At 36.8% G+C, this 72,089-nt stretch overlaps 1 protein-coding gene across 2 annotated transcripts; it reads right to left on the bottom strand.

Moving 5' to 3' along the window:
* Positions 1-62,621: 62,621 nt before the first annotated feature.
* On the bottom strand, positions 62,622-69,370 carry LOC145102823 (agglutinin-like protein). Of its 2 annotated transcripts, XM_079040305.1 has the most exons (9): positions 68,967-69,370; positions 68,439-68,589; positions 67,679-67,763; positions 67,437-67,557; positions 67,222-67,311; positions 65,759-66,172; positions 64,451-64,590; positions 63,561-63,674; positions 62,622-62,900 (listed from the first exon to the last, which is right to left on the bottom strand). In XM_079040305.1, exons 1-9 carry the CDS (start codon positions 68,988-68,990, stop codon positions 62,897-62,899), a joined length of 1,143 nt encoding a protein of 380 aa, XP_078896431.1. In that variant the 5' UTR covers positions 68,991-69,370; the 3' UTR covers positions 62,622-62,896. The 2 variants fall into 2 exon arrangements, with proteins under 2 accessions (XP_078896431.1, XP_078896439.1); XM_079040313.1 differs by lacking the exon at positions 67,222-67,311.
* Between the last annotated feature and the right edge of the window lie 2,719 nt (positions 69,371-72,089).

Genomic DNA, 72,089 nt, shown 5'->3' with positions numbered 1-72,089 from the left:
TCGTTGGTTTTCTTCTACATGTTCTCCTGTCCCTGAAGGGCTTGTTCAGCGCTCTCCGCCCGGATCCTTAGATCAACAGAAAAATGATTAGAGACATGTGATGAAAATATGGTAAGTCAGCGAAAAACAAGATGAAAAATGGAGCGAAAATGAAATCAACACTTACAGCCTGAGAGAAAGAGAACTGCTTTTGGAGCGCTTCCTCAGCTCCAAGGCTCTCTAGAGATAAACCTGTGGATTCAACAATTTTCCTCTTCCAGGATCCTGGAGTTTTCACTGTCAAATCCATGGTTGACCTCTTAGGAAGAAGAGAGGACGAACTCTTCTCCTTCTTCACTGCCAATTGATCTCCTGACATAGACGTAACAAGATCAACAAGAGTAAAGCAAGCACTGGAGCGAGTGATCTTGGATCCTGTATCCAGCAAAGGATTATTAAAGATCCTCATTACAAACAATAAAAAATTAAGGATCCTTACCCATCGACATGAGGTCTGTAGCCGATGAGCTTTCCTATGGGACGCCTTGATTGAATCGGAAGGATCTCTCGACTTTAGATAAGGCCAAGAACTTCTCAATCTTCTCTTCTGAATCCTCAGCAACGGGAACAAGTTCCTCGAACTTGAAGGCTGCAAAGAAACAAACAAAACAAGAATAAGATTTCAGTATCACAAGACAAAGCAATGAAATCCTACCCTTCTTAACCCAATCTGTAGGCAAGAGATCCCCATTGGTAACGGAGTCGCGCCTAACAAATAGGTATCTCGCTTTCCAAGCACCATCATTGTGCTTGGTTTTCAAGATTAGAGAAGATATGAGGGTTTGACCATAAGAAGGAAATGTGAATTCCCAAAGGTGGTGAGATCGTATATACAGTCCAACTCAGAAAGGCCTATGTCAAGACCCTTTGATTAATTTATCTGGTCGACCCAATATAGGATCCTCCAGACAATTGGCATGGCCTGGATATGCGAAATCCCATTCACCCTAAAAAATTCGGAGACGATCCTGGGGAAAGGATATCTCAAGACCAAGGAGAAAGGATACTCAGGAAAGCACACCCAAGTGGGAGAGATGAAATCAGGCTGAATCAGTAGATCAAAGGTCCTGAAAATAACACTGGGAGGAAAAGCCCCATTGAGTTTTAGAGAATCAAATTCGTCATCGTTGAAAGAGCAAGTCTCCTCATAAGAGAGGATCCCCGGGTCAATAAAATCATCATTGGGAAGGGCCAAAATACTCTTACAAGAGACATCAATTTTTTGACCCATGGTAGAGAGATTAAAGGCCTGGAAGAAAAATTACCTTCTAAATCACAATATGGCACATGAAAAGCAAAGAGGAATGCATAGGAGAATATGAAACCGATCCCTCATATTTATACAGGGCTGGTGAATATGTTTTGACTATCTGTTGGAATTTAAATCACCTAGCTGTTATGGGTTAAAATTGAAAATTACTATTCACCATTCTCTTATCTACTTACTTTAAGTTATTCCTTTAATATTTATGGAATTAACCCATATATTTCCGGGAACAACTTGGGGGCATTTTTTGGGACCATGATCCTTACTATATCCAAGATCCTCAAATATCCAGGAGCCTCAGTAATATCAAGATCCCGGTTAATTAATGTTATTATTTTTGTCAATATTTATAATGGTCAAATTTTGTCTATAACTAACACGTGTGCAGAAGTAGTCAAGGGAAGACCAATTCTCAACGAAGAATCATCTCAACTACGATAAAAACCCAGAATACTTGGTCAAATAACATTTGTGAAGCTGGTCATAGAGGATCCCGGGAATATCAGACATCTTGTTGGCTAAATTAGACTAAAAGTTGACACTTGTAATCTGCACACAACACACTATTCTTTAGCTTAAGCTTACTCTACAAAATTCTCTACTTATTCTTACCAAGAACTCATTGTAATCTTTATTTTTATATCAATAAAATCATCAAGGCAGGTGATCATTATCACCTCCCAAGGTTTTATGCTGGAGATCCTAGTAAGGGTCAAGGGCTTTCCTTGTAAACAATTGTGTCACTTTCTTTTACCACTTGCTTTTACACAATCTGAACATCACAACCTCTCATTCAATTTGGTTGATTAGTACTTGTGTAATTTTTTACCAAAACAACAACCAGAACTGAATGACACTCAGTCAGAGGAAGGGAATTACTGTCACACTGTCAGTCAAGTTGAACCCCCAGTGGCAGAAAAGAATGATCTGGAGAGGGGAAGTGACAAATATGGACGTATGTATAAGAATTTATTGGGTGCCAAACCACCAAGCCTTTCCGGAAGACAAAGCCAGTAGAGATTATGGACTAGATCTCCAAAATGGAGATGGTATTTGAAAGCTGCAACTGTAGCGACAAGCAGAAAACCTTCTTTGCAGTCAGACAACTGAAGACCAGAGTTTTAATTTGGTGGAAGTTATTAGTAGATACGATGCCACGAGGAGAAGCTTCAAATATGTCTTGGGAAATGTTCATGGAGCAGTTGAAATTGCAATACTGCTCTGAAATAGATTTGATAGATCTAAACAGTGAGTTCCAGAACTTGAAGAAGGGGAGGATGAGCATTGATGACTATGCTACTGTGTTCACCAAGAAGATGAAGTTATTTCCATAGTTGGTGCCGACTGAACTCGCCAAGATACGGAAATTTGCTAACGGACTACCAACTGACTTTGGCCCAACGGTCAAGATGGCAACTACTCTAAAGACAGCTGTTCGAGCAGCTAAAAATATGGAGACCCAGTTAAAGGAAAGGGGTCTGGAGAGAACTGAGGTTGGTGAGAAAAGGAAATTCAATGGATCTTCGAGATCCAACAAGAAAAGTAAATCCTGAAAGTCTGGTTCGAGAGGAGGAGGAGGCGAAGAGAAATGGTATGAAAAGTGAAAAAAGAAGCACCATGGGAAATGTGATGGAGAGGTCACTTGTTTTAAGTGTTGAAAGCCTGGGCACTATGCCAATGAGTGCTCCTTCAACAAGAAAGTATGTTATAGGTGTAATGAGGAAGGGCACATCTCGAGGGACTGCCCGAAGAAGAAAGAGGTAGCAAGGCCCAATTTCCTACCGAAGCCAAAAGCCAGAGCTTTCCAGATGACCTTGGAAGATGCAAAGGATGCAGCGAACGTTGCTTTAGGTACCTTTATTGTAAATGGATTGCCTGCCAATATATTGTTTGATTACGAGCAAATTACTCCTTTATATCACATAAATTTGGTGGAAGACTAGCATTGACTATAGAAAAACTTGATAATGCCCTAGTTGTAGAAGTTGCCAGTGGCAAATTCATACCTGTTAGCGATTGCATTAATAATATCGTCATCAACTTGAACGGAAACGAATTCCACGAGGAGTTGTTACCCATTGAGTTGAATGGTTTCGACATCGTACTGGGAATGGATTGGCTTAGTGCCAAAGATGCCAAGATATTATGCAAGAAGAAGATAGTGAGAGTAAACCCACATGGAAAAGAGTCATTTATGGCGTACAGGGACAAACACAGAGTTAATTCTAGAATCATTTCCCTGATGAAGGCCAGAAAATGTTTGTCTACAGGATGCACATCATACTTGGTGTATGAATATCTGGAGAAGAAGGAAATGCAAATTATACCAGTGGTGTATGAATATCTGGAAGTCTTTCCCGAAGATCTTCCTGGATTGCCCCCTGATAGACAAGTAGAATTTCGACTAGACCTGTTGCCAGGATCGACACCAATAGCAAAACACCATACCGATTAGCACCGACGGAGATGAAGGAGCTTATGATGCAACTTCAGGAGTTGTTGGACAACAGTTTCATTAGACCAAGTTCATCACACTGGGGAGCTTCGATGTTATTTGTAAAAAAGAAAGATGGAAGCATGAGGATGTACATAGACTACAGAGAGCTGAATAAGGCAACGGTAAAGAACAAGTATACATTGCCAAGGATTGATGACCTATTCGATCAGCTGCAAGGTTCGAGCTATTTTTCAAAGATCAATCTTAGGTCAAGATATCATCAATTGAAGGTGAGAGAGCAGGATATTGAGAAAATCGGATTCAGAACAAGATACGGACACCATGAGTTCTTGGTTATGTCATTTGGACTAACCAATGCTCCAGTAGCATTCATGAATTCGATGAATAGGGTTTGTAAACCATTCCTCGATAAATCTGTGATAGTGTTCATAGACAACATTGTGGTTTAATTAAAGATCCAACAGTAGCATGGCATGCATCTACGAGAGTTGTTAGAAGTATTGAAGAAGGAGAAGTTGAATGCAAAGTTCTCCGAATGTGATTTTCGGATTTGAGAAGTCCAATTCTTGGGTCATGTGGTTAACCAAGAAGGGATCATGGTTGACCCAATAAAGATTGAAGTTGTGATGAAGTGGGAACGACCGAAGAGTCCCATGGAGATTCAAAGCTTTCTGGGATTAGCTGGGTATTAACAAAGGTTTATCCAAGGCTTTTCTTTGATAGCTGCTCCATTGACAACTTTGACCCATAAAGGAGCTACTTATACTTGGAGTGAGAAGCAAAAGGAGGCATTCGAGAAGCTAAAGAAGACATTGTGTGAAGCACCTATTCTTTCTCTACCCGACGGAGTTGAAGACTTCGCAGTTTATAGCGATGCATCTAGAGTTGGGTTAGGTTGTGTTCTAACCAAAAAAAGGAAAGGTGATAACATATGCATCCCGATAATTGAAGGAGCAAGAAAAGAACTACCCCACTCATGATTTGGAGTTGGCAACGGTAGTATTTTCCCTAAAGATATGGAGGAATTATCTCTATGGCACGAAGTGCAAACTCTTCATTGATCATAAAAGTCTCCAGTATCTCTTTGATAGAAAAGAATTGAATATGAGACAACGACGTTGGCTAGAGTTACTCAAAGATTACGAATGTGAGATACTTTACCACCCTGGTAAAGCAAATGCTGTAGCTGATGCTCTAAGCCAAAAAGTGAGCCTTGAAAAGAGAAGGCCAAGAGCATTAAGAGTTGAAGTCGTCTCAACGATTGTGGAAAGAATCAAGAAAGCTCAGGAAGAAGCTTCAGAGAAAAATGACCAAAAGGAAACTGTTTGGGCAAAACATTGGTGTTCGGTACAAACAATCAAGGATTGAAGGTATTCCAAGATAGGATTTGGGTACCTAAGGTGGGAGGAGTAAGAGATCTTCTGATGGAAGAACAAAGAACGGGTAAACGGGAAGGCATCACCATTGATTTTGTCACTAAACTGCCCAGAACAAAGAATGGTCACAACATGATTTTGATGGGTTTTGATATCATACTAACACTCCTATGGTGTACATGCAACCCTATAAACCTTGTATCTATGTTTTCTCTAATATGCATGCAAATTTATTTTCCAAGGTTTTCATCCTAACTAGCATGGCATGGGGTACTTGTAATATAAAAAACTAGTATAATGACATACCTTTCTTGTAGCTTGGATTTCTTAAGACCTTGCGAGCCTAGCACCCCAAATGTGATGCCTCAAATGTTTCACACAACACCATGTGACATCTCCATATTCACGACCAGAAAAGACCAATTTTGTTTATGCTTTATAAAAATCAGAGTACCTCTTTTAATCAAAATGTTGTGGAATTTGTTCCCAGTAAAACATGATAAGTACGTTATCAAAGCATTCCCGAAGAAAAGTATTTTTATTCATTTTAAAACATTTGGTATGTCATTGTCAATACAGAAACATAAGCATAAACAGAACTTACATTCATTATCATTAGTGATTTATATCTCCTTAATCTCTCAGTGTAATGTAACTTCATATCAACACCTGTGATATAAATAAACTGAGTGGGTCAGGTTGGGAAACTTGGTGATTACATAGGGTTTTCAACCCACAATAAATAAGTTTATTAACTTTATCAAACCAAACAAACCCGATTACCCGTTCCCGTTATCCTCGCTTTACGTCCCTAAAACATCTAACACAAGGGACCTAGTCTAAGGGACTTTCATCGGGGTAACAACACATGCTTCGGGGGTTCCTCAACAATTCATGTCAAATAAGGCAACCATGTGGGGGATGGAGTACTGCTGGTGAGAACACAATTCAAATAAACACCTACAGGTTGCGAGCCTGCTAGCGTTCCACTGGACTGTCTAAAATAGTCCGTGGTTGTCGTCTATACTCCGCTAGATGACCGGATCATCAATAACATCTATGTCGAGGCCTCTCATTATTTTATTTGGTCACACAAAATCTATTACATCTACCCATGTTTTACCCAACACGTTTTGTAGATATAAAATACATATACAATTTAAATCATTTAAAACGTGTATAAAAATATTTAACCCAGCATAGACAACAAGTATTCAGAAAATATGCACACATAGCACGTAATTTATATTAAGTACTTCATATCTATGTGCAAGATGAAAGGGACCATGCACACACTTGAAAAGGTGGTGATTCCGAACTCAGACAGCGCTTCGCTTCTTAAAAATAATTTCCTTCGACGAAACCTAGTATTATTACCACTAGAGTTTAGTCTATTATTCGCCGAGACTAATTAATAGTCTAGTTCTTATTACTATTATATAAGCATTAAACAATACTTATATAACCCGTAATAATAGCCCAAGTACTTATTATAAGTTCCTAATAATGTTACTATAATTAAATAAAAGCTATATTAAAAATAGCGTAGGTGTAGCACACTTACAGCGGGTTTTATAGAAAACGGGCTTTGCTTGGAGCAGCGTTCCCGAGCCGAAAATATCTTTTTCTTGGAGCTGTCGAGCACTCTGAGGCTTCCGCCTTGTACTAGGGAGGTTCCCTAGGCTTTTCAGGGGGTTTCGGGGCTAGAGAGAGGTTCTAGAGAGAGAGAGTAAAGAGAAGAAAGAATGGGAAAGGTGTGAAGAAAAGGAGGGTGGGAGAGGTTCTATTTATAGGATGAAAATGGCTGAAATTGGTGCCATATGTCACCATGTAGTGGCAAGACTTAGGGAGAAAACAATGGTCAAGATTGTGCCACATCACCCATTTTCATACAGCACACTTCCGACTTCTAAAATCCGTAACTTTCACATACGACCTCCGTTTTTGACCTTCTTTATATCCACGCATAAATAAAAATAAGATCTACAACTTTCATTTTGACTCCATCGGCTAATTCTCGACCGATCTTAAATTTAACAATACGAGGAGATTATACTGTTAAATGGCCGTGTAAAATTCATAACTTCTACATACGGAATCTGTTTTCATCTGTCTTTTTACTGTTGAGTTCCTATTAATGAGATCTTCAATTCTCATTTAGGTCGTGTAGGCCAAAAACCGCTCGATCTAAAATTCGAGTTTTGGGATGTGCACTACTAAGCCAAATCTTAGAAAATTCATAACTTCCTCATACGAAGTCAGATTTGGGCGTTCTTTTTTTGTATGTTCTCAGTTTAACGTATACTACAACTTTTGTTTAGATTTCTAAGGCTAAAAAGTCCTCCATCGTAAATTCACTATATACGTCTCCCAGTGTCGTGCAGGTTTTGCTGTAAAACTTCGACGAGCCATAACTTCTTCGTTATTACTCGGATGTCGGCGTTCTTTATATATACGAAACCCTTGAGACGTATTCTATAATTTGGTTAAGATTATTTATTCTAAATAACCTTTCATAAAAGAACTCGTTTTTGACGCTCATTGACTCTAAATTGACTAGCCGGATCTGCGGGCGTTACACACCACAACTCTTGGATTAACTTGAGAGAAGAACACTTGATCACAAAATCAGCTAGCCCTCACCCTTTTAGTCACATATAGGGTTACACCATGTAAACCCTAATGTGCATGAATTTTTATTTCCTCCATGATCCATGGGTGTTAACCTCCATGGAGCATCCATGGAGCATCCATGGAGCACCCAATGGGTCCTAGCCCAATCTAGTGAATCATGAACCATAATCCCACTACATAAGAATGAATGATTTACAAATCAATCCCCATATATTTAATTAGTCTCTTTTTATCACAAAATTAATTCCAAATTAATTCTTGATCAATACTAATTAAATAATATGATTTCATATTAATATATTATAACTTATAATATATTAACAAATCATAAGTGTCCTTTTTCTCATTTTGTCTATCCAATTGTTAAGATGCCATGCATCCCAAATGGAACATGCCAAACCGGGTCAACTACATACTAAATATAGTTATGGACTTAGACACCTTATCCAACAGTCTCCCACTTAGATAAGTCTAATAACTATAGTTACAGGTATGACTTCAGGAACCGACCAACAATCGTAGCTCTTTCAAAGTCTCGTGGAACTAAGATAATGATGCGCTATTTAAGATAAGTGATCATATAATCCTCTGTTCTAGGTATCAGCTGGACAAACACATGGAACAGTGTCATAATTATTGTCCAACAGTTTGTTTCCCGATTTCCGATTTGTTTAACATAGAACTAAACTGAACACATTAATTTGGATGTGACCGGGCCCGGTACATAGGTCAAAACACAATCATCGAGGGGCCCAGATATCGCTTCTAATCCTCCAAGGACCAGAAGGAACAGATAAACTTCGACTCATATGCTTGTAATAACTATTTGTTGAATCATACACAAAAGCACATTTTATAACATTAAGTTACCCATGCATTTTCGTACAATCAATGCACAACCAACTCATAATCAACAACTCATATCTCTAGGTTTGAAGACTTATATGATATTACCATCTCACGATCACTCGAGATAAATTCCATGAAGTGATACAAGTGAACGTGGGTTGAGTCCAATACTCAGAATTTATGAGCACTAATTAATGTTGTAGCAACTTTTGCTATGTCTAACACCTTAGACATCTACAAGCCCAATTCATGACAGCCTTGATTCATGTCTACTTCCAATATAAGAATAACTGTGGAGAGTTTGAATAAAGTAATTATTCTGGAAGTCAAAACATGCAAAATTGAAACAATATTAAATAATTGACACAAGATAGCAACACCTTACTTATAAATAAACAAAAACTTTTATTTAATCATCAAATGTCAATTTAAATTTTACAAGTTTCAGAAATAACTATCTAATCTGTAAAACTAATATCATCCTTCAGCCCGATGCGCTTCGCATGCTGCAAATGCTTCACCCTACATAGTCCCTTCGTGAGGGCATCTGCTAGATCTGCCATGATCTCTTGGTTCCTTAGCTAAGGCAATTGCACCCTCATTGTCATAGAAAATCTCCATAGGTTCCTTAATAGCTGGTACAACTCCAAGGTCTCCAATGAAGTTCTTTAGCCATATAGCCTCCTTTACCACCTCGTTTGTTGTTATGTACTCTGATTCGCAAGTTGAATCAGCTACTATTTCTTGCTTGGAACTCTTCCAAGTAATTGCTCCTCCATTTATGGTAAAGACCCAGCCTGACTGAGAGCGGAAGCTATCCTTATCAATCTGGAAACCAACATCACTATACCCCACAACTCTCAAGTTATCACTCCCACCAAGGGTAAGGACCCAGTCCTTAGTCCTCCACAGGTACTTGAGAATATTCTTTACCGCAGTCCAGTGAGCCTTGCCCAGATTCCCTTGATATCTGCTGACCATGCTGAAAGAAAAGGCCACATCAAGGCGAGTACAAGTCATAGCATACATGATCGAGCCTACAGCGGAAGCATATGGTACTCGACTCATCTCAGCTATCTCAGCCTCTATACTCGGGCTCTGAGTCTTACTCAGTTTGACGTTACACTGGATTGGTAAGTCACCTTTGTTGGAATCCTGCATGCTGAACCCCTTCAGCACCTTATCCAAGTAGGTACTTTGACTAAGTCCAATTAGTCTATTACTCCTTTCTATCAAAATCCTTATCCCTAAGATATAGGCAGCTTCTCTAAGGTCCTTCGTAGTGAAATACTTCCCAAGCAAGGATTTAACCTCCTGCAAGGTTGGGATGTCATTTCCTATAAGTAGTATGTCATCCACATACAATACCAAAAAGCTAACTATACTCCCACTAGCCTTAGCATATACACAAGAATCATCTTCGCTCCTCGAAAAACCAAACTCTTTGACTTTCTCATCGAAACAAAGATTCCATCTGCGAGATGCTTGTATCAATCCATAGATGGATTTCTCAAGCTTACACACTCTATTAGGGTGCTTTGCATCGATAAAACCCTCTGCCTGACTCATGTAAACATCCTTATCCAACTTTCCATTAAGGAAAGCGGATTTGACATCCATTTGCCATATTTCATAATCATGAAATACAACTATGGCTAGCAAAACCCTAATAGACTTAATCTTTGCTACTGGTGAGAAGGTCTCATCATAGTCAACTCCCGGAGTTTGAGTAAAGCCCTTCACAACCAGTCGTACTTTATAAGTGTGTACATTCCCATCCATGTTGGTCTCCTTCTTGAAGATCCATTTGCACCCAACCGTCTTACGACCCAGTACATTGTCAACCAAGTTCTAAACTTGATTGTTATACATGGACTGAATCTCGCTGTCCATGGCCTCTTTCCATTTGGCAGACTCAGGGCCTGCCATGGCTTCCTGTAAAAGTCACATAGAAGCAGTTAGTATTAGGGATGGCAAAAAGCCCCATACCCAATGAGGAACCTGAAACCCACACCCGTTTTGACTGGGGAATCCCTAGGTTGACCGGAGATGGGGAATACCCGAATAAAAAAAGTGGGGATGGGGATGGGGAAGGGGATACCCTTAATCCCTGACCCTGGACCCGCCCCCGACATATATTAATATATAAAAATAATTCATAACATATATTTATAGTATAGTTTATAATACATAAAATTTGATCTAAGTAACCTAAATCATTAGTAATTACTTGGTTGAAATTATACTTTTTGCTTTTTCTTTTATCTAATTTAAAGTCGTGTATATCTATTTTTTTCTCTTTGGTTGATCTATTTTACCTTGAATATCAATCTGATAATTTTTTTTTTCTACTTGATTTTTCAAGTATGTATTTAAATTTGCTAGAAAATTTATTTATATTTTTTCTGCAATTTATGGGTACTTATATATGTTATAAGTGTTGGATTAATGTCTAAGTCCATAACTATAATTGGTAAGACTTGACCCGACCCGGCATGGTCCATTTGGGTTGCATACCATCATGCACTTGGATGAGAGAAATAAGACACTTATGGTTATTAATATATTATAAGTTCTAGTATATTAATAATAAGAATAATAAGATTATTTAATTAGTATTGATCAAGAATTAATCTAGGATTAATTAAGTGATCAAAAGAAGACTAATTAAATATATGGGTTGATTGTGTAAATCATCCATACTTGTATAGTGGGCTAATGCTCCATGGATAATCAAGTTGGGCTAAAACCCATAGGATGGTCCATGGATGCTCCATGGTGTATTTGTACCCATGGATCCAAGGAAATGGAAAGTCATGACAATTAGGGTTTACCCTAATTGTAACACTATATAAAGATCTTATTCTTGACAAAATTGGCAACTAGTATTATTCTAGAGAGGGCTAGCCGATTTCAAGAAGTGTAGAATTCTCTCAAGTCATTCCAAGTGTTTTGATGATTGTGATTCCATTTGAGGTGTCACACTTGGGGCACTAGGCACTCAAGCTTCATGAAGACTTTCTACATCAAAGAGGTATGTATTCTATCTTGCTATAGTTATTGTTTTGTATGCTAGATTAGGATAATACCTTGGAAGTTCTTATTTGCATGTATAATAGAGAAAACATAGATCCAAGGTATTTAGGGTTGCATGTACACTTAGGAGTGTTAGAATGCTCAAAACCCAACAGTGGTATCAGAGCCAGGTTTGCTTTCTCTTATACTTGATGCAAATTGCTGAAAAAAGCTGAAAAACTCGATTTTCTGGCTTTCTGGGCACTGTACTCGCCGAGTCCACTGATGAACTCGCCGAGTACATGAGTAAAATCATCCTACTCGCCGAGTAGGTTGATGCCACTCGCCGAGTAGGAGCCCCAGACAGCATATATTCGAGGTTTTTGGCTAGAAATGGACTAGGAACATTACCCTAAGTTGTTTTTGAACTTATAAACTTGTTTTTGATGTGGTAATGTTCATGCTAATCCATTTTCAAAGATAATTGTCAATAGATTCATGTTTTGTATTAGTTTAAGGTTTAGACTAATTACATGAAAAAGTTTGATTTGAATTATCTTGTTCTTATGAGTTGCTTAGATTAATAGAAATGTTGAGTGAAATAGTTGTTTTCAATCCATTTTAATCTAAAAGTTGAGTATAAAATGTGTTTGTGTAACTTGTCCTCAAGTTACATGAAGAGTCACATTAAAGACTCATAAAATTCATAAGAGTTGGCAATGGTTACAAAATGAAGAGTCTTGTGTCATTGAATAACTTTTTATGACTCCATAACTTGTCCTCAAGTTATGGAAGTTCAAGAGTCACTTCATTAAAGGAAAAAAAATATGTAACCATAATTAAATCCATAAGTTATAAAATAAAGAAAAAGTTAGTTCTTTTATTAGTTTAAAGTCTTCCATAACTTGTCCTCAAGTTATGGAACTTGAAGAGTTTTTGGAATAAAACTACTTTAAACACATAAGTTATGGAATTAATTAGTTTTGAATAGTTTCAAAACTTGCCCTCAAGTTTTGGAATTTGAAAAGTTTTCAAGTATGAATACTTTAATTCCAAGTTAGCCCTTAGAATTTTAAAAGTTAAAATTCAACCCTTATACTTTATAATATTATAAGTTATAATATATATATGTATAAGAGTAAAGTCAGTCTTACCGCTAGTACGCCTCATTCACGAAGCCGGTCTATAAGGTGGGTATAAGGTTGTTGCCTATAAAATGGCAACTTAATGGGTGTCCACTCTCACCCACCGCTTGCTTGACTGGTGGAGGGTCGTTAGCCGAACGGGTTTGACAGGACTAGAATTCTCCCTTCATTAAAAGTATTAATGAGAAATACTAAGTAACTAAACTCTTAATAATACCCAATCTTAGTTACTTAGGAAAAATGTGAATAAGGTGCTAATCCATGAAATTACACTTTGCACTATGTTTAAGTCGTTAGTGGAGCGTGTGTGGTTAACCGGCACACTAACTTGGACTTAACAAGGTAGGTAAAGGGTGACTTAATATTTATCATAGCATTGATGGAGCGTGTGTGGTTAACCGGCACATCGATTGAGGGGTAATTTATTAAGGGTACCTAGTGATTTGCATGGTTACTTCACACCTTGTTTTGTGATCCTCGGCATCCCAGTCACAAAACCTGAAGGGCACACTCGAGATTGAAACATGCCATTGAACAGTTCAATGAATCTCAAAGATCTAGGAGTTTCAAAACCAATTAAAACCTAATAATACATTTCGTTTATCTTGGTGGAAATTGGTGAATCGTCATTCACCTACCTTCAAATATTTTATACCTTGGATTACGGCATACCTCTTCTAAGTTATAAAATAGTTTGTTGGGTCCTAGCCTTAATATTTCAGATTGGGTGTCATATTAAGGACTTTAAGATCAACTATCTTAAATATCTCCCAAAAGATGTCTGGTTTAGACATTTATGATCTTCCCAAATCTCTTGAAACAAGCTTTCCTAATGAAGATGATGTCCCATGGATATCATACTTCTTCACCTCCTCCAATTATTCTCCCTAACCCACAAGTTCTTGAAAAGTTTAAGGTCACTCAAGCCCTATTGGCAAGGCAAGGTCTAGGTGTGATCACATCTTGGAGATGTAGTCACATATTGACAAGCCGGGAGAGTTGGGTGTCAAAGTCTTGAGAAAGTTGGTGGTTCAATCACTTTCTAAGTCACATAGTGAGTTCCTTTGGGACACCTATGAAACAGCCTATGACAAGACCCTTAACGATCTTATCTATTTGCTAAGATCAACTTCCTAAAACTTTATGGACATTGACAATGATGACATTGGATATCCAGTAAAGCATTCTCTTCCCAATGGAAAGGGATCGGCCATAGTCAACTCGGTTGACCAAATGGTAAAGAGAAAAACTAAGTCTGTGATAGTCCTGTGTACCATTGTCAAAGGGTCCATATGTTTATATTGCCAAAGGAAGGGGCATTGGTTGCGAAGCTGCCAGATTTACCTAAGGATGTTAAAGTCAATAAGTTTGACTCTACTTCAGGTAAATTCCACTATCTAACTCTGCTAAGTTTCTATTCTGAGATTCTTGATACATGATGTGACTGGGTCACATGGTGATGTTTTAAGAATCAAAGAAAAGTGAAGAAACTTAAAGAAAGAATATGCTGAATCTGATGGCATAGATGGATTTCTATCGCATAGTTTGAAGATCGGATTCTTGAGCTACTTCTTAGGAGTTATGATATATTGCTTAGGAATAGATAACAACAAGTTTTCATGTGCTTATGGATTGTAAGGATAAGTTTTTTCCGCAAAGTTTTAAAATAAAAGAAAAATTTTTGATTTTATTTATTTTAAAAAATATCCTTACAATGGCATTTGAGAAAAAATTGTTGCTTATGTGATTCCATTAAGAGCAAAAGTGGAAATATGAAATTGATTCTTTCATTTGTGGTAATGTCTAGGTTACCAAATAAGGAAAGATTCTCATCACCCAAGTTTCAATTGGACCGAAACTTGGAATCATGCAAGTTATATAGCATGATGAATGAGAACTTTCAAGTTTTGGAGAAATTAAGACTAATTACTCGTTCACATGGATGTGTGAGTCAAGTAAAGGACTAAGGGATCGAGTACACATTCTTGTGTGCTGGTCAAGTCCACCACAAAAAGATTGATTAAACTATTCGTCATAGTTTACTAAAGCTGAGTAAATATGATTATACTTACAAGCTTAAGTGTAACTCTGAGACATTGGAAATGGTTCCAATGTAAGGCAGAGCGAATAAGAAGAATCAAATTAGGCAGAAGGATAAAAGTTTCTCAAATCTGAAAAGATGGGAGAGTACTTTAGTATCATCTTTTGTGATCATCTTAATGATTAAGAAACCATATCAAAATTAGTTCTCTAAGGAAAAATCTTAGTGCATTCTTATGACTAAGAAGAGGAACTTGAATTGTTGAAATGGTTAAATCAAGAAGATGAGTCATACTTCGTTCCAATACAAGTCTTAGAGTCATACTCCAAGATTGTAACTTGAGTGACATGTCTTAAAGAAGGTTAAAAACACTTGTCAAATGTAAGAGTAAAAGTTTTCTACTCTTGTACATTTGAAATTGGTAAGTTGTGATGTTTTGGATAAAACAAAGACCAACTTAGGCCAATTGTGTGAAGTGTTTGTCTTGATTAGAATCCGCACTATCTCTTGGATGTTTGACAAGGGAGTCTTATAGGTCAAGAGGACAGTGGGAGTCTTAAAAGTCTTGAAAGTCTCAAGAACTAATCAAGAATAAAACCTAAAGTTCTTCTCTAGCACACAATTTGAGGTTTATAATCTATTGTGTTGACATATACTGTGCCCATTCCAGTTGAAGTTGGCTTTGCATATGAGTTCTTAGAGTTCTCAATGTGTTGCATAACAACTTGGAAGCAATGGCAGGCCCTTGAGCTGCCAAGTGGCAAGAAGTTAAGATTGAGTTCAATCCATATGGTTTTGGAGTTGTCATTATCTTTGTCTTATGATTATGGTTTTGACAAATTCATATGGGTAGGAACTCATACACCATTAAATCTAAGTGTCATAAGGTTTCTCTCCGATTCATGAAAATGATGGTGAGGAAACACTTTCACTAAGTAGATTTTAGCTAGATAGCAATTGTGATATTTGCATTCTCAAAGTCGTTAGTGGAGCGCGTGTGGTTAACCGGCACACTAACATGGACTTCTGAGAAGTGGCAAAAAGGTCTAAACATTATGATTACGGCATCCCTCTTCATAATTGTTTAGATACACAAGTGTGCTATCTAAGGGAAGGTGTATGATTTTGATAAAGTTTTATCAAAACAATCTAGCATCAGAAATCTGAACTTTGGTAAGAAAGTCAATAAAGTATTGATTTCTAGAAGTCGAGCTTTCTGAGAACATGTCAAAGCTAGTGGGAGCATAAGTGTTATGCTAATGATCATCATGTTAGTGGGAGCATGATAATTATGAAAAGTATTGCAAGTTAGCAATGTTAATTATAGAAAACAAAAGGTTTCAATTGGGAAAAGTTGTTTTGCTATAATTAAGGGAGAGGAAATTATACTTCATCTCAAATCTATAAGCTTAGATCGTGAGGTTTTAATCATTTAGTCAAGGATATATATATATATGAATTTCATGTTGGAATGGCTCAACATAAGGAAATTCTGTATATGGGTCCATTATTTGCGTTCTAAAATTCGATTATGATTACGGCATCCCTTTTCATAATCTGAATTATGAGAACTTGGCAAATTGAAATGGACATATTATAGCAAAAGACTGGTTTAGTCTTTATGTAAGACATCATGAATCGTGTCTCATATGCTTCGGATATAGGATCGATTACATGTGCTATAATCATCCGTTCTAAAATTTTCCAAATGCCTAGGGCATTAAGAAGGGAAAAGGTTTAGAACTGGATATGACTAAAAGGATTAAACAATTGTCGAGGACAATCTAAGGTTTACCAAAGATTGGTCACTCAAGGACAATTGGAAGTATAGTGATAATTCTGGAAGGACCATATTGACATAGTCTGTAAGGAGGCAACTCTTGTTCAGAAGTGATGGTCAAAATGGAATCTGGAAATGTTTCAAAGTTAGAATTTTCAATCTGTGTAAGATTAAGGAAACTTAACGCAAGAAGGATGTTTCCAAGGAGCTGATCTCCTTTGGAATACTCTGTAATGGTTGTTGTCAAGTCTTTATGACTTTGTGCATAATCATTACAAGAGGATCAATGCATATAAGTTTAGAATCTAACAGATTTCAGTAAATGGCATGAATTTGGAATTCTTGCATTTGCGGTAAGGATTTGGGAGTGTGAAAAGAGAATCATTGAAGTTATGTTCAATTGATCTAGTTCACAAAGTAAAGATCATAGACAAACATAGTATGCATACTTGGTGTGTGGCATGACTAGTGTTTAGAAAACATAGTGTACATGCTTGGAGCATGGGACAACTATTGTTTTAAATTCAAGAATAAAGTTGATAGCTGAAACAGTATACAATGAATAATGTGTAATCATATGGTGATAAATAAAAGGTGTTTTATTTATATTCATAAGTTCTGAGACCATATTGGATTCAATTATTATTGTGTTTCACTTTGCATGTTTTGACTTCCCGAATAAACTGGGTTATTCTTCCGGAATGACTAAGTTATTCAAACCATCCACAGTCGGTCATATGTTGGAAGTAGATATGAATTAAGACTGTCATGATGGGTTGTAGAGGTCTAAGGTGTTGGACAAGGCTACAACAATCATGAGTGCTCATAAGTTCTGAGTATTGGATTCAACCCGCGCTCATTGGAATCACTTCATGGATTTTATCACGAGTGGTCATGAGACGATAATATCTTATATTCTTCAAACCTAGATATATGAGTTGTTACTATGAGTTGATAGTACATTGATTGCGCGAAACCGCATTTGGTAACTCGGTGCTATAAAATGTGCTTTTGTGTATGATTCAACAAGTAGTAGAACAAGCCATATGAGTCGAAGTTTATCCATTCCTTTCACCTTCGGGATAAAGGCGATATCTGTGGGCCCCTCGATGATTTGATGATGACAAATGGAAGTGCTCGGCCGGGCCAGGACTGATTTGATTTGTTCAATTAGTCAGTCGTCATAAATCGGAAATCGGGAAACAACAAATGGACAGAGAGAATGATTATAATCCATGTCTCAGTCCATATGATATCTAGAATGGAGGAATATATGATCCCTTATCTAATGGACAAGTCATTGACAAGGTCAGAGTTCATCTACAAGGTCAGAGTTTGACAGAAGCTTTGAGAGCTACGATTGCCAGTTGGTTCCTGAAGTCATACGCAATAATAGTTTTAGACTTATCCAAGTGGGAGCAGCGTTCCCGAGCCGAAAATATCTTTTTCTTGGAGCTGTCGAGCACTCTGAGGCTTCCGCCTTGTACTAGGGAGGTTCCCTAGGCTTTTCAGGGGGTTTCGGGGCTAGAGAGAGGTTCTAGAGAGAGAGAGTAAAGAGAAGAAAGAATGGGAAAGGTGTGAAGAAAAGGAGGGTGGGAGAGGTTCTATTTATAGGATGAAAATGGCTGAAATTGGTGCCATATGTCACCATGTAGTGGCAAGACTTAGGGAGAAAACAATGGTCAAGATTGTGCCACATCACCCATTTTCATACAGCACACTTCCGACTTCTAAAATCCGTAACTTTCACATACGACCTCCGTTTTTGACCTTCTTTATATCCACGCATAAATAAAAATAAGATCTACAACTTTCATTTTGACTCCATCGGCTAATTCTCGACCGATCTTAAATTTAACAATACGAGGAGATTATACTGTTAAATGGCCGTGTAAAATTCATAACTTCTACATACGGAATCTGTTTTCATCTGTCTTTTTACTGTTGAGTTCCTATTAATGAGATCTTCAATTCTCATTTAGGTCGTGTAGGCCAAAAACCGCTCGATCTAAAATTCGAGTTTTGGGATGTGCACTACTAAGCCAAATCTTAGAAAATTCATAACTTCCTCATACGAAGTCAGATTTGGGCGTTCTTTTTTTGTATGTTCTCAGTTTAACGTATACTACAACTTTTGTTTAGATTTCTAAGGCTAAAAAGTCCTCCATCGTAAATTCACTATATACGTCTCCCAGTGTCGTGCAGGTTTTGCTGTAAAACTTCGACGAGCCATAACTTCTTCGTTATTACTCGGATGTCGGCGTTCTTTATATATACGAAACCCTTGAGACGTATTCTATAATTTGGTTAAGATTATTTATTCTAAATAACCTTTCATAAAAGAACTCGTTTTTGACGCTCATTGACTCTAAATTGACTAGCCGGATCTGCGGGCGTTACACACCACAACTCTTGGATTAACTTGAGAGAAGAACACTTGATCACAAAATCAGCTAGCCCTCACCCTTTTAGTCACATATAGGGTTACACCATGTAAACCCTAATGTGCATGAATTTTTATTTCCTCCATGATCCATGGGTGTTAACCTCCATGGAGCATCCATGGAGCATCCATGGAGCACCCAATGGGTCCTAGCCCAATCTAGTGAATCATGAACCATAATCCCACTACATAAGAATGAATGATTTACAAATCAATCCCCATATATTTAATTAGTCTCTTTTTATCACAAAATTAATTCCAAATTAATTCTTGATCAATACTAATTAAATAATATGATTTCATATTAATATATTATAACTTATAATATATTAACAAATCATAAGTGTCCTTTTTCTCATTTTGTCTATCCAATTGTTAAGATGCCATGCATCCCAAATGGAACATGCCAAACCGGGTCAACTACATACTAAATATAGTTATGGACTTAGACACCTTATCCAACAGTCTCCCACTTAGATAAGTCTAATAACTATAGTTACAGGTATGACTTCAGGAACCGACCAACAATCGTAGCTCTTTCAAAGTCTCGTGGAACTAAGATAATGATGCGCTATTTAAGATAAGTGATCATATAATCCTCTGTTCTAGGTATCAGCTGGACAAACACATGGAACAGTGTCATAATTATTGTCCAACAGTTTGTTTCCCGATTTCCGATTTGTTTAACATAGAACTAAACTGAACACATTAATTTGGATGTGACCGGGCCCGGTACATAGGTCAAAACACAATCATCGAGGGGCCCATATATCGCTTCTAATCCTCCAAGGACCAGAAGGAACAGATAAACTTCGACTCATATGCTTGTAATAACTATTTGTTGAATCATACACAAAAGCACATTTTATAACATTAAGTTACCCATGCATTTTCATACAATCAATGCACAACCAACTCATAATCAACAACTCATATCTCTAGGTTTGAAGACTTATATGATATTACCATCTCACGATCACTCGAGATAAATTCCATGAAGTGATACAAGTGAACGTGGGTTGAGTCCAATACTCAGAATTTATGAGCACTAATTAATGTTGTAGCAACTTTTGCTATGTCTAACACCTTAGACATCTACAAGCCCAATTCATGACAGCCTTGATTCATGTCTACTTCCAATATAAGAATAACTGTGGAGAGTTTGAATAAAGTAATTATTCTGGAAGTCAAAACATGCAAAATTGAAACAATATTAAATAATTGACACAAGATAGCAACACCTTACTTATAAATAAACAAAAACTTTTATTTAATCATCAAATGTCAATTTAAATTTTACAAGTTTCAGAAATAACTATCTAATCTGTAAAACTAATATCATCCTTCAGCCCGATGCGCTTCGCATGCTGCAAATGCTTCACCCTACATAGTCCCTTCGTGAGGGCATCTGCTAGATCTGCCATGATCTCTTGGTTCCTTAGCTAAGGCAATTGCACCCTCATTGTCATAGAAAATCTCCATAGGTTCCTTAATAGCTGGTACAACTCCAAGGTCTCCAATGAAGTTCTTTAGCCATATAGCCTCCTTTACCACCTCGTTTGTTGTTATGTACTCTGATTCGCAAGTTGAATCAGCTACTATTTCTTGCTTGGAACTCTTCCAAGTAATTGCTCCTCCATTTATGGTAAAGACCCAGCCTGACTGAGAGCGGAAGCTATCCTTATCAATCTGGAAACCAACATCACTATACCCCACAACTCTCAAGTTATCACTCCCACCAAGGGTAAGGACCCAGTCCTTAGTCCTCCACAGGTACTTGAGAATATTCTTTACCGCAGTCCAGTGAGCCTTGCCCAGATTCCCTTGATATCTGCTGACCATGCTGAAAGAAAAGGCCACATCAAGGCGAGTACAAGTCATAGCATACATGATCGAGCCTACAGCGGAAGCATATGGTACTCGACTCATCTCAGCTATCTCAGCCTCTATACTCGGGCTCTGAGTCTTACTCAGTTTGACGTTACACTGGATTGGTAAGTCACCTTTGTTGGAATCCTGCATGCTGAACCCCTTCAGCACCTTATCCAAGTAGGTACTTTGACTAAGTCCAATTAGTCTATTACTCCTTTCTATCAAAATCCTTATCCCTAAGATATAGGCAGCTTCTCTAAGGTCCTTCGTAGTGAAATACTTCCCAAGCAAGGATTTAACCTCCTGCAAGGTTGGGATGTCATTTCCTATAAGTAGTATGTCATCCACATACAATACCAAAAAGCTAACTATACTCCCACTAGCCTTAGCATATACACAAGAATCATCTTCGCTCCTCGAAAAACCAAACTCTTTGACTTTCTCATCGAAACAAAGATTCCATCTGCGAGATGCTTGTATCAATCCATAGATGGATTTCTCAAGCTTACACACTCTATTAGGGTGCTTTGCATCGATAAAACCCTCTGCCTGACTCATGTAAACATCCTTATCCAACTTTCCATTAAGGAAAGCGGATTTGACATCCATTTGCCATATTTCATAATCATGAAATACAACTATGGCTAGCAAAACCCTAATAGACTTAATCTTTGCTACTGGTGAGAAGGTCTCATCATAGTCAACTCCCGGAGTTTGAGTAAAGCCCTTCACAACCAGTCGTACTTTATAAGTGTGTACATTCCCATCCATGTTGGTCTCCTTCTTGAAGATCCATTTGCACCCAACCGTCTTACGACCCAGTACATTGTCAACCAAGTTCTAAACTTGATTGTTATACATGGACTGAATCTCGCTGTCCATGGCCTCTTTCCATTTGGCAGACTCAGGGCCTGCCATGGCTTCCTGTAAAAGTCACATAGAAGCAGTTAGTATTAGGGATGGCAAAAAGCCCCATACCCAATGAGGAACCTGAAACCCACACCCGTTTTGACTGGGGAATCCCTAGGTTGACCGGAGATGGGGAATACCCGAATAAAAAAAGTGGGGATGGGGATGGGGAAGGGGATACCCTTAATCCCTGACCCTGGACCCGCCCCCGACATATATTAATATATAAAAATAATTCATAACATATATTTATAGTATAGTTTATAATACATAAAATTTGATCTAAGTAACCTAAATCATTAGTAATTACTTGGTTGAAATTATACTTTTTGCTTTTTCTTTTATCTAATTTAAAGTCGTGTATATCTATTTTTTTCTCTTTGGTTGATCTATTTTACCTTGAATATCAATCTGATAATTTTTTTTTTCTACTTGATTTTTCAAGTATGTATTTAAATTTGCTAGAAAATTTATTTATATTTTTTCTGCAATTTATGGGTACTTATATATGTTATAAGTGTTGGATTAATGTCTAAGTCCATAACTATAATTGGTAAGACTTGACCCGACCCGGCATGGTCCATTTGGGTTGCATACCATCATGCACTTGGATGAGAGAAATAAGACACTTATGGTTATTAATATATTATAAGTTCTAGTATATTAATAATAAGAATAATAAGATTATTTAATTAGTATTGATCAAGAATTAATCTAGGATTAATTAAGTGATCAAAAGAAGACTAATTAAATATATGGGTTGATTGTGTAAATCATCCATACTTGTATAGTGGGCTAATGCTCCATGGATAATCAAGTTGGGCTAAAACCCATAGGATGGTCCATGGATGCTCCATGGTGTATTTGTACCCATGGATCCAAGGAAATGGAAAGTCATGACAATTAGGGTTTACCCTAATTGTAACACTATATAAAGATCTTATTCTTGACAAAATTGGCAACTAGTATTATTCTAGAGAGGGCTAGCCGATTTCAAGAAGTGTAGAATTCTCTCAAGTCATTCCAAGTGTTTTGATGATTGTGATTCCATTTGAGGTGTCACACTTGGGGCACTAGGCACTCAAGCTTCATGAAGACTTTCTACATCAAAGAGGTATGTATTCTATCTTGCTATAGTTATTGTTTTGTATGCTAGATTAGGATAATACCTTGGAAGTTCTTATTTGCATGTATAATAGAGAAAACATAGATCCAAGGTATTTAGGGTTGCATGTACACTTAGGAGTGTTAGAATGCTCAAAACCCAACAATAAGATCTTTAAACTTATGCTGGTAAAATTGAAATATAGAGTTTTTTCTTACGTAAAAGTTTGCATGTTAAAAGAGAAAAAGAAATCCCCGTTTCCCCATTGGGGATCCCCAGTCCCCGTTGGGGGTGGGGATGGGGGTTTATTTATATTCCCCGATGGGGATGGGGATTGGAATGAGGATGGGGATTAGGGTCCCCTGTGTTCCCCGCCCCCGTTGCCATCTCTAGTTAGTATCCCTTGAGGCGGTTTTGAAGGGTCCACACACATCTATGTGTAGAAGGTCCAACAAACCTTCACCCCTAGCACAAGTACCAGCGAAGGGTGACTTTTTCATTTTTCCAAGCAAACAAGACTCGCAACTATCATCTGACCTTAAGTCAAATGACTCCAAGACTCCAGCCTTCTGGAGTTGGCCTATGCGCTTTTTGTTAACATGTCCAAGACGACAATGCCACAAGGATGCTTTATCCAAACTAGTGAAAGAATCGATATGTAATACATTATTTCCTAAGTTGTCTACAACCGCCACAGTTTCATATACACCATCACAAGGTAACGCTTTAAAATAAAGAACATTATTATAAAAAGCATTAATACCACCAACTTCATTATCAAATGAAAAAGTAAATCCTTGTTTGTACAAACCATGAAAGGAAATAATATTTCTTGCCATTTCAGACGAGTAACAACACTTATTCAACTCTAACACTAACCCACTACTTAGCAACAAAGAATAAACTCCAATCTTGGTGACAGGTGAAGCTTTCCTATTCCTCATGATAAAGTTTATCTTTCCATGCTCCACATCCTCACTTCTTCTTAGGCCATGCAAATCAGAACATATATGAATACCGCAACTTGTATCAAGAACCCAAGAAGTAGAATGTAATGAGTTATTAGACAATATAGTGTAAATACCTACATGGGTAGGTTTGACCTTCCCATCCTTAACATCTTGCAAGTACTTGGGGCAATTTTATTTCCAGTGCCCCTTTTCCTGACAATAGAAGCATTGAGCTTCCTTTGGGTTGGAAGAAGGAGTGACAAAACCACCTTTGGTTCCACTTGAAGAGGATCCATCAAGAGACTTTCCATTGGTACCCTTCGAAGGGGTCTTCCTCTTCTTCCTTTTACTTTGCCCGATTGCCAAAACAGGGGCGGTGTTAGGAGTAGGAGTAGTAACAACTGATCTACTCTTGATACCGGTTTCGGCGGTCTTCAAAAGTCCTTGAAGTTTGTTGAGTGTAACCCCCTCCTTGTTCATGTGATAGGTCATTTGGAACTGATCATAACAAGTAGGTAAGGAGTGTAGTATGATATCAATAGCCAACTCCTTAAGGAAGTTCACATTCAACTTCAGCAGATGGTCCAAAAACCTTTGCATTTTCTAGCATGTGGCCCGTGATGGATTCACCATCCATCATTCGGGTTGTTATCATGGAAAAAATGATTTCATACCTCTATTGACGAGCACTCTAATGGTTGCGGTCCATCAAGTCCATGTGTATCTCAAAAGGGTAAAAGTCCTCATAGGACTTCTGGAGTTCAGCTGTCATTGTGGCCAACATGATACATGCCACTTTGGTAGCATCTCTCTTATGTGCCCTAAAGTCAGCGATCTCCTTTGGAGTAGCAGTTGACTCATCAATTTCTTTCAGCACCTTTTCAAGGACATATTCCTTGTCCTCGTAATGCGTGACCATCCCGATGTTCCAGATCCAATCATTAAAGTTTGAACCCAGAAAGATGACTCTCCCACAAAGGTTCATGAGAGAGAAGGAGTCGATAGGGTTTGAGCCAGAAGCAGCATTGTTGGAAGACATCTGAAAAGAAGAAAGACAAGTTTAGATTAGATATAGGATCCTTAATAAGACACCCAAATGTAATATTAAGGCTAGGACCCAACAAAATACTATATAACTTGGAAGAGAGATGCCGTAATCCAAGCTATAAAATATTTGAAGGTAGGCGAATGAAGATTCACCAATTTCCACCATGAAAAACGAAATAAATTATTAGGTTTTAATTGGATTGAAACTCCTAGATTCTTTTGAGATTCATTGAACTTTTCAATGGCATGTTTAAATCTCGATTGTGCCCTCTCAAGTTTGTGACTGGGATGCCGAGGATCACAAACAAGGTGTGAATAACCATGCAAATTAACTTGGTGCCCTTAATCTTTATCACCCAATCAATGTGTCGGTTACCCACACGCGCTCCACCAATATATGATAAAGATTAAGTCACCCTTTGCCACTCTTACTAGTCCATGTTAGTGTATCAGTTACCCACACACGCTCCACTCACGACTTGGTAAGGTACAAAGTGTAATTTCATGGGATAGCACCAATTTCACATTTTCCTAAAGTAACTAAGATTGAGAATTTATAAAAGGTTTAGTTACTTTATATTTTTCATTATACTTTTAATGAGAATTATAGTCCTTGTCCTACCCGTTCGGCTAACAACCCTCCACCAGTCAAGGAAGCGGTGGGTGAGAGTGGACACCCATTAAGCTGCCATTTTATAGGCAACAACCTTATACCCCCTTATAGACAGGCTTCGTGAATGAGGCCTACTAACAGTAAACTGACTTGCTCTTATATATATATATATATATATATATATATATATATATATATATATATATATATATATATATATAAACTTATAATATTATAAAGTATAAGGGTTAAATTTTAACTTTTAAAACTCTAGGGTATGGAATTAAAGTTTTCCAAAGTGACTTTACAAATTCCAAAACTTGAGGGCAAGTTTTGAAACTATTCAAAACCTTTCATATTCATAACTTATGAGCTTAATGGTTTATTAAAACGAAGACTCTTCATTTTATGTAACCTATGGTTCTTTAATGATCTTTTAAAGAAAAGACTTTTGGTAATCCATAACTTGAGGACAAATTATAGACCCCATAAATTACACTTAGATCAAGAATTACATCATTAAACAATTTGCAAATAATTCCTATGATCTTACTAAAACTCATAAGCATGAATATTCATATAAACAATTTCGAGAATCATATAAACACATATAAAACTTGAAATTTTGATAATAGTCATTGAAAATGGATTAGCATAATCATTACACCATCAAAAACAGGTTTTATAAGTCCAAAATAGTTTAGGGTAATGATTCTAGTCCATTTCCAGCAGCAAAACTCGAAAATCTGCACACAGGAGCTCCTACTCGCCAAGTGCAAGAACCTACTCGACGAGTAGGATGCACTTTCGCTTGGACTCATCGAGTCCCCCCATGGACTCTACGAGTCCACTCAATAGTGGGCAAGAAATTCGATTTTATCAAGCATTTTGCATTAAATATCAAGAAAGCAAGTCTAGGCTCTGATACCACTGATGGGTTTTGAGCATTCTACTAACACTCCTATGGTGTACATGCAACCCTAGAAACCTTGGATCTATGTTTTCTCTAATATTCATGCAAATTTGTTTTCCAAGGTTTTCATCCTAACTAGCATGGCATGGGGTACTTGTAATATAAAAAACTAGTAGAATGACATACCTTTCTTATAGCTTGGATTCCTTAAGACCTTGTCAGCCTAGCACCCCAAATGTGATGCCTCAAATGTTTCACACACAAACACAACTCTTGGAATAAATTGAGAGAAGAGCACTTGATCACAAAATCGGCTAGCCCTCACCCTTTTAGTCTTAGTGTCGACTTTGCTTGCCATGGGGCTCTTTATATAGTGTGTCACATGTAGGGTTACACCATGTCAACCCTAATGTGCATGAATTTTCATTTCCTCCATGATCCATGGATTTTAACCTCCATGGAGCACCCAATGGGTCCTAGCCCAATCTAGTGAATCATGAACCATAAGCCCACTACATAAGTATGAATGATTTACAAATCAATACCCATATATTTAATTAGTCTCTTTTTGATCGAAAAATTAATTCCAAATTAATTCTTGGTCAAAACTAATTAAATAATATGATTTCATATTAATATATTATAACTTATAATATATTAACAAATTGTTAGTGTCCTTTTTCTCATTTTTTCTATCCAATTGTTGAGATCCCATGCAACCCAAATGGACCATGCCAAACCGGGTCAAGTACATACTAAATATAGTTATGGACTTAGACACCTTATCCAACAGATTTGGGTGGTCGGTGACCGGTTCACTAAGAGTGCACACTTCATAGCAGCCAATGAGAGATGGTCTATAGATAAGCTTGCAAATGCTTACGTGAAGGAGGTAGTAGGACTTCACGGTGTTCCTTTAACGATTGTATCAGATCGTGATAGTCATTTCATGTCAAGGTTTTGGAGGAGTCTACAAAAGGAATTGGGTATGAAATTGTGTCTACGTACATCTTACCATCCACAGACCAATGGTCAGAGAAAAAGAACGATTCAAACACTTGAATATATGCTAAGAGCATGTACCCTAGAGTTCCAAGGTAACTGGGATGAACACTTACCTCTGGTAGAGTTTTCCTACAACAATAGTTTCCACTCGAGCATCAAGATGGCACCTTATCGAGCTTTGTACGGATAGAAGTTTCGTACATCGTCTTGTTGGCTTGAGGATGGAGAAGAGCAGTTTATAGGCCCCGATATAGTCCATCAGACTGCTGAAAACTTGAAGGTGATTAGAGAAAGGATGTTAGCAGCTCAAGATCGTCAAAAGAGCTATGCTGACAAGAAAAGACGACTGATGACATTCGAATTTGGAGATTTTTTTTTTCATAAAGTCTCACCTTGGAAGGGACTTATAAGATTTGGGAAAAGAAGAAAGTTGAGTACAAGATTCATTGGACCGTTCAAAGTTCTTTAGAGGATTGGAACCAAGCTTAAAAGCTAGAACTACTAGAAGAACTAGATGGTATTCATAACAGTTTCGATGTGTGTTATTTGAGGAAGTTCATGGGGGAAGTTCCCGACATAATTCGAATTTCAGAGTTAAGGATGGATGAAAATAAGAGGAAAATTGAAGAGTCGGAGGTGATTGTTGACCGTAAGACTAAGAAGTTGCGACGAAAGATGGTCGACTTAGTGCTTGTGCGATGGAAACATACGAATGGGCAAAATCTCACCTGGGAAATGGAGAGTGAAATGATGAGTCGCTATCCGCATTTGCTTGCTGATGCATGATTCTGGGACAAAATCATCCTAAAGGGGAGAGAATTGTAACGCCCGTGTTTCTAGGCTAAGCATTAGTATGATGATGTAATATTTAGGGTCAACAGATGTAACTTATTTTGAAGTAATAAAAAAGAATTATTTGAGTATTATGTGAATTTATGTGCTTTATACTTGTTTATAATGATATAATAAATTAAGAATGAATATAAGCGTCAAAAATAAAATGTTAGATAAACTCGACATCTATGAAGAAAATTGTAGTGGTCATGACAAGGATTCCGGAGATATAAAGAACGCCGAAATCTAAGTTAAAACGAAGAAATTATGACCTGTCGATATTTTACGACTAAACCGGCATGACACCGTGTAACGTAAAAAGTGAATTTTTGACAAATTACTTTTTATCCTTAGAGATCTAAAAGAAAGTCGTAGTATATGTCAAACCGAGAGCCTGCATAAAAAGAACGTCGAAATCTGACTTTGTATGAGGAAGTTATGAATTTTCTAAGATTTAGCATAGCAGTGCACAGCCCGGAATTCGAATTTTAGATCGATCGATTTTTAGCCGACACAACGTACATGAGAATTGAAGATCTCATTAACAGAAACTCAACGATAAAAAGACAGTCGAAAACAGAGTATGTATGTAGAAGATTTTAATTTTACATGGTCGTTAAACAGTGTAATCTTATACTATTAAATTTAAAATCAATCAAAATTAGCTAATGGAGTCAAAAGGAAAGTCGTGGATCTTGTCAATACCTATGCGTGGATATAAAGAACGTCAAAAACGGAGCTCGTATGCGAAAATTATGATTTTTTTTAAATTTGTTGTTTTATCTGCGTCCAGCGCCACGTGTCAGATCTAAACTTTTTCTTTTCAGATCTAAACTTTTCTCTTAAGATCTTAAACTATATATATATATATATATATATATATATATATATATATATATATATATATATATATATATATATATAATACTTTGAGATCTATGTTGGGTGAAAGATTCAAACTTCATTTTTTTTTTTCAAATCTAAACTGTATATGTATTTTATATCTACAAATATGTTGGGTAAAACATGGATAGATGAAAATAGTTGGTGTGTGATAAAATGATGAGAGGCCTCAGTGTTGACGATGATCCAGTCATCCAGCGGAGTATGGATGACGACCACGAACTTTTCTAGGAAGTCCAGTGGAACGCTAACAGGCTCGCAACCTGTAGGTGTTTATGAACGATGTGTTCACTGGTGTACTCCATACCCCCGTGGTTGCCTTACAGACATTTAACGTTGAGGAACCCCCTTAGCAGTAGTGTCCATCCCGATGAAATTCCTTAGGATAGGTCCCTTATAATAGATGCTTTAGGGACGTAAAGTGAGGATAACGGGAACGGGTAATCGGGTTGAATGATTTGATGATAATAATAAAATTGTTTATGATGGGTTGAAAACCGTATGTGCTCACCATGCTCCTAAGCCTGACCCACTCAGTTTCTTTGTTTCACAGGTAGTGGCACAAGAGCATAGTTGGATGATTTGATGAGAGATTGTGGATTATAGGCCAATAGATATAAATAAATGTTGTAAAGCCTATGTTTTACTATTTATGCTTTTTATCTGTGTTAACAATGACATCCTGAGGTTTTAATATAATGAAATACATTTCTTTGGAAATGCTTCGATAAATCTTTATCATATTTTCTTTTGGGAACAAATTCCGCAACATTTTTCTTTAAAAGTATACTCTGATTTTTAAATAAATCATAAACAAATCGGTCTTTTTTGGCCGTGAAAAATGGGATGTCACATCGAAAACCATGAGTCTCGGATTTTGAACCCTATTTAAAGGCACTAACTTGTAGGGTTTTCTCTCTTATCATCTTTCATCATCCTCCAAAAACTCTAGAAGCTTGAAACCCTATACTCCTTTCATTTTTCATGTGTTTTTAGTGCCTTTGGTATGAAGCTTGAATAAGAATCAAGTAGTTTTGGTGTAAAGGAAGCTAGATCCAAAGAGTATCAACCTTCTTGTCATCTCATATTATATGACATCTGTTTTCCATAATGGATCACGTGAACACTTAATAGGGTCAAAGATACGGTTTTTGAGGATAATCATATGCCACGACGTGGTAAATGGATGACAACGACGTGGCATTGCATGTTTGGGGCGCATGTCTAGATGGACACCACAACGTGGTTGCTATTGCAACCTAAGCCCATGAATTTTAGGGTTTCTCCCATATTTAAAAACCTTAATTTTTGGATTAGGTCATCTCCATCAGCCTCCATCTCTTAATTTCGAAACCCTAGCTTCCCTTCGATGATTATGAGCTTGGTGTCTTGATCTTGAATTTGTTTCTTAATTTGGTGAAGCTTGTCAAGAAAGGAACCTCTTCTAGGTGCAAGGAAACAAAGAGCAACTGTGGATCCATTATCATCTTTAACTTTTTGGACCTTTGGAGGTATAAATTTGGCACCTTGACCTTGTTCTTTTGAGATTATTGTTTTTGGTTGTTGTGACATCTCGCCAGGTGTTCGGGTCTTGGAGTCTTGGATCTGGATCGAAGATTCGGAAGTGATGTCGTCTACATATTCCTTACTTGATGTCTAGTCAGAACCACAACAGATCGTTAGATTTACCCCAGGGCTTGAGCCCCGAGAGCAAGCTTCAACGATCAAGTCAGATCGGTGTTAAGGATGAATGGATTTATCCTATCCTGAGAGACCCACTTTCGTGTCTGGGTTGTGTGTTTGGCCATGGAGGCTCTAGGGTTTAGATCTATGGAAAAAGTCCCTCTCATGGAGGAGATAACGTTCTATTTATAGGGGACAATTAGATCTAGGGAGAGTTAGTCAGGCCTTAGGCCGGTCCAACTCAGGCCCAGCTAGCGAGCGCTAGACAAGGCTGGCAGGCAAGCACCAGGAAAGCCTGGCATACCAAGTCTTGACATCTGGACCATGCTAATGGGCCATAGGTTAACAAGTCCCCCCAGTCTGATATGATTGGTGAGCTGCCAATGACATTGCTCTGGATATAGTAGAAGCAATTATGCATTAAAGATATAAAAGGAACGATCGAGCATTGACCACAAGAGTTGTGGTGTTGTGCAATGGGCTTATGCAGTATTAGCTGGCTTGATACTCATTTCTCCTCAAGAGTATGATCTGATCGATACGATGCAACGTAGTTGTTACTGATAATGTGATGTATGGTAGGGTTGTTAATGAAGTTATGCAGAGCAAGTCTATTACTAATGTTATGCGGAGCAAGGCTGCTAAGTGACAATGGTGTCAATAAGATGTTGGGACAAGGTAGAAAGGAAGCGCAACCTCTTCATACGGTTTCTAAGATTGTTATTTGGCGCAACTATTATACCAAGTTTAGAAGTTCGTAAAGCAACTGCGGCATACACGATCCATGATTCCTGCCTCTTAGTCACGCCCAAAAGTTATCCATAGAAACACCGTTGAGGAAAACGCACATGCTCCGGCGAGGGGGGATGAGATATGCAACCATCGCTAGAAGGCAGGTTATATTCTATGCGCAAGGGGAAACTTTTGGTGACTAGTCAACAATGCAAATTTCGTGAGTCCCATGTAAATGTTTTGCAGACCGAGCTCTGCTCTACTAGCCTACTGTCGACACGCTCTGAGTGTCGCGACATTTGGAGTGGATAGCTGAAAAGAAAACATAATCAAATCATAAGTCGATTCGAATTTCCTCTTGTGATTGTTTTGAGAAGCTTTGCAGAGTAGCAGTAGTAGCATACTGCTCTTCTCCCCCCCCCCCCCCATTTTCCTTCAAAAACCAAGTGAACCGAGTTGCAACCCTTATTCTGAAAGCGTATCTTGTTTAGCAGGGTCATAGCGCGTGAATGCTTGAGCAAGGTTGATTCTTGTTTTGCAGAGTTGGTGGGATATTAGTTGTCATAAGCTTGTTTGATTTGGTCTTGGATGGTTCGTGTTGGCCATTGGTTTGGTTTCTTCTCCAAGGATAATGTTGATCCATGAGATTTATCTATTCATGTTTTTCCCATTAGAGGGATTTTTTTCCAAAGGTTTTTATTGGCCTTAGGAATTGACTGAGAGTGACTCTTACTTGCTATGTAGGGCGTTAAGACTTAGAGGATGCGTCCCTTTGATAGGAGAAAGTTGTTTGGTTCACCGACTTAGGATTCATAGTTAAGGAAAGTTTTCTGGTTTTGGCCTGGGAGTTCGTGCTCGCAAGCTTGAGATTCGTCCTTTCTTCAAGTCGTTAGTTTGTATTCGTAGGTTAAGGCCTTAGCTAGCCTTTTTTTATGGACTATGGTTGGTTCACTTTTGTTAGGGTATTTTCCTTTAGGTGTAGTTTTCTAATTACCCTTTAAGACTTTGCTCTAAGTGTTGGGTCGAGTAGTGTTGCACTCCGGGACTAATCATCTAAGTCAAGTCGAGATCGTCACCTAGAGGTGTTCAGGACTTAGGTATATTTATCTCAAGGGAAAGGTTGTGATCCTTTAACGCCTTTGTTCATGTCGTGGGCAAAGGTAGTGGACCTTTGGATTAGATTGACATGTTTAGAGAAAGGTTATGAGCCTTTGAAACCTATTGGTTGCATTCTTGAATCGATTTCGCTCAAGTGACGCAGATGATCAATCCTTGTTATCACTCAATAAATGTACACAACCTCTTATTGAAATGTTATCAAGTTTGAATAATATTTGACAAAATGGGCCCAAAACAAGAGCTAAATGTTGGGGTGTGATTATCCACTTGGAGTTAAATCACATTGCCCTCGCTCTTGTTGTGTCTTATTTTGTTTTTTCTTCTTGCTCTAGGAGTAAGAGTGGCGCAGAGTGTACACGTTCCAAGTCCAGAGGATGGGCCTCATGTCTTGTGTTTCCAGGATGCAGGATCTATTCCGGTGCATCTCCACTGTCCAGTCGGTATGCCAGGGCTGTTCAGGCCACGCTAATGGGCCTAACATCAACAAGTCTTCCCAATGATGACATATAGAGAGAGGCTACTGCATGAGCGTGCAACATCGATGTTGTGGCATTTCTTTCATGTCTTGGTGGGATGGCACCGATTAATCACCTACATAGTATGTCTTGTAATGAGCATTGATAGCTATCTTCAAGGTGTTTCTTGCTTAGGCTACACCTAGCAAGATTCTTCCAGTGATGCGTGGTGATGCACAACTTATATTGCACAGCTTAGCGGAACTGACTAGGTTTCTTGTTTAGCGGACTGCAATTGCTAATTCTTCGCCGCATTATGATTTGTAGTGATAATTGGTGTGAGACCGCTAGAAGCTAGGAAGCAAGCTGCTAACAAGGTATGAGTTGCGCAACTGCTAAAAGTTGGGCTGCGAGGTTGTTGGCATAAATAAAGCCAACAAGACTTGTCTAAAATGCATGTTGTTGAAGAGTATTGTTGTCATACTAGAATGTAGTGTAGAGGATGACTTATTGGTCATCTGATTATAGGAAGACCATGTTGATTATATGGGAAGGATCACCAAATGTGTGGCGCTAAACATGTCGCAGGCTTGTGACATGCGATTTACAGTGCGCGACTTAGCCGTATAGACTGAGCTTAGTAGGCAACGATCGTGGAGATGTCACATGAGAGAGCATCATCTGGGAAAGATCAGGCTTAATAGATAGTGATCATGGATATGTGTCGCGTGGGAATTGATCGGCGAAGGATGTGAGCCCTCAAGCCTTGTTCGCGAAGCCCGTCATGATAGTGAGGTTAGGCTGAGAGGTCTGGCGATTCAAGGCGAAGGCTATGAACCTTATGATCCTCGTACGCGGAGCAGGCCGCAATAATAGAGTTGGACTGGGAAGTTAAGCAGCTCAAGGAAAAGGTTATGTATGAACCTTGCAAGCAGAGCTTGCCGCTATAATAGAGTTAGGTTAAGAAACAAGCAACTCAAGGCAAGGGTTATGAACCTTCTGAACCTTTATCAAGATTGGGCTTAGCAACCTTCAACTTTTCTAGCGACATGATTTATGTAAAAATGGTAGCATTACGCACTAATAGGTAGTCGAGATCACAGTGATATTGTTTGCTGAGAGTTGAGGCTACTAAGAGTTGGACAGTAAGGTTGTTGAGAGCCAAGCAGTACAATTGCTGAGAGATTGTGTTGCGAGATTACCAGGGGCCGGATGAGAAGCGAGATTGCTAATAACTAGTCATCTCGATTGCTGATAGTCGGGCAATACGACTACTGAGATTCGGGCGAAGAGATTGTGAAGAACTGATTAGCACAACTGCTGGGATTTAGGCAACACAGACGTTAAGGATTGGGCAGTGAAGCTGCTCCTTCATTTATAACACTAAATTCTTCTCAGGGATGCATAATCATGTACAATTTTCCCTTGTTATGCGGTTCGAATCTTTGCTCAAAATAGAGCAAACACTTATGCACAGTGTTGTGTGTCTTGTTGACAGTTTGATGGCGATCAGCAAGGCAATGTTTTGGCGATTTTGTCGTAAGCATGGTTTTATTTGGGATTGGTATTGCATAAAACCTCGCCATTTTTGTATGTGCTTCTCTAGTATTAGGTACTAGCATGGATAAACTTGAGTTGTTTGTGTGCATTGGCTCATGCTTGCACATTCGAGCCCCATTCGTCTGTACATACCATTATAAATAATGATAGCAAGTTATCTAGCTCTATACTATGTAAGTAATTATAAGGTAAAGTGTATACAAGCATGTGATTTGGAAATTGTTCACAACATGTGCCTTTGTGTAAGCTTGTAAGGTAAAATACTTGTTTATTAGGTAAAAATGTTTCAGTAGTATGCAACCACTTGCTAAGCACCAATGATAACAAACTGGTTTGATTAAATTGAAAATTGTTTCTCAAAATGTGGCATCTTTGCATATGAAAATAAGATGTTGCGGTAAAAAGATTTTCTACTAAGTATAGAAGGTTAGTATTTGTTGTATAAATGCTTTAACTTCCTAAAGGTAAGTGCATGCCGCGATTTGCATGATGAAGTTTTGGTAAATATTTTTGATTTACTTAAATAGAGATAATATGTAGATATGTATGGTATTGATTTACTTGAGAAAAGAGAGATAGGTAGACCTTGTATTCGAAGTAGGTTGATATGTGTCTAATGTTGGTTTTCAGTCTGAGCCTTTCTGTCATGATAATGTTCGGGAACGCTTCGTAGAGTAGCAAGGATGTACCGGACACAGGCCAGGGTAGCTGAGAAGCATGGTCACGCTGTACAATCCTTGAGACCGTTATCCGACATGGTTGTTGTGTCGATCCCTGAGGCTTAAAGATAAATACAACATGCTTGGTCCGTGGTTCCTAAGGCCTAGTCACGGTCGAAAGTTGTGCATAGAAACACTATTGGAGGAAATCCTAATGCGCACCAACAATGGGGATGAGATCCGAAACTAGCATCGGGTAGCGGATTATATTTCTATGCCCACTGGTGGAAACTTTGGGCGACTGGTCAGCAATACACACTCCGTGAGTTCCCTGAAATGCTCTACTGATTGAGCTTTACTCCGCGAGCTTGTCGTCGATGCGTTCTGAGCACCGCACTGCTGAGCAGTTATCTTGAAAATATGACACACACATGTTTGATAGTTGGTATGTTTTCGTGAAATCATAAACTGATTAAGATTGCGATCGCTTCGAAGCATTTTGTGGGGTAGCAGTAGTAGCGTAAGGCTTTTCTCCCCCCACCCCTTTTGGAAAAGATAGAGGGGTTTGGATTGCAACGTATATTCTAAATACATGTTTTGTCTAGCAAAGCTTACAGTATTCGAGCGCCGAGTGGCTGAATCTTAACTTGTAATATGGCCGTTTTATTTGTTGAGATGGTCCATTTTAATATTTTTGAGCTATCCCACTAAAAATCAGATTTAATGGGAGTCCAAAAAACTATTGGAGCGCGAAAACTGTTGAGCTCAAAAAGCTGTTGGTCAGCCTACTTAGAGGAGCCCAAGATAAAATATGAGAAGCCCAAAATGAGTTGTTGGATCCCATTCCAGAATTTAGGTCCAAGAGGGAGCCTAAGGTGAGAAAATGGTGGCCCACTTGGGATTTTTGAGCTTATTACAAAATTATCAGCTCACAGTCCCTTTTTTCTTCTCTTTTTTAGACGCTAAACAGGCCAGATCGCATCTTCTAGAATTAGATTTTGCTAAGCAAGCGTTCAACACATGAGCGTTAAATGGTTGAATGGCTAAAGTTCTTGCAAAATAACCCATTTTAATGGTTGGTTGATCCGAGTTTGATGGCACACATGTAGTCCACCTTTCTTGAATCAACGAAACCATGCTATAACGAGGGTTAAAATGTTGAATCAGTCTCCACAATAATGTCTCAAACTTTCTAGATCTAAACTTAAATACACCAAAATGACCTAAAGGACCAAGATAACTTGCATGGATAAAAAAGGAAGGCAAAAGATCATAACTTTCCTAGTCTATGAGGTCCAAGAATCATTCTGAACTGATCAAAAGTTGTTGGATTTCGCTCGACTCCATGATCACCCATAAAATGGACCAAAAGTGCCAAAACCACAAATAAAGAGATCTAAAGAACTAAAGAGCAAGATATGAACTTATACTCAAAATAGTCTACAAATGGAGTGACTTTGATGGATCCAAACTTGAAAGAACATTCCTTGCAACCAAAAGAACATTCTTGATCTTCAAGCTTTATCAAAATATCACCAAAAGCATCCAAAAGAGTAGAGAGGAGAGAGGATGAGCTCAAATCTTGAAGAGGGATGCTAATGTTGCTCCCAAGGAGTACTAGATGTGATGGAGGCTAATAAAATACCCTAGAACATCAATCCTTACCTTTAAATACATTGAAAACCCTAAAATCCATGGGCTTGGGGCTTGGGTTGTACAACACTCACCTTGTGATAGCATGTTTGTCACCTCGTGATAGCTCTCACTTCATGACAACATGCTTCTCACCTCATGAAGGCTCTTACGTTGTAACATACATGTCACCTCGTGACGATGAGTTTTCACCAAATTCCACTTCAGCTTCAAACAGTCATAACTTCTTTGTTTCAACTCTGTTTTCGACGATCTTTATATGCACAAAAAGGTATTGACGATCCCTACAACTCTATGTAATTACTCTTAACTTAATACATGTCGAGATAAAACCATAATTCATGCAAGAAACCCGAATATCACTTTTTCCCATTTTACCCTTTTGCTTCAAAGCACAAATCGAGGGCTTAAATCACTCAATCCAACATTATCAACATCCAAAAGGATCTAGACTTTATACCTTTGAAGACTGAGACCTTTACTCGATCCATTTACGACCCACTATCCCAGTATTAGAAACATCCTAAAACTAGGTGTTACACAAACTTTGATGGATATGGAGTTTTGGACTGAGGTCTGATCTCTATATAATAATGATTGATTAGATGTATCTAATGGTGAATTTAGGTGGTTCATGCTAGTTGGTTTATTTGAGGAGACTTGCATGTCAGACTTGGGTTTCTAGCTTTATGCGAGTTTTCTCACTATACTATATTTGACATTATGTGTCCTTTGTTTGGTAGGATGTATGTGTATTCTTAATGTACAAATATGTGATTAGACTGGAGTAATCTCTTGCACATTCTAGGAATTATAATTGTTCTCATAATAGTATAGCAACAATATATATATATATATATATATATATATATATATATATATACACATATATGGTCTTTTATAAAAAAATCATATAGTTAACTTATTACTAAACTTAGGTGAAGATCACACCGAAATTGGCATCTTTGCTACTCTAGACCAGTTTGGTCTTCAAGATTCACCAAGCTTTGGGGTCACATTAGCTTCAAGGTTCCTTTAACTGTGTGATCACTTTCTTGTATCAACAATCTCCGCATAAATGACTTAATGACATCTACAATGATGATTTATCTTGAATAATCCAAGAACTTAATTACTTTCTTCCCAAACTTACACACCACAAACAACCATACTTTCTTCCAAAACTTACACACCACAACTAACCATTCAATTTCTTTAATTGTACAAATATTTTAGCTCATTAGAATCATATCCGAACTGATGAGTGCAATCAACAGGACCCTCAAGGTATAGAGTCGTGCATCTGTTCTTCTGGCTTATTCAGAAGCTTTTTTCAGTCCGACTTTACTAGTTTTGGAGACCATTCATCACTCTAGAGTGACAGCCACTCCATATCCTAACTTTGTGATTCCATCAAGCTCAATATCAATTTTTTTCTAATAGAGGAGCTTGGAAATGATGGTGAAAATCCATTGCGAAGTCATAAAAGAAAAAAAAAACATAAAGGAGTGTGTTGAAGAATCTTCCGAATTGAATGAACGAGAGTCGATAATCACTATGTTCATCCATTTTATGAGAGAAGTGTCTCCCAATAGTCAAAAGGTCTTCAGGATTCATGTGTTGAAAACTCATTTGGCTAATTACCATAAGGTTACCTTTTCTTTCGGCGTTGTATTGGTTGAAGTTGGTTGTTTTGAATTGAAGTTTACTATACCCCTTAACCTTCGTGATAGAAGTAAGAGACGACACTTGGCTTTTTCATTGAGGTTTTCAAAGGTGAAATTCTTCAAGTCTTTTGGCCTGTCATCAAAGGCGCTCTGAAGTTGGTATCCTTTGACCGAGCTCTGTAAAAACTAGATAGTAGCATGAACTGGGAAAGTCGGGAATGTCCTAAGAAAAATTCCATGGAGGAAGGAGGATCAAACTTTTAAGTTGTGGAGAGGGCAAACTGTTAAGTTGTGGAGACGGATTCACCATTTTAACCCTATAAGTCATTCAACACAAATCTATAAAATCTCTCTCTCTCTCTCTCTCTCTCTCTCTCTCTCGTCCGTCCATCCGTCTATGGAGATAACCAATCAATCTGGTAGTGTAAACCATGTTAAATAATATATTCTTAATTTTTTTTTTTTTGCATTTAGTTAGTCTATTGTGAATTCGTTTGAATCGTCCGTTGAAGTGCTTAAATCCTAACACAAACATTTTATGAGACTACTCTCATTCACAACCAAAACCAACTCAACTATCCATTAAATAAATAGTTTCTCTCTCTCTTTCACCTATTCAACCCAACTAAACCTAACTTTTCACACCCATTAGCAAACCAAATCAAACCATTTTTTTATTATATAAATAATAAACTTCAAGATTATTTTTATTCTACTAATATTTATTAGAAAAGTTAAAAATAATTTATTTAGTTCAAATAATAAATTATTTATTTTAAATATAAAACTAAAAAAACATTTTACATTTAGAAAACAAACTTAATAAAATAGATAAGCAGATACAATTAAAACATGAATTAAAAGATTACAGATACGGAAGATGCAAACTGCATAATCATCCATTAATGCCAAATTCTTTACATATATGCTCAATTAGAGTGTTATGAGCTCCTCTATTACAAAGTTGTACCCTATTGGTCATATAACTAGATAGGTATGCAATTCATTGAGTGAAATATTCTAAATTTTGTTCGTCATCTTCAATATAGGTTTTTCGTTTCCGGTTTGTAGGTCTAACATTTAGAAATTCGGATGGATCAAAATAGTGAATGTATGTAAAACGTTTATCCTCCACATTCATATCATGAATGATAATACATGTAATCATAATTTTCCCCATCATATCCTTGTCCCACAAAAGACATGGGTGTCGAAGAAATACAAAATCAGCTTGTAGAAATCCAAATGCTTGTTCAACGTCTTTCCTAGCGGATTCTTGATGTTTAGCAAACAATTTGTATTTTTGAAGTTGGGGGGAAGTTATTGACTTGACAAAGCAGCCCATGAAGGATATATGCCATCAGTGAGATAATATTTCATATTATTTTCCCGACCATTCACGACGTAACTCACATTTGATGCTTGGCTTACTAAGACATCATCAAAAACAGAAGACTGGTAGAGGAAGTTAATATGATTGCATTTATCTGGTGTTCCAAAGAATGCATGCCATATCCATAAGTCATACGACGCAACGACGCAACGACTTCCAAAATGATTATTAGTTTACCACTTCTACCTACGTATTGTCCAACCCAAGAGGTGGGACAATTTTTCCATGTCTGGTGCATACAATCAATGTTTTCTATCATACCTAGAAATCCACATTCATCCCCTACACAAGGTAGTCTTGCCAAATCAGCTTCATTGGGCCTTCTAAGATACTCCTCACCCGAAACATGAAATGACACCTTCTACGAACTTTATCACAACATCCTTTGTTACAGTTTCACTCATCCTCAAATATTTATATTGTGCATCTGCTAATGTCCTATACGCTACGACCCGCATAGCTACCATACATTTATGCAATGGTGAAATACCTTGTATACCTATGGCATCACGTCTTTGTTGAAAATATAGGTCATTGGCTGTAACAATTGTCACTATATAGAGAAATAGTGGATTTTGCATACGAAATCTACGATGAAAGGTTGCTTGATCATATGTTAGGTTGTCAACCAAGTAGTCTTCCATTAAACGTGCCTCACCCTGATCACATTCTCAATCACAATACCTCCTTTCTCTAGGAGGATGATCTCATATGAGTAATTTAGTGATGATTTCATCGAGTTGTCGATTATTTTGAACAACTTGTGCTTCCCATTCTGAATATTCATTCGAACTTGATAAGTTTTCATAAGAAATAACGATAATGTTAAATTGGTTTATCTAAATAATGTTTAAACATACGATACAAAGTTGACAAGTGGAAATGAAGATAATATTCGATTTGGTAGATGATAAAGATAATATTCGATTTGGTAGATGATAAAAATAATATTCGATTTGGTAGATGACAAAGTATGCAAGTGCCCTAGGACAAATCCATGTGCAAAAAATATTTATAAACAACAACATTATTTCATAAAATATATTACAAATATATAAAATACAAAAGTAACAAATACATGTCATACAAAACTACATAATAAAATATCTTACAAGTGCATTAAAAGAAAAACTGAAAAAAAAAAAAAAAAAAAAAAAACATAATGAATGGTAATTAGTTTTTATAAAAATTTGACATTAGAAAGCATTTCAGGTTTTCTTCTTCAAGTGATAATTGCTCATTTTGTAGCAGTGTGTTCAAATGCACAAGTTGCATCTTCATTAACTCAATTTCATCTATTTTTTGCTCCCTTACTTTATCCAAGTAGATTCCTTTTTTCATGACTTCACGTTTACTTTCTCTAGCAAACCTCATTGAACAAAGTTCTATAACGATTTCATTAGAGGCCTTACATTTTCCTTTTTTTTAGCTGCATCTCTGCCTGTTGGACGTTTAACTGTTGAACCATCACTAGTTGGCTTTTCCGATCTTTTCGTGCTACCACCACTTTCTTCGTTACCCATTCCACATTCAGGACAAGAATGTGCTGTCTCACAATATAACTCTAAAGCCCACTTCTCGTGTTTACACATAACTCCATTAAAAACAATAATGTCGTTAAACTTATTCCTACTTGCCTCATAAATAGATTCGTTCTCAATATCTTTTTTGACTCATTCCACTTCTTCTTCGATGTTATACCTCCCAATATACACCAACCCACTTTTGTGCATTTTCACTAAGTCATTTAAAATGGCCTCTCATTTGATCATCGTTCCTGCTATTTATCTTTTCTGGATTTTCAACCCGAGCAACATCATACAATTCTTTTATTTGTGCCCACAATGATGTTTTTTCTGGTTTTTTCCACGTTTCTTATCTTCACTAACAAAACACCATACTGACATTAAAGCGGCATATTCTATAACATCCCATTCGTGGTTGTTTTTTTAGTATTTTGATGTTTAAAGATTATTTGTGACATGATCTTGGTTGGGATTTAAAAAAAATGTAGAGTTCTGAGCATTAGAACAATTTTGAGAGTCTCAAGATTTATATAAAATTTCGGAAACTCATCATCCATATTTAGAGAATACAAATCAAAGGGGATTAAAAATACAAAATGAGGATTGGATATGAAGATATATGATATCATACTCTTTTTATAGATAAAAAAAATTATGACTTTTAGTATTTTTTATTTTTCTGAAATGGATAATGTTAAATTTTATTAGATATACAATTTTATCCTATAAAAATCTCAATTTTAATTGTTATGAGGACACGTGGTTTAAAATAGAGAAAAGAAATCACCAACTTGTTACTTGATACACCCACTCTCTCGGTGGGATTTCTTACAATTTTTTTTATTTTTTAATATTATTTTGATGACCGAAGAGCTTTTTTGTCACCGATAGGCATAGTCTTAGTAACCAAAGGTTTCATAACAGGTTACTTAGGTGTTGTTTGTTTTTTCTAACGCAAAATGTCTGCAATCTGCAGACCACATCTGTAGACCTCTGCAGTAGAAGAGGTGGACCAAAATCTGAAAAAAGAAGATTGTTTCCTATTTTAACATCTGCGGTCTACTAAAATAAACTGAAATCTAAATAAACTGGTTTTTTTTAAATTTCAAAGTGATTTTTTAATATTTTTATGACTTTGTTATAAATAATTAACGAATCTAGATCAACTTTTATATATTATTGGATAAAAAATAAAAATAAAAATGGTATGAATTAACATATATATTTGATAAAAACCAACAACTTTGGTTGCGAAGTTATAAGTAAACTTTATAATTAGTGATCAAAGAATTTGATACATAAATCGATGGAACTAAACTTCAATTTTTTCAATTAAATCCATTAAAAACATATCATACATATTTTTTCGAGAAATTGACGATACTGTATTAAATAATGTTTTACGAAATTTGGCAAAAAAATATAAGAATATAGTATGATTTTTTTTCATATTTATATAAACAACTTCAACAACTATTATTGTAATCAATCTTTATTTATAAATTTGTCAAAAATATCATGATTGTATCGTCGAACGTTTTTTTAAGTTTTGTAATTTTTTTTTTCAAATTGTTTATCATTAATAAAGTTGGAAAAAATATGAATTAAAAAAACTTAAAACAAATAAAGTTATATATGTTTTTTGTAGGCTAGAAGATGTTTGAAGATGTTAGAAGACTTTGGTCCACATCTGCGCCAAGAAGAAGGCACGCAGACATTTTAGGTCTGCAGTCTTCAAAAAACCAAAATGTTTGCGAAGGCTAATGTCTGTGCGTGGTCTGCGCGGCGCAGACAGAAGAGGCCACGTAGATCTGGAGACAAAAACCAAACATTACCTTATTGAAGGAACTACGCAAACACCACATCATATTTTTCTTGATTGAGCCTTGTTGTTTTCTCATTAAAGTTCTTTATCTTCTTTTTCACATTGTTCATTGAACCAAACGAGGAAATCGAAGAATAAGATAGTTTATTTCATGTAGATACCCTTCCTACCATCTCTAAAAATTACTTCCCCTCATGAGGAAATCATGGAAAATGGACTCTGTTTTATGTTATATTCGTCTCGATGACATTGAGATGATGTGCCATGTTTTGATTATTCTCATACTTTGCGAGTTTGGACCCTTGTTGGTAGCTGGTAAGGGATTGTTCCACCTACCAATATGTCGATTGGTAATATCCTTCAGTGGGTTGGGTAGATCATGTGCATCACAAAGAAAGTGCTTTGACGAAGTGATTTATTATTAATTTTTTGGTGCTCATCTTTTTGGACCGGCTAAACTAAAGAAAGCATACATTTTCGATGACATTGTTTCTCGTTCATTCTTCTGGATTTGTAATATATATAAACATGCAAAATGAATGGGGTTGGTTGGGTATACAACCCATCTCTTACTATTATTTTTATCTACCTTCTTACTAATTTTAATAATATACCATCGTTTTAAAAATAGCAATCCCAAACACCTTAAGTCTACCTTTTTCGAGCTTTCAGGACTTACTTATCTTCTCCTCCTCATCACGTGCAAACATCAATCTCCAGGCAGGTAAAAGTGAGGTTTGGGAGTTAAATTAATGAACATATCAAAACCCATGAAGACAATTTCATGTTTGTACAAATAACAAATTACAAGGTTAAATTTTTATGTTTAAGTTGATTTTTCTAAGCAATCGATGATTTTTATGTGTGAAGAATAAAACTTTTTGTATTTGAAGGGATGAACATTGATAGAGATTGTAACGACGTGAAAATTTAAAACAATTTTTCATTTTTAAAAATGCATACTCTTCATAACATATCATATAAAAAATCTCTTTTATTGAATTACAAAGCACAACTCCATTATCAATACAGGATCCTCCTAACTCTTTCTCTGGTGTGTACAATCAAGTTGGTGCCGTCCCGCGATCCTGAGAAGAAAACCTGAAACACATAACACATAACGCGGTAAGCACGAAGCTTAGTGAGTTCCCCAAAATACCACATACAACACATACGTCACTCGAGGCTATAGTACGACCCTCCAGTCGATGTGTCTCAGCGGGACCCTCCAGTCCCATAGCTCGTTGGACCCTCTGGTCTGGTCATAGCTCGTCGGACCCTTCGGTCCAGCCTGTATCGTTGGACCCTTCAGTCCGGTCTATTCCGGTCCGGTCTATACAACACATGGCATACATATAACAAAATGCACATAATCTCATACATACACATAGCATACAAGACCCTCCGGTCTACACATAAATACCACTCTAGGTAATGTATAGTGAGAAGACTCACCTCGGGTGAAGAATAGCTCCTATAAACATTGTTGCTACGTACCGACCTCTAACTTTGTGCCAAACCCACAATTATCTCAATTAGGAGCTAAGTCCAACCTCTCACTTATTGGGTCTAAAGATATACCACCTACCAGCCCATTAATGCCCTAAGCCCATTGGGCCTACCAAGGCCCAATAATAAATGGGCTTCTTTGAGGCCCAAACCTCAACCTACATGACAAGCCCAACCCAAGGGCCCAAAGCATAATTATATTATTTCTCTGCTCAAAGTCTTAAATACACATGCCCAAAGATTCGTCCAACACTTAAGGCCCAACAATAAAGCCTAGCCCAAAAGCATATAGAGAGATTAAGCGGGGCGTACCTCCTTGGTATGCTCAACATACTCGCGTCCATTCCACACTCATAGTTACGCTAAGCGTAACCATACTTACGCCCAGGGTACCCGATGCCACCCATGTCTCATTAAGGGCCCAACTTTCCCTAACTTCCAAACTATCATAGCTTCTTTGATATATCTTCAGATTCCAAAGATCCTCATATCTACGGACAGGTGATGAGAAGCCCTACACTTTGGCAACTCGCTGCAACCCAAGACTTCCTCATGCCCAGCTCACGGCTCACGAACCCTAATCACAGACAATCCGAAACAGGATGTTACAGAGATCGTGCAGTTATTTTGTACAGAAGAAAGTGCTGAAGAACATAGATGAAGTTGTTAGCCTATTAAGATTTTGGGCTTTATTTTGTATTGGGCCTTTTCGCTAGGAAACCCTAATTAGATTCTCTATATATTATGTCTTTTCCTTTCATTGTATTTGTACTTCTCTTTGATAATAATACGAAACCCTGGCTGTTATATGTCTTTCACTTGTTAGTTTTCATGGTATCAGAGCTTGGTTAATTATCTGTATTTTTTCGTTTTTGGGGGCGAGTTACTATTCATTGACGATTACTGTTCACCGGAGTTACTGTTTACAATTACTGTTCATCGATGTTACTGTTCACCGACGTCACTGTTCACGATTACTGTTCACGTACTATTTCATCGGTACTGTTCATCGCACTATTCATCGGTACTGTTCACGTGCACTATTCATTACCACTATTTCAATTTTGGGTATGCTTTTCTTGCTTGTTTCTGTTTTCAATTTGGTTTGATTTGTTCGTTTTGTCGGTTTTGAGGGTTTTGTTTCGTCTAGCTTTGTTGATTTCGAGATCTTGATCGTTTTTGCTGCTACTCATATTTACTGTTTGATCGATATTGAAATATGGCCCCATGAGATAATTCTCTTCAGTCCATTAGTATTCAACTTGATGGCAAAAACTATGACTATTGGAGTTATGTTATGAAAAATTTCTTGCGGAGCAAGACTATGTGGGGGATTGTTACAGGTGATAAGAAAAAACCAACAGACGAGAAGGTTGATAATTATGCAACCTTACTGGATTCATGGGAGACTGATAACTCCAAGATCATTACTTGGATTAATAATTCTATCATCCAGTCTATTGGTACTCAGTTGACGAAGTATGACACGACAAAGGAGGTTTGGGATCACTTGGCTAGGTTGTATACTCAGTCTAACTTTGCAAAGCAGTATCAGTTAGAGTTTGATATTCGAGCCCTCCAACAGAATAATCTCAGTGTTTAGGAATTTTATGCAGCTATGTCGGATTTGTGGAATCAATTAGCTCTTACAGAACCTGGTGTGTTGAAGGCTTTTAAGCCTTATATTGATAGAAGGGAAGAGCAACGTTTGGTTCAGTTCTTAATGGCATTACGTTCAAATTTTGAAGGTCTCCGTGGATCAATCTTGCATCGTACACCTCTTCCCACTGTTGATTCGGTTGTTTACGAGTTGATTGCTGACGAAACTCGTATCAAGTCCCATGCTGACAAAGCTCCCAAGACAGCCACTCCTGCTGTCTTTGCTGTTCCACAACGACCTCAATCTTCAAACCAAAATCGTCCTAGAGTTGCATTTGATGAGTGTGCTTTCTGTAAGAAGAAGAACCATTGGAAGGCAAATTGTCCTTTACTGACAAGCAAGGGAAATCAGCAGCAACAACAAACAAGATCACTAGCATAGTCTTAGTCTTCACACCAGAACAAGCCTTCTGGACAGTCACGTCTCTCATTTTCATCTTTTAGGCCACCACGGTACGTTGCTGCTTCACCTTTAGTTGAGAATGAAACGGATTTCACACCACCATCAGCCTTGGATCCACAGATTTTTGAGCAGTTCAGACAGTTCTTAGCTACCAATCCAGCTGCCATGTCAGTTTCCATGTCTCATTCAGGTCTGTCTTCATCCAACACATCAGGTATTCCTTCATCCTTGTGGATATTGGATTCTGGTGCATCTCATCACATGTCACCACATTTTTCATCTTTTGCTTCATTATCTTCTCATACACCTGTCTCTGTTATATCTGCTAGTGCTACACCCATGTCAGTAGAGGGTGTTGGTTCTATTTTCACTCCTTATATATCTTTAACATAAGTGTATTACATTCCTACACTTGCTTTGAATCTTGCATCGGTAAGTCGGTTGTGTAAATCTGGTTGTTGGGTCTTGTTTTCTGATTCATTATGTTGTGTACAGGACATTCAGTCTCGGAGGGTGATTGGGATAGGTCATAGACTTGGGGAGCTTTATGTCTTGGAGTAGCTACATGCTGCTGATGTTGCTGCATCTAGTGTCGATTTGTCGTCTTTTCATTTAAACCCTTCATCAGCTCCTTTTTATCTTTGGCATTCTCGTTTGGGACATGTGTCAGCGTCTTGTTTACAGTTTTTGGTTTCCACTGGTGTGTTAGGATCTTTGAAATTTGATGATATTTCCGATTGTTGTGGTTGTAAACTGGGAAAATTTTCTGCTTTACCTTTTAATAAAGGTGTCACTCGTTCTATTGCTCTTTTTGATATCGTGCATTCTAATGTGTGGGGTCCCTCTCCGACCACCTCCAAATCAGGAGCTAACTATTATGTTTCATTCATTGATGATTGTACTCGTTATACGTGGATTTATTTTATGAAGTGCAAGTCTGACTTTTTCACCATATATAGTGAATTCAGAGCTCTTGTCAAGACTCAACACTCTGTTGTCATAAAATGTTTTCGGTGTGATCTGGGAGGAGAATTTACCTCCAATGATTTTAAACAATTATTGGCATCTGATGGTACTATACATCAATCATCTTGTACAAACACTCCTCAGCAGAATGGTGTTGCAGAAAGAAAACATCGACATCTCCTAGAAACTGTCAGATCCTTACTACTCTCTGCTCAAGTTCCCAATATGTTTTGGGGAGAAGTTGTTCATACCGCCACTTATGTTATTAATGGCATTCCTACTGTTTTGGGTGTACATGTTTTGTCTTGAAGCCTCATGTAGAGAGAGATAAGTTATCTTCAAAATCAGCTCTTTGTGTTTTTCTGGGATATGGTATTGGTCATAAAGGTTATCGGTGCTATGATCCTTCAAATCAGAAACTGTATGTATCTCGCAATGTCACCTTTTTGGAGCATATTCCATTCTATAGCATTCCTATTCAGTCACATGATGCAACCCGAGAGGAGCTTCGTACTATTGATCCGTTTAGCATTGACATTGATGATCCACCACTTGCTGCTGATCCAGCACCTATCGTTGATCCTCTGCCTGCAAATCATCAAGACCCCCCCTCCATCGAGGCCTTATCGTAATAAGAAGTCCACAAAGCTTCCTGACTTTGTCTTTTCCTCTTACTCACCGGCTTTTGCCTCTTTTATTGCTAATGTACATCATCTCTCTGAGCCAACATCCTACAAAGAGGCCGTTTCTGATCCCCTTTGGCAGACCATTATGGTTGAGGAACTTGCAGCTCTTTATCAGACTCATACATGGGATCTGGTTCCGCTTCCACCCGGAAAGTACACGATTGGTTGTCGTTGGGTTTATAAAATCAAAACAAAGTCTGATGGATCTGTTGAGCGTTATAAAGCCAGACTTGTGGCGAAAGGCTATGCGCAAAAGTATGGTATGGATTATGAGGTGTTGGGTCAAAAATATGGTTTATACTTTGCTTTTCTAGGAAATTATATTTTTCTGTAATTTTGTGTTTGTGTACGGATGCACATGTGTGTGCGGCCGCACACCCTGTGTACGGCTGCACATGTGTGTGCGACCACACGCACGTGTGTGGTTGTACACTCGTGTGTAGCTGGTAGCCCATGTCTCATATATATATAGGGTGAGGAGAGAGAAAGAAGAGAAGATAGCATATTGTAGAGAGAGAAACTAGAGAGAAGAATAGTGTGTGAGAGAGAATCTTATGTATGGAGCATCATTCATCTCTTTGAATACATCACAAGATTCATATAATTATTTCTTCTCCTTCTCTTCTATTTGATCTGACATCATCCAATTGATTGAGATTCCTAACCATCAATTGGATCTGATTGATACTCAAGCAATTTTGGGGACTTACAATTGGTATCAGAGCTTGGATTGTATCAATCAATTTTGTCAGATCTGGAGCTTATTTGATCTTTTTTTTAAAAGATAATTACTTTTTTGGATAGATCTCTGAAAAATAAGGGGGGGTTTCTTCTTTGCATTTTTCATAAAAACGAGTTTTTGATCGAGTTTTGGAGCAAAAAAGGGTGAAAAACGTCGTTTTTTCGCGAAAAAGGATGAAAAACGTCGTTTTTTCGCGAATCTGTTGAAGGTGTGCGGCTCGGACGTGTGCGGCTCAGCAGCTTCTCGCGTGTGCGGCTTCGCTTGGTGTGTGCGGTCAGCTCAAGTCTTCGCAGCATTCATTAAAAAATAAGGGGAGTTTTGGGGTTGCAAGGTTTCGAACCTGGGTCCCCTGGTTCCAATTCCAACGCCTTCACCATCTAATCAAGCTTGCTAGATGTTACTATCCTTCCCATTTTAATTCAAAAAGACTACCATTCGAATCAAATTTCGCAAATTTTATACTTTTAACCCAAAAATCAATTTTCTTTATTTTTAAATTCCAATTTTCAACCCAAAATTTTAGTTTTTAGTTTTTGATTTTATTTTTTTCTTTTGACCTTAAATTTTTTACTTTGACTTTTAAAATTTGACCTTTGACTTTAAATTTTGACTTTCTCGTTTGACTTTTAAATTTTCAAATGTAGCTTTTCAGTTTGACTTTTGAGTTGATTTTTTAAATTTGACTTTTAAAGTTGACTTTCTCAGTATTTAAGTCAAAGGGCAATTAAAAAAAATGATGAGTTCCACATCAATTCAGGTAAATGAATCTGGTTGCTCTACGTCTTGTGTTAAAACTATTAAATTTTTACGAGAATCAATAGATCTAATCAAGAGAGAGAATGAGGATCTAAAATATGAAAGGTACACTATTAGGAAAGAACATAAACCCTTAAAAGCACAATTAGAAGCCAAAATCAAGGATTTCCAAAAACTGCAAGAAGATTATAGCAATAAGTGTGAGAATTATGATCACATCAAAAGAAAACTTGTTGCTATGACTGAAGAACTTGAAACCTTGAAAATTAAGTGTGGAAAAACAGATGTTAGTTTCAAAAATTATACTGCATCAAGTAAGACATTCGAGTCCTTGGTAGAAAATCAATTGAGTTTTAAAGATAATCAAACCAAGGGTCTAGGGTATCATAGTGTGCCACCTCCTTTTAATCACAATTATAACCCACCATTTGAGACCAATGAGGAAGAAATGTCTGCTCAGTATGGCCAAACCTCTGCTTCAGATTCAGTTAAGACTGAACAATCAGGGCCAACTGAAGGTGTTGAGACGCAAGTTTCTAATGATTATGTTACATGTGCAGGTAAAGTAGCAGAAGATGAGAACAAGGAGAAAACTATTGAACAATCCAATGACTCCTTGAACTCTGAATCTGTTGCTTCGAACTCAGTTGCTTCTGATCAACCTACTGTTGGTAAATACAGGCCACCATTTCAAGCTAAACAGAGTGCTTGTGCCAACTGTGCGTGTGGCAAAAGCAAGAGATATGGCAAGGATACGCCACCAGGGGCAAGAAGAAATAACTTCACAGTGAAGAAAAAGACTTGCTTTCACTGTGGAACACCTGGACACATTGCCAGAAATTGTCCAAATCGCGCATACGTTCCCTACTACGCACATGGATGGCAGAACGCGCCAAGTGGGAGATTCTACAAAAGAAATCACTCAAGGTCACGTTCAGACCATGGTGACTGGAACGCACAGAAGGCCAAGAATCCAACTCCCAAGAACAAGAAGGGAATGCTGGCCAAGAAGCCAAATCCAAGAGATGCTCCCGTGAAGCCAAAATCAAAGTCATCTCAACGGCCGACATCAAGATCAAAAGAAAGTACTGAGCCACCCATCAGATCGAAAAAGAAATGGGTTAAAACCAACTACAAATGGGTTCCGAAGGCTCAATCTCCCAAATCATCTAATGCTTCTAATATTTCTACATTTTCTGTTTGTGATAAACATGATATGTCGTGGGAGAGAGTTCCTTGCAAAGATGACAAAGGTCAACCCAGTTTCAAAATGGACTGGGTTCCAAAGACCAACTGATCTTGCTCGGTGTCGGAACAACTATGGAGGCATATCATCAGACTTCAGTTTGTTGATAGTGGTTGTTCCAGGCACATGATCGGAGGCATCTCTCAACTGTAAAACACTCGGAATTTTGTTTGAGAGTATGTGTCCTTTTCGGGAAGGGAAGAAAGGAGAGGATCACATGGGGTCTATGCTTAACGACATGAAGAATTTTCGGATCTGTTCTGAGGCTACGCGTGCTGTTCTTAGACCTTTTGGATGCAAATTCAATCGGTGAATTACGGTTTGAGTTTTCTTCTCTATACTCCTGAGTTTATCTTTATCTGATTCATTTTGAAGATAACTTTTTATTTTCTTATAGTTTTTCGTTAGTATTGTTTGCGAAGTGATATCAAGAAAGTGATAATGGGCAGTCCAAACCTGTGTAAGGGACTGAATCTGAATTGTCTAGACTCTATGTTCAATGTGCTAGTAGGCACGAAGGATTTGCCAGTGTGGATTTAGATAGGATTGTTTGGACTGACCATATGACACTTTGGTAGGTTGAGCAGGGAGATATACATGAGAATCCACTAGTCACACTAAAGAACCCGTATCTAGAATTGTGGTTTTCCGTTTCCTTGATGTACGGATTCTGTCCTTAATTCCGGTATTGACGGAGCGACTGGGGAATTCCGATAAAGTAGGTATGTAGAAAATTATTTTCTTTCTTTCTTACTGTTAGTCATATGTTGCCTCCTTTACGTGATTAGAAGAGATCCGACCTGGACTGCAACATATGCAAATCTATTTCTCTGCATATTATATCTATGAAATTCTTCCTATCTGTTAGCCATATGTTGTCTCCTTTGTGTGATTAATAATCTGACCTGGTACACAGCATATGCAACCTTCTACTTCTTAATCCCTATAAAAACTATAATTAATCATAATCTAAATCTACCCTCTCTATGAATAATAGTCTGCTCACCTAAAGTAAGGAGTATCTCGGAAGTTCTTGATTATTGGGGTATATCAGGAAGCGGGAAACACGTTCTAGTACACTTAAAATTGAACGATTATAGATTGTATGTAGATCTCGCTGCTCAACTTAGGTGGACAACAATACCCGTGGTCGTCGTCAGCTAAATGATTTATTTAGAAAAATTTTGTCGATATCATTTGTGTTTAAGTGGACCACAATACCAGCAATTGACCAGATCTATTCATAAAGGTGAAGGTACTGATAAACGAGTTCAGACTGTCTCATAACTTTGATCCCAATTTTTCTTTTATTAAATTTGTTCATAGTTTTCCTCTATGCACAAATTTAGGAGGAGAATTAAAAATAAATTAAAAAAAATATAAAAAATCAAAAATCAAACAAAAATTAGAAAATTAAAAAAAAAATCCAAAAATATTTTATGCTAAGTTTTCTTTTAGTTTTTTTTTGTCTTGAAAAGTGATTTCAGGCGTAGATGAGACTCGTGGAGACTATATTGAAGATTTTCTGAGCCAAAGCTTCATCCGTGATCATCGAAGAATTCTCATTCGAAGGAGCAAGAAATGAAGAATATTATTTCGACATTCAATCCTTCAACCCCTGAAGCAAGGTGAAGCTGAAATTGAAGATTATGTGACGGATTGCATTGAAGCCTCCTCAATCAGTCTGCTGCTATCTTAAACCTGCTGAAGTGATCCAGTAGATTATTTCTCTCCGTTGTTCTCTCTAAAGATTCTCAAGCTGAAAGCGCTATCTTTCAAGAATCAGTACATCAAGCCTCCTCACCCAATGTGCGTTCAATGTCAAATTCTGCAGAAATCCCAACTGCTCTAGATAAAGTCATTTATTGAAGATTCATATGTTCATCTTGATGCTGTGAAGAAATTTGAAGATTAATGCTGAAGCCAAGCTCCCAATGAAGATTAACAAGAAAAGCAACTACTTTTTAGGGGGAGTTTGTTGGGCCAATTAGAAAAGAAAGCTATAAACCAAGGGGGAGATTGTTGGGTCAAAAATATGGTTTATACTTTGCTTTACTAGGAAAATATATTTTTCTGTAATTTTGTGATTGTGTACGGCTGCACATGTGTGTGCGGCCGCACACCCTGCGTACGGCCGCACACACATGTGTGTCTGTACACTCATGTGCAGCTGGTCGCCCATGTCTCATATATATAGGGTGAGGAGAGAGAAAGAAGAGAGGAGAGCATATTGTAGAGAGAGAAACTAGAGAAAAGAATAGTGTGTGTGAGAGAATCTTATGTATGGAGCATCATTCATATCTTTGAATACATCACAAGATTCATATAATTCTTCTTCTCATTCTCTTCTATTTGATCTGACATCATCCAATTGATTGGGATTCCGCACCATCAATTGGATCTGATTGATACTCAAGCAATTTTGGGGACTTACATGAGGAGACGTTTGCTCCTGTTGCAAAAATGACGACTGTTTGCACCTTGATTCCAGTTTCTTCCATTCGCCAATGGAATATTTATCAGGTGGATGTCAAGAATGCTTTCTTGAATGGTGATCTTCATGAGGAAGTATACATGTCTCCTCCCCCTAGTATTGCTCACCAACCAGGTGAAGTTTGTCGACTTCGGAAGGCCCTATATGGCCTCAAACAAGCCCCTCGTGCTTGGTTTGAGAATTTTTCTACGGTGATTACTTCTCTTGGTTTTCAACCAAGTAACCATGACTCGGCTCTATTTATTCGATGTACGAATGCAGGTCGGATTATTCTTTCCTTATAGGTCGATGACATGATTATTATTGGTGATGATCATGATGGTATAGAGTCTTTAAAGCGTGATTTGGCTCACCGTTTTGCTATGAAAGACTTGGGATTGCTTCGTTATTTCTTGGGGATTGAAGTTGCTCAATCTCCAAAGGGTTATCTTTTATCTCAAACGAAGTAAATTTCAGATTTGTTTGAACATGCACGACTCACGGATAATCGAACAGTTGATACGCCTATAGAGAGTAATGCAAAGTACTCTCCAACTGATGGTGTCCCATTATCATATCCAAGCCATTATCGTACCATTGTTGGAAGTTTGGTTTACCTGACTGTCACTAGACCGGATATTGCTCATGCAGTTCATGTGGTTAGCCAGTTTGTTACTGCTCCTACTACTGTTCATTGGGGAGCTGTTCTTCGTATTTTGAGATATTTACGTGGTACTCAGTTTCGCACTCTTATGTTTCTATCTTCATCCTCTCTTGAGTTGCGTGCTTATAGTGATGCAAATTGGGATAGTGATATTTATGATCGTAAGTCCACTACTGGGTATTGTGTTTTTCTTGGAGATTCATTGATATCATGGAAAAGCAAGAAACAAGATGTTGTTTCTCGATCTTCTACAGAATCTGAGTATCGAGCCATGGCTATCGCCACTTGTGAGATTGTTTGGTTGAGATGGATTCTTGTAGATATGGGCATTCACATCTCTCAGCCTACCCCTTTGTATTGTGATAACGAGAGTGCAATAATGATTGCCAAGAATTCAGTGTTTCATGAGCGCACAAAGCACATTGAGATTGATTGTCATTTCACATGTCATCATCTCCAGAAGGGCACTATCTCTCTTCCTTATGTTCCTTCCTCTTTTCAAATTGTTGATATTATGACGAAGTCGTTGACTGCTCCTCGATTCCATTTTCTATCTGACAAACTCTCAATGCTTATTATTGTTGCATTGTGAGTTTGAGGGGGGATGTTAGCCTATTAAGATTTTGGGCTTTATTTTGTATTGGGCCTTTTCGCTAGGAAACCCTCATTAGCTTGTCTATATATTATGTCTTTCCCTTTCATTGTATTTGTACTTCTCTTTGATAATAATACGAAACCCTAGCCGTTATATGTCTTTCACTTGCTAGTTTTCAAAAGTGATATAACTGAAAGTGAAATACCTTGAAAATAGTTAAATATGAAATCAAATGAAGCCAATTTTTTTAGGATAGAGTTTGACATAGGAAAAAAGATGTTCATTTTTTCATTATTGTAGTATTCTATATTTGTAACAGTGTTGTTAAAATAACTGTAACCGTACTACCATACTGTACTAAACGGATCAGGTTAGGGTCAAACTCTCTCAACTCGTTTAATGTTTTGACACGACACGAATCCGACACGACACGTCACGTTTGTCAGGTCTAGTCTTAGTAACCAAAGGTAGTAACGAAAGGTTTCATAATAATAGACTCCGAAGGCAGATTCTCTGCATCAATTTGTTGTTGAAGGAACTACACAGACACCACAACATATTTCTCTTGATTGAGCCTTGTTGTTTTCTCATTAAAGTTATTTATCTTCTTTTTTAACATTGCTCATTGAACCAAATGAGAAAATCGAAGAATAAGATAGTTTATTTCCTGTAGATACCCTTTCTACCATTTCTAAAAATTACTTCCCCTCATGAGGAAATCATGGAAAATGGACTCTGTTTTATGTTATATTGGTCTCGGTGAAGTTGAGATGGTGCACCATGTTTTGATTATTCTCATACTTTGCAAGTTTGGACCCTTGTTGGTAGATGGCGGGGGATTGTTCCACCTACCAATATGTCGATTGGCAATATCCTTCAGTGGGCAGATCATGTGCATCTCCATGTTAGACAAAGAAAGTGCTTTGACCTAGTGATTTATTATTTATTTTTTTGGTGCCACTGAATTTTCGTAACAATCATCTTTTTGGACCGGCTAAACTAAAGAAAGCAGACATTTTCAATGACATTGTTTCTCGTTCGTTCTTCTAGATTTGTAGTAGACATAAAAGTGCAAAAGGAATGGGGTTGGTTGGGTGCACAACCCTTGTTTTTATCTAGTTTCTGGTTTTTATCAAGCTTCTTACTAGTTTTAATAATATACCACTGTTTTAAAAAAAATAGCAATCCCAAACACCCCTTAATTCTATCTTTTTTCGAGCTTTAAGGACTTACTTATCTTCTCTCCTCATCACGTGCAAACATCAATCTCCATGTTAGGTGAAAGTGTGGTTTGGGAATTAACTTAGTAAACATATCAAAACGCATGAAGACAAGTTCAAGTCTGTTCAAATTACAAGGTTAAATTATTATAGTTAAGTTGAATTTTCTAAGCAATCGCATGATTTTTATGTGTGAAGAATAAAACCTTTTGTATTTAAAGGGATGTGATTTTGTCCAAACATTGATAGAGATCTTGAAGTGATTTTGAACAAAAAGAAAGTGTTGAAGAACATAGATGAAGTGATATAATTGAAAGTGAAATACCTTGAAAATAGTTAAATATGAAATCAAAGGAAGCCAATTTTTTTAGGACAGAGTTTGACATGGGAAAAAAGATGTTCATTTTTTCATTATTGTAGTATTCTGTATTGGTAACAATATTGTTAAAATAACTCTAACCATACTATAATAATTTGGAGATTGTTGTTTAGTAGACAAATTTTCATTCGTTGGAACGTGATATTACTTTTGGTAATATGATATATTAATCATATTTAGTCAATCTTGTACGTAAACTTAGTTTAAATGCTTTGTTTGTATGATATAATTGAGAGCTTGAGAGAATACGTATGGAGGAAAAGGGTTTCCAGATTTTCAATATATGATAAATAAACAGAGTACAAGGATTTATATAGATACAAAATAACAAACTTCTAATCTATATGCTACAAACAAGGAAATACAACCGGTTGATAATTATCTAGAAAATTAGAGCTTATCCAGCTCTCGCCAACACTCCCCCTCAAGGTGGAGAATGGATATCTACCATTCCCAACTTGTCAAGAGAGCTACGAAAAATCCTTCCACACACTGCTTTGGTCAACATGTCTGCAAGTTGATCTTCCGATCCTACGTGTGGAAGTTCTATTGTCTTACATTCCAAGTGATCTTTGATGAAATGTCTGTCAATTTCCACATGCTTAGTTCTATCATGTTGAACTGGATTATTAGCAATCTTCACCGTTGTTTCATTATCACAATACAACTTCATTGGAGCCCTTAGAGACACTCCTAGATCCCTTAAGATGCGTTTAATCCACAAAAGTTCACAAGTGCCATGAACCATTCCTCTGAACTCAGCTTCTGCACTAGACCTAGAGACAACCTTTTGTTTCTTACTTCTCCAGGTAACTAAATTTCCTCCAACGAATGTAAAATATCCATAAGTGGACTTTCCATCACTACGATCGCCAGCCCAATCAGCATCTGTAAAACCGCTTACATTATGGTCTTGATATTTTCCAAAGAATAACCCCCTACCAGGAGATGACTTTAGGTATCTTAAGATTAGAAAAACAGCCTGCATATGTTTCTCACTTGGAGCATGCATAAACCTGCTTACAACTGACACAGCATAAGCTATGTCAGGTCGTGTGTGAGATAAGTAGATCAACTTCCCTACCAGCTTTTGATAACGGTCTTTGTTAGCAGGCACTTGATCAGGAACCATCTCTAAGTGATGATTCACTTCAATAGGCGTATCAATGGGTTTACAATCCAACATCCCGGTTTCTGTTAAAAGATCCAAAATAAACTTCCTTTGATTCATTGATATTCCATTTTTAGACCTTGCTACTTCAATACCTAAGAAGTATTTCAAACTTCCAAGGTCCTTTAGTTCAAATTCAGTGGCCAAGATCTTCTGAAGCCTTTCAATTTCTTCTTTAACATTTCCTGTTACTACCATATCGTCCACGTAAACGATTAGGGCCGTCACTTTCCCGGGCTTGGTCTTTATAAACAAAGTGTGATCTGCATCACTTTGTCTATAACCTATCTTCTTCATAAAGGTAGAGAACCGTCCGAACCATGCTCACGGTGATTGCTTTAACCCATACAAGGCCTTCTTCAGCTTACACACCTTTCCATGACTATCAACACCCGGAGGAGGGTCCATGTAAACTTCTTCTTCAAGATATCCATTTAAGAAGGCGTTCTTTACATCAAACTGCTTTAACGGCCAATCTTCATTTATCGCAAGTGAAATGAGAATTCTAATTGTGTTCATCTTTGCCACCGGTGCAAACGTATCTCCATAATCGATTCCATACTCCTGTGTATACCCTTTCGCCACCAACCTAGCTTTGAGTTTTACCACATTCCCATTCGAGTCCAATTTCACAGTGAAAACCCATCTACACCCCACCGTCCTTTTTCCATGAGGAAGAGTTACTAGATCCCATGTTTGGTTCATTTGAAGTGCTTTCATCTCTTCATTCACTGCTTGTCTCCACCCCTCATCTTTTAAAGCTTCTTCAATATTTTCCGGAATAGTGGTGCTTGCCAAATTATCTACCAAACAAGCATGTGCTTCCGCGAGCCTATGTTGAGAAACATAATTTGAGATCGGGTATTTCTTTTTCGCCTTTGGGTCTGGTTCGTACATTTTCTTTGGTTTTCCACGTGTACTTCGTGCTGGGAGTCTTTGAGTGCTATCGCCGTCTCCATCAGGTATTACACTCGCCTCCGGTTCTTGCTCATGTGCCTCCAGTTCTTGCTCATGTGCCTGTAAAACAGAGCCAATTATATTATTGTTACCATTGTTTGTATCGATGGATACATCTGTAAAAATGGCATCATCGGTATCATTCCCTTCCTCCGTCTCTGTCTCAAAACCTTCATCGAATCCTTGAAAAGGATTCGTTTCCACAACTGATTCATCAAACATTTGTGTCGGTGGTATTTGTTCAGTTACACATACAACTTCGTCATCATCATTACTAGAATTAGAGTTTTGTGTCTTATTCGGGATCACTTCATCACTATTTCTCTCCCCCTGAAGTGATACCTCATTCGAGAAATACGGTACCATCTCGTGGAATGAGACATCACGGGTCACATACACTTTCCCATTGTCGGGATCAAGGCATCTATAACCTTTCTTGTATTCCGCATATCCGATGAACATGCATCGAGCAGCTCGTGGTTCAAGCTTACCGGAGTTTTGATGAACAAATGCAGTACACCCAAAGATACGTGGCTCCAAATTCAGTTTTGGTTCCGTTTCTAGCAGATTATGAAGCCTTTTAAGAGGGGTATCGAATTGGATCACCCTCGAGGGTGTGCGGTTCATAATGTAGGCAGCAGATCGGACCGCCTCTCCCCAAAAATTCCTAGGAACTTTCATGTCAAAGAGTGAGGCACGTACTATCTCTAATATAGATTTGTTTTGCCGTTTAGCTAACCCGTTTTGCTGTGGTGTTTTTGCACATGAAGTTTGATGGTGGATTGAGTTTTGTTTGCAAAAGTTTTTCATATCAAGGCTCACGTATTCCCCACCATTATCCGATTGGAGGGTTTGAATATCCCTCTTGTACTCCGTTTTCACATGATTATATAATTCTACAAATGCATTAAAAAATTCTCCTTTGTGTTTGAGAAGTGATACCCATATCATACGTGTGCATTCATCTATGAAAGTAACAAAATAGCGTGCACCATTAGGAGTAGCAATTGGTGCCAGCCCCCACACATCGGAGTGAATTACCATAAAAGGCATTGTAACTTTATGAGTACTAGGACTAAAGGATATTCTTTTATTTTTTGAAAGTTCACATATATCACAATTAAAACAATTGTTCGATACATTCAAAAACAAATTGGGTTTTAATTTCCTAAGATACTCAAAAGAAAGATGTCCAAGGCGGCGGTGCCATAGCACAATCATGGACTTATTTTCTTCTACTACTCCCACGTGATTCACTTGACTCCTACAATCTTCTTCCAAATAATAGAGTCTCCCCCTCCTAGTACCATAGCCACGAATCTGATGTGTCGCCATGTCCTGAAACACACAATCATTTGGCTAGAAGATAACAAAGCATTTTAGAGCTTCAGTAACTTGGCTAACTGAAAGTAAATTGGTTGATATGGAGGGAACAACAAGTACGGAGTCTGATTCCATGGATTTAGAGACCTTTACTGTTCCCTCAGCAATTACACTTTCAACATCTCCATTAGCTGTATAAATTTTCGATTGTTTTGGTGTACAAGATGTGGTTAAGATACTAGGATCGTTTGTCATATGATCGGTGGCTCCCGTATCGATTAACCAGCTACTAGTTTTCGTGTGGTTAGGATAAGACTTACCAGAATTTGTGAAAGTATGGGTTGCCACCGAAGCACCTTCACTATTGGAAGAGGAAGGTGCAGCCGCTGCTAGTCCTTGCCCGACCTTCTTCCTCGGTTTCTTCGAAAAATCCCACCAGTCGGGATAACCGATGATCTCGTAACACCTTAATTTTGAGTGGCCTGTCTCTCCACAGTAAGTGCATGTGAAATTGTTTCCGCCTTTTTCGTTTGCACCTTTATTCTTGAAGGGTCTGTTACAGGTTGCAGCATGGACCATGCTATCGGGTTCAACAGGTACAGCCTCCATTGCACTCCTTTGATTCTGATCCTTCCGAATATATGCACAGCAAGACTCAAGGCTAAGAGGAGGGTCCTTTCTAAGAGATTCGCTCCGGACCTGGTTAAACTCGGGATCCAAGCCGGCAAGAAAGATGTGGACCCTGAATCTTGACAGCGCCTTGTTTACCGCCACCACTGCCTCAACATTATCAGATTCATCATTCATACGTGTGTCAATCTCTTGAAAGAGACTAACCAATTCATTGTAGTAAGTTGCTAAAGGTCTTCCGTTCTGGCGAGTGCTGAAGGATTTACGGTTTAGTTCAAAGAGTTGGGTCTCATCTGTCCCGTCATAAAAGGTTTTCGATACAGCACTCCAAATTTCAGCCGCCGTTTTCAGTCGGATGAATCTTCGCATTAGGGTTGGACTCATTGAATCAATGAGCCAACTTTTCACTTTGTTGTTATCCGTGCTCCATTATTCGATAAGTTTCTCATTCGTTGTTGGTTTAACCGAGGATCCAGTAAGAAAACCGGATTTGTTACGAGCTCCTATGCGCATCTCCATTAACTAAGACCACAAAGGATAATTATTTTCGTCAAGAATGACACCAGAAGGGAACGGTGCATCTTGAATGTTTTGTACAACGACTGGTGCATTCAAACCAGATCCACCTCCAGTTTCAGATTCCACCATTGCTTCGATCTGTTACAAGACTTTCAAAGGATTTGCTCTGATACCATGAGAGCTTGAGAGAATACGTATGGAGGAAAAGGGTTTCCAGATTTTCAATATATGATAAATAAACAGAGTACAAGGATTTATACAGATACAAAATAACAAACTTCTAATCTATATGCTACAAACAAGAAAATACAACCGGTTGATAATTATCTAGAAAATTAGAGCTTATCCAGCTCTCGCCAACAATAATCATATAACATAAAGACAAACAAGGTAGAGAGCGTAGATACAAGAAGTTGATCGTTCGGAGCTGCATTAAGAAAACGAAGAAGGGTCGTGATATTGTAAAAGATCAAGAATGCAACATGAAATTTGAAGATCAATATAATAAATGTGTTTGAATGAAATTATTTGAGACACATAATATATGTGCAACATGGAAATTGAATAAATAAAATAAGCCGGTTAAAATGTTGCTTATTTTGATCGTAAAACAAAAGGTATTTGTTGCATATTTCATCTAGAAAATCAGTTTTGTTAAGACTATCATATAAAAAAGGAAACATAATTACATTAAGACTTCTTTACTACTGTGACACAGACTACCACTATCTAGCACACCATCCCGTGTGCATTGTGGTGGCCGTGGTGTGGTCTATCGTTGTCCCCATCACAACTGACCACACCCAATGAAAAGGATCTCCTAACTTTTTCCTTTTGACATCTTTATTTCTTTACATTTTAAATTTGTTTTTTTCAATTTCATTATTTAATTTTTTTTTAGATTGAAAAAGAATGATGTGTAACTATGGATATACCAAGCTCATGTGGTGATGAAATAGCAGTGTCATGACACCAATGATGAACTTTTTAACCGAAATCCAAACCAGAACCTGTTGGTGGTATTCAATCCGGTTCTCAGTTCTTAGTTTACAATTTATTCAGTTTCTAGTTTTTTCGAATCAACAGACTGTTTTACATGCCTACATGACACCCCACGTCCCCACCACATTTGTGGCAGTGGTAAGTATACCAGATGACCTAAAAAAACTTTCAACCTTTTTTTTTTTTTGAGTAACCTCAATGAAAACCAATTATAAATCTTTCAAGTTTCATCTAGGTAAATATACATAGACTTCATCAAGTCGATCATGTTTATAACAAATATACAATACTCACAAAAACTATTATGTATTTTCTATGTTACACACATCGAGTAAAATAGGTATATGCGTAACAAAAATCAACTTCATGGTTCAAGTAAAGTGGCTTCGCCTCTCCACAACAAATACAAATACAAATACAAATACAAATACACCTTTTTGAAGTAAATCGAATTCTACAATACTTAAATAATCAATGAGTTGTAGGCTTCCACTATTCAAGAAAATCATACCCGAAAGGATTTTACTCAGCTGAGAGAAAAATGAGAACATTCACCAAGAATTCATACAACAATAATTAAAACACACACACACAGAGTGATTTTTGGAAAAAAAAATGATAGTTGGATGGTTGTTTTCCATAAATATTTTCATAATGTTGTCCATAATCATTCAAATCCCACAAATAGTTTCACTCACACTTTCACTTTATACTTCAAATCATTTGTTTATTATAGCATCCTAATTCATTTCTTTCTATTATAGCGTTGCACTTTTAGTATAATATTTTTCTTAGTAGAACCTTTCACTTTGAAAAATCTCCACAATTATAGCATTGAAAATTTGTTTTGTATTTGTATGACACTGCTATAATCGGGTAGATTTCTCAAAGTATAGTGTTGTAATAAGAACTTTAAAAAAAAAAAAAAGATGCTATAAATAACAAATAAAGAAAAGTAAATTGCTATTTCTTGCAATCTAGCCCTTCAATTTATGCAACAAAGTGGTTTCATTTTCACTTAAATGTTGCATCTTTTGGTTTTAAAATGAAGCATTATTGCATATTTTATAATACAAAACTCCTGTGATGCATAAACTGGGAAAAAGGTGGCACGATCTTAAATAGACACACATTTAACCCTATAAAGATACTAAAAGCTAAAAAAATGGAGGTGTAAAAGACGGAATTACCCTTGTGACTGAAGATGTTCTCCGGATAACTTGGGTGGCCTATGAAAAAGCAAATGAGCCACAATGCGGTCGATTGGATTTGTCTTTGTCTCTCCTTCAGGCTTTCTTGATGAGCTGTCATTGAAAGAATATGCAGATACATTACTCAAATAAAAAATAAAGAATGATAAATTACTAACTAAGAGAAAATAAAGCTTTCCCATGATTCCTTTAGTTTCTCCTTATATTTAATTTCAATTTTCCTGTGGCAAAAGAAATTACACAAGCATCATATGTTGAAAATATTTCACTTTGTGAATTCCGGAAGAATCTTACGGAATTGGAATTCGAGATTCCATTCCATGGCATGTATGGATGCAAATGGATGGAATTCAATTCCATCACATTCCTTCGAATTCCATGAATTCAATTCCATTCTTCCTTTTTTTATTATTATAAGACCAAAACAAGCTCATTGTATATATCCAAATAACTAAAAAAAAATTAATTACAAGTAGAAATTTAACTATATTCAACTTTTAACGTGTGACAAATTACAAATCTTTCATATAGAATTCCATTCTTCCAATTTTTATTATTATAAGACCAAAACAAGCTCATTGTATATATCCAAATAACTAAAAAAAATTAATTACAAGTAAAAATTTAACTATATTCAACTTTTAACGTGTGACAAATTACAAATCTTTCATATTCCAATTCCCTTAAATTCCTATTCTTTTGAAAGATTCCATTCCTTCCAAAAAAACATCATGCGAACCAATTTAGAAGATGAATTAGGTGTTCACAAGACATGGATTATATAGTTTATACATGAAAACAAAACTCGAATGAATACTTAGCCTTATAAAACAAATTAACAATGACATATTGATGATTATGTAACTAACCTCTTTGTTTCACCTAATCTTTCTTGAGTGACAACATTTGGTACTTGTTCATTTGAACTAATTGCATATTTCCTCTCCAATGCATTTTGAGCCAATCGAAACAAACTATCTCTTATACAAAGCCTTATTTGAATGCCTAACTGAAAGAAAAATACCTCTTCATTAGTCTCTCACAAGATGACCTATCTTTTTGTTTTGATGGAATGGAATGAGTCATTACATTCCATAATCATGTTTGGTTCGTCTATAGGAATGGAATGAGTTTTCATTTGAATTTTTTATATTATATGTAAATAGATTGTCTAGTTTTAAGTCTACTCCATACATTATGTAAAATTATAATTAATGAACTTGTATGTGTATACAAACATGAAAAATTAAAAGCATAGTAAAAGTTTATTAAAAGCCAAATAAGATTATGATAAAGAATATATTTGCAAATTATATTAGAAAATAAAAGTATAATTCAATTGAAAGTCATGAAAACTTAAGAAAAAGACTTGTCATTTAAATTACAGAATTTAGTTATAAATAATCAACTTTTAATTACAAAAATGAAAAATCTAACAAAATAAAGCTCATTACAAAATAAGGTTACAATAAAAAAAATTATTTATTAGTTATTTCAAGAAATAAAATTATAATTCAATTAAAATCATGAAAACTTTAGAAATACACATTTCATTAAAAATGCATAATTAAATTAAAAATAATGAACTTTTATGTACAAATATGAAAAGGAAACACAATAATAGCTCATTAAAACCCAAATAAGATTATATTAAAATATATTCTATAGCTATTTCAAAAAATAAAATTATACCTCAACTAAAATCATGAAAACTTTAGAAAAGGATTTGTCAATAAAATTTCAGAAATAAAAATGGGTTATATTGCAATTTTTCATTCCTATCCATGATGAAATAGAAATTATACCCCCAAGCTAATGAATGAATATTAACAGAAGGCCTTTCCCAAAAAAAGATAAAAAAAATTAACAAAATGGAAGGAATCTCATTTCTTTAAGAATAGCCCATTCCATTCCATCATACTTCATGCAAAACAAACTGTTTTTTTCATCCCATTGAATAACTCATTCCATTCCTTCCCTGATTCCATCATACCAAAAACTATCATTACAATATGAGAAATTAAATATCCTCCTACTTTTCTTTCCTACCCATGTGAAATAATAACAAGTGTCTTAAAATATTATTACTTTTATCAAAATATGACACTTGTCACCATTTCACATAGGTAGGAAGAAAAAGTAGGATGATATTTAATTTCTCTTATAATATGATTTACCGTTGAAACAACATTTTGTAGTTGATGTAAAATGGCATCTTCCAATGAATTTGTGTTCATCACAAGAGTGTTCAAACTTTCATCAATTTGGCTTTCATTTGAACAACTTGTGAAACTTGAATTTTGTCTAAACTCTTGTTGTTGTTTACATATAGCAAACAATGCCCTCATTTGTTGACGCCTCCTTAGTTTTTCAATCTTTTCTTGAGGTGTCATCATACTCAAAGGCATCATCAAAGAAGAGCTTCCAGATTCAAATTGTTGATTTCCCATTATGCTTTTATAACCACAAGGAGACTTCTTGTATTCAGTTTCTTGATTTCTAGACATTGAAGAAGGTATTTTGATATGTTGTGTATACCCTCTTTCAAATTCTTTACCTTCATTTCCAAGAGAAAACCAAGGATCACATGCCTGTATATGCAAAGAAATATTATCAGCTCTAAAATGCATATAAGAATGCATAGAGGTCATAATTCAAGAAAAAAAGAAAATGATATTATATCAAGGAGTAATGAAATACTAAAATCAATTTGGAACTAAGATAAAAAAAAACCCCTTCAAAGTGATAATACAAAGTATTTGTCACGAGAATCTATACAACTTATGAACATATAAAAGGAATATTACAATAAGACTTATGGAATTTCGGTTGTGTTTGTTATGATGTGAAGACAAATTCTAGTAAACTTGATTCATGATTGGGTAAGTAGATGCATCTTTATTACAAAAATGCATCAATTCTTTAGTATCTGCTTAAGCCACCACTCAAAAGTATGTATGTTGGAAAGGGGAAGAAGGGCAAAATAACCATTTTACCATTTTGCATTTCTAAAAGGGTCTGAATTTTTAAGATCTGGATTTTTAACATGCTGTTTGGTTGGAACCTCTGAATTGCTGTGTTGAATGATAAATATGACCATTTTACTATTTTGTATTACTTTTTGTTGAATTCAATGTTTTTGTTTTAAAAAATAACTAAACCAACTCCTTGAATAACACCATACAAAATCCAAATCAAACATAAATATTTTCAATTAAGAGGCAACTAAATAGGACCTAAGTCATGTTCTTTTTGCATCAAGTCAAAAAGAAACACTCATAAAGCTTACAACAACCGAAAGCCATTCATTACCATAAAGTCAATAAGTCAATAAGTAGTTTTTTAAAAAGTGTTTGTCTTAGCTTATACATGTTTTAAGGGTATTTGTCTTTTACAACCCAAAAAGTTAAAAAAGGGGTTTTGAAAAGTTAGAAATTCTAACTTATTGAAATCTCCTTTTTGAAGGGTTAATGAGAAGTTATTTTAAAAGTCCTTTTCATATTGCCAAACACTTTTTTTTTTGACTTATTGACTTTTCAAAAAGTCAATAAGTTGTTTTTAAATCAAATTCCAAACACCCTTTTACTCTCATAAACAGCAACCAACATATAGCTCCACTAACATCTAGAACCAGAATTACCTTTTTGATTCCGATTCCGATTCCGATTCTGATTCCGATTCCGTTTTCATCTGGCATTCCAATTCTTTGTGCGTTATTTGAAGAAGCTGACTGTGAAAACCGATAAATCTGTGATAGCTCCCCATATGTTGTAGCTCATGTGCACAACCACAGTGAACATGCTCAGGATTTTTATCCAAAAACAAACCATAAAACTAAAGTTATACGAACAATACCTTTCCATTTTTGCCCTCACTGCATTCCATCAGCTCCAAATTTGTGTTTACATCTTTTATATGCAAACTTGGAGATTCCATAGATGAAATGTTTGTGTTTTCATACACCAAGTCATTGTTGCTGCAAAACATCACTTGTGAGGATATTAAGTCAGATGAATAACATCAGAAGGATCAAATATAATCATGGAATAAAAATATGGATTATAATATTTGAATTAAGTGAACAATAACTACATTACCTTAATATTCTATCAAGATCATCAAAGCTCCCCACATTTGTCCAACCATAATCAACAAAATTACTATCTACTTGAGCCTTTTCATCTGTTAAAAATCAATGATATTTTAGAACCCAAAATCTACTAACAATAAATGCACACCATTAAGACATATATATATATATATATATATATATATATATATATATATATATATATATATATATATATGTATCAACCCTCATACTGATGCTTGTAGAAACTCCAGAAAAAATGAGGGTGTGTTTTGTTCATGGATTCCGATGGAATTGGAATTCAAGATTCCATTCCTGGGGCGTGTTTGGTTGCCAAATGGATGGAATTCAACAATGTTGGAATCGTTTAAATTCCATGTTTGATGGATTTCATTATTCCTAAGGGAGTGTGGAAGGAATTCAATTTCGTTCTTCTTTTATATGCAAAGACTAAAATACACACATTTATACATGTTAAAATATATAACAACATGAATTTAATTACATATAATTATATGGGTTAATCTCATAAAAGGCCTTATATTTTTTGTTTTTTTCTGGATTAAACCTCATTTTTTATTTTTTTTCCCCGAAAAAGACCTTGTATTTTTTCATTTTTCCGAAAAAAACCTTCAACTTTGTCTTTTTTGTTTTCTAAAAAAAAAAACCATCAACCTTCTAACTGTTTCCAAATAAACCCTCGACTTTTTTAGTTTTTCTCGAAAAAACCCTTGCATTTTAAATGTTTTTTCGGAAAAAGTTCATACCTTTGTGTTCAAGATCCAGTTTTGTAGCATTAAATGGAGACACCTTTCTGTTTTCCTCATATAGCTCTGGAGTTATCTCATAAGTTTCATCAGGATATGGCACAATGTGATCTTCATTTTCACCTGTTTTTCCCCATATGATATTCGCAAGCTGATTTTTTTTTTTTTTAAATGTATAAGTTAAATGTAAGCTCCATTTGTATTACAAATATCCAAACAATATGAAGCTGAAATTACTATAGAAACTATAATTACAAGTAAAGATAGATAGATGCATTGATCATAGTGGTTGAAAACTCAGAAATCGGATAACTGTAATGTATCCAACATATAAAAGGACTTGTGGTCTTATTTTTTACTCTTAACAAAAATCTCTCTGATGATCATCCAAGAACACCATTAAACGTTAATCACCTCAAACTAAACTCACAGGGAAGCATGAAAAGAGTACTCCATTTTTTCTATAAGCAAACATTTATTGAAGTAAAAGGAAAAAAATCGAACAGCAAAAAGGGAATTTCTACAAACCTCTTCGCCTTCCCACTCAAACATCGTTGTAAATATCACCTTCGAAGCTCAATAATCCCACAAACAAATAGTAGCAGTCACTTCTTAACCCACACATCGCCGATTATCCGCAATATAAGATAAATTCGTTATCTAAACATCAATCAGGAATCACTGTAAGCTTCACCCAGAACAAAAACTATCAAAATTCCTTAGTTGTAATCTCAAATTTCAAGAGGTTAACTTGAGTTCTTCGAAGGGTAGCACAAAGCTTAGAGAGAGAAAGTGGGTCACAAACAGGTTAGCAAAACGAGAGGTGGAGATTAGCTTAGAAAGGGAGGACACTTGTGAGGTGGAGCGTATAGTGTATCTAGAACTTGTGGTTAGGAAAGCAATGATCAAAGTCAAGGATGCAATTGGAGTATTGGATCATAGAATTTTGAAATTTCCCATTTTTTTAGGTTTTTGATTTTGATCTTTTGTTTGGATTTGGCGGGGAGATATGTGGGCGGAGGCTTCCTGTGGGTCGCCTTTCAATGGTCCGACATGCTCTACTCCTGGTGGCCAACTTTATTTTCTGCCCATTAATGAATCCATGTCATATTTACTAGTTATAAACCGGAGAAAACACCGGTTTGTGATTTTAAATTTAGAGAAATCTCAAATAAAGTTTTAATAATTTATGACAGTGTACGGTTTAATTCTAAATTAAATCACTAATCATTAATCCTTTTCAATAAATCAAAGTTTTTTTTGTCACGTGTCAATCTTTTATAAGTTTCCATACTTGTCATTTTATGGTATTTTTGAAATAAATATTATCCACTTGTCAATTTTTGTTTTTTTTTCAATTTTTAAAATTAAAGTCATATATTTATATATGTAAAGTACTAAATATCATATATATGATATTAAATTGCAATAAATATGTTTCTTCCTTTCTTAATTTAAAGTTATACATTAAAAAATATTTTATGTTTATACTTTAATGTTTAATCTTTTTTAAATCAACCCGTGTAATACACATGTCTCACACATAGTAATCCTAATAAATAAGTATTTATATTGCCACGTGGCAATTGTTAAGCCCCTCCCCAATCTAATTTTTCCGCTCAAAACGTCTAAGTGAAATTCCACATTTGTCCTTACAGTCAAACATATACTCCTTTTTTTCAGCAGTTTCAAATCGATAGTATCCAAAAAAATAGCAAGAAATTTGGAAACCTTCTATTGTTCAACCGTTTCTTCTGCAATTTCTCCAATAGTTTTGGAAACCAAATCAGTAGTTCAAATTTTAAAATACATCAAATCCCCAAATCTTGGAGATTTTGTTTATATTTAAACGACATGCAGTTTCCCCTAGCCTAAATCACTTTAAAGCAGACGGCCACCACCACAACCTAGAGTGTATCGAAGCCTTTATCTGGAAGAAGATCGGAGAGTCTTTTATCTTCCCATACCACCATCGGTCATGTTCTTTGCAAAATAACTATATGTAAGTGCTTCATTCATATTCATTTTATGAATTTTATAAATTTTAAATTTGGCTTCATATATTCAAAGAACAAGATCTTCTCTTTCGTGAAGATATCAGAAAGTGGATAGGGTTTGATCATAGCCTGCTCAGTTTTTAGAATTGGATTTTGCTTTTCTCGATATTATAACATCAATCTTTTAATCTGGTAGTGTTGTTTAATTAAGAAAAAATCTCTTTAGATTCAAGTTCTTTGTTGAAGCAATTTTTGAGGATTTTGTTGTTAGTTAAAAGAATGTGTACACATTCGTTTTTAGTGACCCTCCATTTCCTCAGTATTGTAAGTTCTCTTGCATGATTCTCTGATGCACATAATCTGTTTTGATGAAACGTTTGAGAGAAAAGTCAGAGTTGTTTCAGTTAAAACAATCGAATGAGTATTGTGAGAATATGATTGACCAGTTGATTCAGTGGTATTCAACTGCCGCCCTTGATTTTGAGTAATATATACAGGCTCAGATCAGAAGATAATGCAACATGTCACAACTAGCCTTTTTGACTAAGGAAATTCCGTCCTCAAGTAAGCAAGGACTATTGTGAGACTTGTGCTAACACACCTAAGTGTTCAATATGAGTTCCTAAGGAGCCATATAGTGTTAGAATGCAAATCTCTCCAAGTATAGTGAATCTCTCCCAAATCTCTCCAAGTATGGTAAATCTCTCCTAAATCTCTCTAAGTATGCGAAATCTCTCCAAGTATAGTGAATCTCTCCCAAATCCCTCCAAGTATGGGAAATCTCTCCCAAATCTCTCCAAGTATGCGAAATCTCTCCAAGTATGGTGAATCTCTCCGAACTCTCTCCAAGTATGTGAAATCTCTCCCAAATCTCTCCAAGTATGTGAAATCTCTCCCAAATCTCTCCACGTATCTAAAATCTCTCTCAAATTTCCCTAAGTACCTTCCTCAGTCGAAAACAACTCAAAACCGGAAGAGGAAGCCCCAAAAGGACCCTCTTGGTCCGGAACCCTATTGCTCCTGAACCTTCTTAGTCCGGAATGCCTTATAAGAAACCAAGAGGAATCACAACTTCGGACTACGCCTCTCATCCGGACCCTTAGTTGCTTCGGAACTACCTTCTGACTCCGGAGATGTGGGCGGTTCGGACCTCCAAGCTGATCCAGACGGTTTCGCTTCTGACTTCGGATCCGAGAATGACTCTGGACCTCGCCTGTTGGTTCCGGAACCTCCTTGCCAACCACTTCGGACCCTCGCAGGATGTACCCTCCCCTCCGTAATTTGAACTACAACTTCGGAATTTATCATATGACTCCGAATTTCACCTTATAACTTTGGATTTTGGACCATTTCGGATCTTTTTCTCATTTTAAGGTATTTTGAGGTCGAGAATCCCACCAAACTCGTGTTTTTCTTAACTGGGCCCCTAAAACCCTTATTTTATGCTAAAATTAATTATTTTAAGCATATTCTTCATAAAAATAAATGTTTGGGATTTAGGAAAACCTTATCCTAAATCAAGAAAAGGACAAAGGGATTGACTTTGTGATTTGATGAAATTCCTCATTTCTCATAGAAATCTCAGTTAAACACAAAATATCCATGGATAACCAAGCATTGTACACCAGTCCTCCAAGCAAGTGTCATATCACTC

This window comes from Lactuca serriola, chromosome 1 (assembly GCF_051521515.1).
Source record: "Lactuca serriola cultivar US96UC23 chromosome 1, Lser_US96UC23_V15, whole genome shotgun sequence".
Classification (NCBI taxonomy): domain Eukaryota; kingdom Viridiplantae; phylum Streptophyta; class Magnoliopsida; order Asterales; family Asteraceae; genus Lactuca; species Lactuca serriola.
Note: the sequence above shows the minus strand (reverse complement) of the source record. Positions and strands in the feature narration are given on the sequence as shown.

What these genes read in the sequence shown, in the direction of transcription:
- LOC145102823 (XM_079040305.1), bottom strand. Translation starts at nt 68,990, where the DNA reads ATGTTTGAGTGGGAAGGCGAAGAG. An exon ending in TCGGAATCGGAATCAAAAAG is followed by an intron (nt 66,173 to 67,221) that starts GTAATTCTGGTT and finishes TTGCATATACAG; the next exon opens with GCATGTGATCCTTGGTTTTC. An exon ending in AGATTAGGTGAAACAAAGAG is followed by an intron (nt 63,675 to 64,450) that starts GTTAGTTACATA and finishes TTTCAATGACAG; the next exon opens with CTCATCAAGAAAGCCTGAAG.